This window comes from Macrobrachium rosenbergii, chromosome 2 (genome assembly GCF_040412425.1).
Source record: "Macrobrachium rosenbergii isolate ZJJX-2024 chromosome 2, ASM4041242v1, whole genome shotgun sequence".
In the NCBI taxonomy this organism is placed as follows: domain Eukaryota; kingdom Metazoa; phylum Arthropoda; class Malacostraca; order Decapoda; family Palaemonidae; genus Macrobrachium; species Macrobrachium rosenbergii.
The window spans coordinates 15,738,041-15,810,129 of NC_089742.1; the positions used below are offsets into that span (position 1 = coordinate 15,738,041).

The 72,089-nt window shown below is 35.2% G+C and overlaps 3 protein-coding genes across 3 annotated transcripts in view; 1 reads left to right on the forward strand and 2 right to left on the reverse strand.

Annotated features, from left to right (window-relative positions):
• Positions 1 to 21,943: 21,943 nt before the first annotated feature.
• LOC136843783 (uncharacterized) lies at positions 21,944 to 28,389 on the reverse strand. The gene is made up of 4 exons (XM_067112509.1): positions 27,882 to 28,389; positions 27,565 to 27,632; positions 27,178 to 27,355; positions 21,944 to 23,287 (listed from the first exon to the last, which is right to left on the reverse strand). Exons 1-4 carry the CDS (start codon positions 27,910 to 27,912, stop codon positions 23,163 to 23,165), a joined length of 402 nt encoding a protein of 133 aa, XP_066968610.1. The 5' UTR covers positions 27,913 to 28,389; the 3' UTR covers positions 21,944 to 23,162.
• An 11,203-nt stretch (positions 28,390 to 39,592) lies between these two features.
• On the forward strand, positions 39,593 to 52,606 carry LOC136843789 (uncharacterized). The gene is made up of 5 exons (XM_067112520.1): positions 39,593 to 39,638; positions 39,803 to 40,078; positions 44,368 to 44,438; positions 44,643 to 44,814; positions 50,546 to 52,606. The coding sequence occupies exons 2-5, from the start codon at positions 40,057 to 40,059 to the stop codon at positions 50,818 to 50,820; spliced, it is 540 nt and encodes a 179-aa protein (XP_066968621.1). The 5' UTR covers positions 39,593 to 39,638; positions 39,803 to 40,056; the 3' UTR covers positions 50,821 to 52,606.
• A 14,351-nt stretch (positions 52,607 to 66,957) lies between these two features.
• The window catches only part of LOC136843800 (uncharacterized), a 35,939-nt gene continuing 30,807 nt past the window's right edge, over positions 66,958 to 72,089 (reverse strand). The window contains exon 4 of the mRNA XM_067112558.1: positions 66,958 to 68,764. Within this exon, the coding sequence (XP_066968659.1) occupies positions 68,505 to 68,764 (260 nt within the window). The 3' untranslated portion in view covers positions 66,958 to 68,504. The remainder of the gene's footprint in view (positions 68,765 to 72,089) is intronic.

The following is a 72,089-nucleotide window of genomic DNA, read 5'->3' on the forward strand; positions in this document are numbered from 1 at the left end:
CAGCTGCACTATGAAACAATTAATAGGAGAGGGTGGAAAAAAATATATAAGAGAATACGAACTAAGGTACAGTAAAAGGAATGAAAGGGGTTGCAGCTAGAGGATGAAGGGACGCTGGAAGGAGCCTTAAGTAATGCCAACAGTGCACCGCATGAGGTGCACAGACGGCACTAAGATCCTACGGGGGATTCATGGATAGTTGTGAAAATAAACGGTCATTACCCTATACTAGTGACGTATTAAACGAAATGGAATATAAAATTTAGGCCAAAAGTAAATTGCTGGGACCTGTGAGGTTATTCAGAACCGAAGTGACCTATTGAACGGAAATGGTTAAAACAAATTATTAAATGTTTTTGGTAAAAGAAACTTTGCATCTCAAAGCTTTATATGGTCGACCAAATTTGTTTGCCAAACGACCGCCACTCCCCCTCCCACCAACTCCCCATTAAAAACGTCGCGCAATACTTTACCAAGAACTGAAGTATTACTGAATTTTTCTTATATAATCTATAATTTACAATTCTTTTCACCTGCGTTAAATAATATATTTTACCATGTACCTTAACGTCAATATTTCAGAATTTTTTTTTTATTATATATAACTTAGAATTCTTTCACCTGCGTTAAACCCTATATTTAGCGCCGTAGCTGAAGATCTTTGTCCATGGAAGTTTACCTGACCATCACATCATCACATTTTCATACCAGTGAATGGAAATAATTTCTCTGTACTAGTTCCATGAAATAAATAATTTTATATTTAGTTTTATCTTCTAATTACACATTATTCTAAAGTAGTAAAATTACATTTTTTTTTTTTTTTGCTCCCAATACATTTAACGGCGCTCTTGGTACATACTGTACATTTATACACCAGTGTGGAGTCAGATTTCAGCTCGTTGTCCCACGAATTAGCTAAGGGCATTTGAATCGTCACAACCAATACCCAAACCACATTTCCACTATAAGTGTTGAACAAATGGAATTTTCAGCAATTCCTTGAGGGTAGCTTACGTTTTGTTTGTTTAAAATTTTATATAGAACTTTCACATGTGTATTCACTCACACGTAAGTGCAACTGTCTGGTATATTTCTAAATTTAGTTTTTATATTCAACATCCGTAATTATATGCATGATAAACCAGATTCCACATACTTTGTTTTCCCCTATAAAAACACCGAGGAAGTAGTCAAGAACTGAAAACTAAAGACCCATTATTTACTAATAAAAAAAAAAAATTATAAAATACGGGCAAATGGTAGGTTTATGAATGCGGGATATCCGAGGATCCTAACCTACAAACCTGTCAGGATTTTAATGAAAAGCGCAGCAGGAAAAATTTATAAATTAAAAAATAGACGCCTACATATATCTTGTCGACATCTTGGATCCCTAACACTGAAAGGTTCGCAAATCGGCCCCGTGTCTGCACATTTTCTTGAATTCTGGTTCCTCCAGCAAGTTGTGACCTGTAACAGAAAAAGAACGGCACCAGAAAATGTTCTTACGGCAATTACTCAGCAACTCCGTGAAGAGAACGTTAACTCTAATATTTCTTGAAAGAGGTAGGATATCTTTTACTTTAAGGATAATTAGCTTACAAAAACCATGAGTTTCGTTTCTCCAATCAATGCCCAAAAGAGGTTATTACCCACTGAAAGCTTGTAACCTATCGAGTAAGATTATCTCGTACATTTTATACCACAAATATGCATTAAGGCTGTATAACAAAAATTTATACTTCACAATGCTACTCTGCTTCTGACGCCATTTAAGTTAAAAATTTTCACTATACGTAGAAACCACTCAAACAAAATTTGTATATTAATACTTAGAGAATGTACTAATCTGAAAATCGCCAAAATCAAAATTAAGATAACCCATATAATTGATCAAAGTCGTATTCTTAAAAAGATACCTTTGTTCTCTCAAGAATTCAGGTAAAAGTTAAAAGAAACCGCTGAACTTTAAAATAAAGCAACGAAGTTGTATAAAGTGAGCTTTTGCTGAGGATGAAATGATTACATCATAGATCAGTTTTACACTAATCGTTATCAAAAAGACTCAACAGCTCCTATCTTAGTATACTGTATTTAAAAAACGTATATTGGTACATGCATTAACTGCCTGATGATCTTTTAAACATTTCAGGTGCTGTATAGCAAATACGATCAAACACCTGACTGCCATGGATAGCTTGGAGAACACTGACGTTCATTACAGCACCGCAATCACTAAATTAATGGTACCAACAATTGTATCCAATTCATATAATATCTTCACAACCTCCTTATCTATGTTAATGCGTGTTTCACATAATCAAAGCCTTGTTGATGGATACCATTGGAAACTCATGCCTTAATTATGGATAGCATTCCAAACTCAATGCCTGTGTTCATGAACAATTCCACAAAGCACTGTTCAAGGAAGCATCACAGTTCCCGCTTATGTTATGATCATCCCCACAAAGCACTGTACTTATTCAAGGATAGTATGAATGTCTCAGTGCTTTGAGATCAACAGCATCATAATCATTGTGCCGATAGTACCATTTACTCAGTCTGTGTTCACAGATAGCCTAAGACGCATTTGACAGGGTTCATGGAATATAAAATCATTTACCATGTTTATTGATGGCATCACAAAACTATTGCCAGTATTCATGAGTAGCATTACAAACTCATTATCAGTATTCAATAGTAACTTCCAAACTCATTACTGCATGAGTAGCAAACTTATTGCCTGTGTTCATGAGTAACAAACTCATTGCTTGTGTTCATAGAGAAAAACTCACTGCTTGTGTTCAGAGAAAAACTCACTGCTTGTGTTCAGAGAAAAACTCGCTGCCTGTGTTCAGAGAAAAACGCACTACTTGTGTTCATGGAGAAAAACTCACTACTTGTGTTCATAGAAAAAAACTCACTGCTTGTGTTCACAGAGAAAAACTCACTGCTTGTGTTCACAGAGAAAAACTCACAGCTTGTGTTCACAGAGAAAAACTTTGCTTGCTTTCATCGAGAAAAATTCTTTGCTTTTGCTCTCAGAGAAAAACTCTTTGCTTGTGTTCACAGAGAAAAACTCTTTGCTTGTGTTCACAGAGTAAAACTCTTTGCTTGTGTTCATAGAGTAAAACTCTTTGCTTGTGTTCACAGAGTAAAACTCTTTGCTTGTGTTCATAGAGTAAAACTCTTTGCTTGTGTTCATAGTAGTCGAGGAATTTTAGGAAAATCGACCTAACTAATTTGCAGGAAGTTCAAACTTGGCACAGTTGTACATTGACCCATACTGATTAAAATATTAAAAGTCCTTATATACTGAAGCTGTGCTCTAGCCGCCATATTGGAAAATGGTGGTCAATTATCGTATTTTCGTCATTATCTTCTAAACCGTTAGAGTTATAGAAAATATGCAAGAATTACGAAATATTTCTCATAAAAAAATAAATATTTTTTTCTTAAATAAGTTTTTTTGTAGGATGAAAATTTTACAAAACTATTGTACATATATGTAAAATTTTGTATAAAATTTTCCCATAAATGTGCTTGATCACAAAACAGTAACCATTATTTAACCAGGTTTTACTGAAAATATTAATAACTTGTTTAGCTAGTGGTCTAATTTATATATAAAAAATTATCAACTTCATGAAATATTTGCAAGTCATTATTTCAGTGTTTATAGGAATTTCTGATAGTATATCAAAATAATAATAGACAATATGCAATTTAAATGAAATCAAACTTTTCAATTCAACTTGGTTTATGCATTACCAAGTTTCAAAAATTTTCTGATTAACCAGAAACACTTATCTGCCAGATCACATCACAATATACAGTGAATATTAACTAAAATGCATATCTGTAAGGGGTTAGCGAATATTTTGATAATACTGAAAAAATTATGATAATGTTCACCTGCAAAAGTAGAATCAATATATTCTTATTCTGTTCTTTTTATGGAATACTGAAACGACATATTTTTCTAATTTTCTAGAAATATAGTACCTTACTCTTATATCACATCACAGTTGGCAACAAACAATTTCTAATAATAGTTTATCTTATGAATATCAAAAGTGCTATACACATTTTCACGCAATGTTATTTCACAATTTTCCAGCTCAGTACTCTAGTTCTTCTAAAATTATTTCAACTGAGTTTTCACAATTAGTTCGTTGGCACTCTCAACACCCGAATTGTGCACATTTGCACCTATTGTTGCGTGAAACCTTACAATTGCACGAAACCAGGTTCAGGAGTTTCAAAGGAGCCGCTTCTTTGGTAGTGGAGACAGGTTTCAGTGATTTTCCTATCATTGACCAACCTCATTTTGTTGGATCCAGGCAGTTTCCAAGCCATTCCTGTACTTGCAGATACACTCTGTAGGAATGTTGTTCTGCAGCTGTGCTGGTTTGGGGTAAAGAGGCCAGTTGAAAAAATGTACTAAATTTCTTCTTTGCAATAATTCTATTATACATGAAATATCTGAGCTCATTTAATGACTTTGATTTAGACCCTTACCATTTAAGAATAAACTTTTCCCTAGAATCTTTTATAGCATCCCTGCTGGCATCCTTCTGATTAAATATTTTCATTTGTTCTCGCAAAACCTGATTATTTTGCAGAAGCCTAAGTGCTCTAATTTGACCTTTTTTGTACAGTGCATATGTCGTGTGAGGCTCTGTCATGGCATAAACAAAAAGCAAAATATCACAGCTTTCACCCATATATGTTTTCTCTGTCTGCATGTTGCATAATTTGTGAGTGCTACCTGATTTTCCTGGTTTAAGATACCAAATGTCAAGATCTTTATTAGCTAAAGCAGTTAAAAGCACAAGCAAATCAGTATCTTGCCCAACAACAACAGTTGGACATATATTTTGAACGTGATCAAGAGCAACTTTGATAATAACAGTATCTGCATCACTTTCAGCTTGTAGAACTGAATAACCTTTGTTTTTCTTTTTAAGCATAACAGCATCAATTACAGTGCGTTTATTTGTTCGGTTTGCTAGAAAATTTGATAGTGGAATAGTAGCTGGTGTAATTTCTTGAAGTTCTCTTTGCTGCTCGGCACTCTTGCTCAGCCGGTTTAGCAGTCTCTCTCTCTGGATACCCATCAAAAACTACATTGCGGCGTTTTCCATAATGGCTCTCAACATAGCTTACATGTAAATCCAGTATCTGACCAAATGTTGCTGGTTTTGGCAATTTTGGGCAGTGAAGCAGATTTCCACCATCTAGAACATAATATGGGTTAGCAGCTAAAAAGAGTCTTTCTCGGAGCAAAAGGCATTCAAAAGGGAAGACATTGTTCCTTTGCTTAACTGTGAGGAGTCAAACAATGATGGAGGTAGACTTGCTAGCCTATACTCGAAGTACTCCTTTATTTCCGTTTTACTAACATCCAGGCATAACATTCTGTGTAAGAGTTCTTGTTGGAAGCTCAATATCACATTTTTATCATACATCTTTAGTTTTGCTGTTCTTTCGTTGGAATGCTCAGCATGTTTCAAAATGGAATTTGGTTTCTCATTTCAGCATCTTGTTCTCATTTTGCCTGATGTTAGTTTAACCATCAATATAATCGCATGAATTAACATTTTAAATGAATAAAATCTTTCGTTTTAAATCCCAATATTCATAAGAATAAACTTACTTCGTGATGGACATGAAAACTTGATGGTTTCTTTTCCCATTTTCAGTGCTCTATCGCAAACCCTTTTTTTTTTTTTTTTTTTTGCTGAGATGTTGTTTGGACTCTGACAATCTTGAGCACCTGCCCCTTTGAGAACCACTGTTATCGCACAACATTTTTGGTTTTTATTCAGTCCATTTGAGATGTTAACATAACTGTCCTGATAACTGACGAAATGGACTATGTTCTTTAGCCAGTTGATAAACTTTCCTAAGATCGTCTTTATCTCTTGATATTCGAGATTTTCCAGATTCTGCGTTCAGCAGAACATTTTTTACATTGACCCCAGTAAACATTGATAAAGCCTTTCAGAAATCTCAAAACCAACTGCAGCTGATGACACCCACCTCTGTCTAAATTGAATCTGTTATTCCCCGTTTGTAAATCAGTAAGTCCACCAATTGCTTTCAAGTCACGCATCAAAATCTGCTCAATACACACATCATTTGAAAATCCCAACCAGAATCTGTAACTACGCCTAATTGCAAAAAAAAAAAAAACATCTCTCGTAAATCTCTGAAAATCTAGAGCTGACATTTTATTATGTAAATCCTCCATCAAATGTAAAGAAAGATGAGCACATTTAGAAAGTGTAAATGTCCGGCACTGTGAAAATAGGGCATCATCTTTTTTACTACTGCACTATGCAATTTCCAGTTACCACTTCGTTCTGCTCTAATAAAATGCAAGATAAGCAAAACTTGTTGAAAATATTGAAGCCATAATTTTGAATCGTTATTTACAAAGCCCATTGTACATCTGAAATTAAAAGAAAACTAGTTTACTTATGATAATATAGCCTATCTCTATCGATATAATATTCCCCAAAAATAATAATAATAATAATAATAATAATAATAATAATAATAATATTATCTGGAATAATTATTATTATTATTATTATTATTATTATTATTATTATTATTATTATTATTATTATTATTATTATTAATTTACAATTTTGCTCATTTCCTAAGTCGATATATCGCCTTTTACAGCATAATGCATTTTTCATAAACATCAAACTGATTTCAAGTACGTAAATTTGTTATAATTGAATATCTAACTTCTTTAATTGAACATATCTCTATTATTTTCAATTCTTCAAAAAAATTGCTTCTACCAATCTTTTCAATTCTTTTAAAAAGAAACAATTTTTAAGCTTTAAAAATTTTCTGTATCTGCAACGGTTTACAAGTTATTGCAGAAAAACAGAATTTCGTCCGCCACTTTCCAAGATGGCCGCCGTAGCACAGCCTGTATCTATGAGGACTTTTAGTATGTTCATCAGAGTGTCCTAAAGAAACCACAGACCAATTTTCATGTTAATGCAAATTTGTTAGGTCGATTGATGTTTTTTTGCCTAAAATTCCTCGACTATAGTGTAAAACTCTTTGCTTGTGTTAAGAGTAAAACAATTTGTTGTGTCCATAGCATCAAAACTCTTTGCTATGAATAACCTAATAGTATAAAAACAACGTTGCTTGTGTTTATAGAGTAAAACTCATTGATTGTGTTCGAGAGTAAAACTCATTGCTTGTCTTCATAGAACAAACTCATTGCTTGTCTTCATAGAACAAACTCATCGCCTGTGTTCATGGAACAAACTCATTGCCTATGTTCATGGAACAAACTCACTGCCTGTGCTCATGGAACAAACTCATTGCCTGTGTTCATAGAGTAACAAACTCGTTGCCTGTGTTCATAGAACAAAGTCATTGCCTGTGTTCATAGAGTAACAAACTTACTGGCTATGTTCAGAGAGTAACAAAATCATTGCCTGTGTTGTGCTCATGAGTAACAAACTTATTGCCTATGTTTATTGGATAACGAACTCATTTGCCTATGTTCATAGAGTAACAAACTGTTTGCCTGTATTCATAAAGTGACAAACTCATCGCCTGTATTCATAGAGTAACAAACTCATTGCCTGCGTTCGTAGAGTAACATACAAACTCGATGTTGGCGGATAGCATCATAAATACACTACTTATGCTATGGGTAACCAAATAATATCAAAACTAACCAACATACCTGACAAACTTAACTTGACTACAATCCACTCCACGTACAAAGATATTCCAATTATTCTTTGCAAAAAATATCCATGACTTAAAATTCCCATGCTTTCAACTAGAAAAATTGCTTTCGTGCTGTCTGTTAACAGGAGCTGAAAGTTCCTAACTATAACTTACTGAAAACTTCATATAACTAATTTGTATCTGCTAACAGCCTGAAACCCAAAATTATTGGACAATCTTGTCTAACCAAAATTTTGCATGGTTTTGATGATTTCCAAGAGATGAGCTATTGCAGCAATCTAGCCCCTATTATCGTAAATGGCCCGTACATTCAGGGAGCTTCCTATAACAGTATATCATAACCAAAATTTAATTTATTGCAAAAATTAAATACTAAATTTACGAAAACTGAAAAAATTGACAAGTCAACGCCAACTTTACAAAAAAAAAAATTTAAATTCTAAGCAAAAGTTTATGAATATTGATCAATGCTTATCTAACTTAACATAACCACAAACTTAATCCATTTTCAGGAAGCTAAAATTCTAAAGTAAAACATACCAAGACGCCAGACCTGTACATAAATTTAACCGAGTGGAAGGTAGCCAAGCACATTAAACACCTAATACCCTTCTGAACTTACAAGAAAACTAAGCAGTAGATTAAGTCTATATTTATAACCTGGAAGAATGTTTGATTAGTTGGTTTGCTGTTCAAAACCACCCAAGAAAATGGGGCTCCCCCACCCCTCCAGGGGTGTCGCCCCTTAGGCGTTGGAGGATAAGGTGAAGTTGTTAAAGAACAGTATATAAAATTTTAGAAAAAATTAAGGTAAATTTATGACAAATTAAAACAGAAAATTTATGACCAAAGAATGGCTTTAATCTCAACTTGGCAGAAAAAAAAATGCCTCCTCCTACATACCTGTTGCTAAAGAGAGCAGTTTTATCAGGCGTGAAGCTTTACCGTTAGAACAGGAACTCAAAGTCAAACTATAGTACTAAAAACATCCTGGAAAAGACAAAGCTTTAGAGCTGTGCGTAACTTACTCTAAATCTTGTAAATTTTGGCGTTTACTCACGTCAGATTATGGGTAAACGCCCACAGAAATAGTTATAATGACTGTCAAAGATTTGTATGAGACTAAACACGCAGCAAGATTCGAAAATCGCCAGGACAAATATACAATATCAGTAATAATATAGTAAAGTTCCAGTGTTACCTAGCAGAAGCGAGGTTTATTATAACTTGACCATCGAAGTGATAGCAATCGATGGAAATCTCAAGCTCCAACTTTAGTCTAGTCGCGTGATAAACTTTTATTTCGTAAAACTTCACAACAGGACCAATTACGCTACGATAAATTAAGGAAGAATTGAATACGCCACTGCTGAGGAAAAAAGGATAACTTCGCAATCTCAGAACGATATTTCAGTCGAAGGTCAGCAGGTTCGAATGTCCGAACTCGAACGGTGTTGTCAACTTGTCATTTGCCAAGGACACTGAAGTCTTAGTAGTGTCTTGCTTCTTGGAACATAACCGAATGGGATCTATGAATATCCTTGAAATCGCTAATTTTGACAGTGTTATTTGTATTTCCCATTCCTTCTTTTACTAGTCTGTCATGGAAGTTTAAAATACAACACATGACGAATAGATTTTGCTGAACGTAACTCGTAATTTACTTTAGGGCTCGCGAAATAATTTGTAGCATAAGCCTGTCGGATATTTCTTTTCATTACTTTGAGGAAATAAATTTTAATTTGATTGAATATTTTGTTATAAAGATATATAAAGAAATATTCTATATATACGTATATACATACACACACATATATATTATATATGTGTATATGTATATATATATATATATATATATATATAATATATATATATATTATATATAATACTATATATATATATGGTTTATGATTCGCAACCAAGTGTGTGTGTGTGTGTGTGTGTGTGTGTGTGTGCACAAAATTGGATATATTACATAAAACTTGTTAAACTAGTATCTGATTCGCTACCAATTACAAAGGAATATTACGGTAATTAAATGTACTTAGCCCTTCCATCACCGCTGTGAAACTGATACCTGAGTTTTTATGCAGGATGTTTGTATCTTTTTTTATTACTGAAATACCCAGGCTGCTATTTGTAGCTGCTGTGTCATCTCAGTCTAGGGGTTAACTGCCTCCGTTGAGTGAGCATTGAAAATCCCCGTTTAAGGGATTTGTTTAAAATATCATTTCTACTGATTTTTCTTTTGCCTTTTGTTCACGTACAAACGTTTCATTCTGAGAAACACACACACACACACACATACACACACACACACATATATATATATATATATATATATATATATATATATATATATATATATATATACATATATATATATATATATATATATATATACATTGATGGATATATGTGCAAATAAAACAAAGGGGCTACCAACAAGTCTCGTAGGTCATGAAGTACTTAGCTGCTATCAGATGAACCATTGTTATGTTGGATTTCATTAAAAACATTTGTTATGCAAAGGTGTGCAAACTACAAGGTGAATCCCTAGGTACTATCGAGTACTTGGAGCCCACCTTCGTTTGTGACTTTTGTGAGAGTCAGTTTGTAGCGCCTTTGCCTTTCTTCAGAGTTCTGTGTTTGGTCTCGATGCGATGGAATATTTTAATTATAAGATTGAGGCCTGTCTATATATATATATATATATATATATATATATATATATATATATATATATATATATATATATATATATATATATATATACATACATACATATATATATATATATATATATATATATATAAATATATATATATATATATATATATATATATATATATATATATATATATATATATATATATATATCAACCACCACTTCGGTAGATGGCAGTTAGTAAAGCCGAACCACCCGGAGTACATAAAAACCCTGACTTTGACCCCTTTATAACTCTGGAAATATTCAACCGACCGGGATGAAACTTTGGCTTTAGAGGTCTCCCAAATTTCGTCGAAGTCCGTTCACCCGTTTTGGAGATCCAGATACCGAATTTTGGCATTCAGGGGAAGTGGTAGGGGGCGGGCGGGTGAAGGACCTAACATACCTGTAGAGCAATAGCGATAAAAGACTCAGCCGTAATACTTAGTTTTTCTGAAAGCTCGTATTCTGGAGGGGTGCCATTCAAATTAGCCATCAAAATTCAATTTCCTGATGCTCAGGTAAAGACTGCCCACAGCATTAGAAGAAAAGAAAGCTGTTTTCTTAATGTGTATGAATAGCACGTTGAATTTACCTACGCGCCTCAATAGTTAGAATGTTTTCACACACACACACACACACACACACACACACACACATATATATATATATATATATATATATATATATATATATATATATATATATATATATATATATATATATATATATATATATATATATATATATATATATATATGTGTGTGTGTGTGTGTGTGTGTGTATATATAAATTGCAAAATTATGCAGCAAACGAGCTGAGCTGACCATAATCGCGGAAAAGCCACATAGCCTATGTTTGGCGAATTATAACCCCCATTCCTTTGTTACCACATTTTTCTCGATCTGGGGCATTGCCATTGCAAAAAAAAGGAGTGAAATCACAGGCAAAAAAGTGATGAAATCAAAAAGGGGTAGTAAAGCCCAGCCACAAGAGACAGATATGGAGGTCATGGGATACAAAGGAATGGGTAGGGCGTTGGGCTTTACTCTGCAACCTGGTAAATTGTGATGGAAGCGAAAAGTTAAGTAGGAGTACACAAATTATGTGAAGAAATTGGCAATGAAGAAATACATAATGCATACATACATACACACACAGACATACACCACACACATATATATGTGGGTGTGTGTTATGTGTGTATATGTGTTTGCGTGCTCGCGTGTGTGTGAATGGGAGAGTGAAAGCGAAAACGGCGCGCCAGCGTGCACGCGCGCGCGCGCGAGAGAGAGAGAGAGAGAGAGAGAGAGAGAGAGAGAGAGAGAGAGAGACGGGGGGGCGGGGGGGAGGAGAGAATTAGCGTGAGATAAATCCTGTGTATTTCAGAAAGTATTTTAAGACAACTCTTATGTACTCTAGTTATCAGATAACAAAAGAAGTCAAATTATGTTAACGAAGCAGGTCAAGAGCAAGTAAAAATAGATGAGATCCCATTTGAAAACTACATACTCAACGGAGATTATACTTCTCCCGATATTTCTGCAATTGCTGCTATGTTCTGTCATTGCAAACAATTATGTAAGTTAATCGTTCATAAGAACTGTTAACTTTTTTCACAACTGCCAAGTTCCCGTTGTCACCTCAGCAGCAGTGGACGGGATAATCTATTTCACGATGGACGGAGTATGGAAAGAATGTTTTCACTGAACGCTCCTGTTGATCTGACTCTGGAATTTCCTTGCCTTGTATTGATCTACGCGATTCCTGAAATTTAGCGTCGTTAATAACTTTTCTGGCGTTAAACAGAGTGGGGACGGGAGGTCTTTTGCTAGTGTGGAAGAGATATTCCTTATTCAGGAGTTAATGGAATTTCTTTTAAACGATTTTAATTCCACTTTATTCTCTAAGTATTAAAAAAAGTGAAAATTAATAATAAAGCTCTTCCTCTAAGTGTTTTTTAATGCTATTTGTAACTCACAACCAGGTAATGCAATGGTGCAATATCTGTAAAATTAAGCTGCTCGGGTGAAACTCATTCCTCTCTTGAAAAATAACTCGAGCATACATGCGCTAATAAGAGCCATCGCTGAATTTGCTTAACTAATAAGAAAATCTACGACTGTGCAAGGCATATTGAGTCATAAAACAACTTAGCTTAGATATTAAGACAGTGAATATGGTCCACCAAGGAAATAATGCAACGCAACACAGACTCTTACGAAGCAAGTTTTGAGAGTTATTGAAAATTATTTTTAGAGTCTTTTGAGTTTCTGCCCATGACCGAGTGGTTATATAATTCTTGGTCAATATGTACCTACAATGTTCAGATAGGGAAGTATTTTCTTTTTCTTTACAGAAGTGACTCGTTCAATATACCGTTTTTGAATTGCAAAGGGCTATCATGTTTGTATGCTTTCTAGTTATAATTTTAATTTTGTTGCACGAGTTAAGTAGAATGTGAAGTGGTTTGAGTGAAAATGTTTATACATGTATATGTATGTATGTATGTATATATATATATATATATATATATATATATATATATATATATATATATATATTTTTTTTTTTTTTTTTTTTTAAATAAGGTAAACAATTTAGACTGACTGCTTAAAATATTACAAGCAGTGTAAGGATTAAAAGAAATTGTTATGTTTAAGAACTAAACTTTAGACTCCTTGATATTCTTATATAATTCCCATAACAGTTATTAAGAATATTCTCCGTTAAAAATGAATGAGGAAGGTTGATTTCTCCGTTGCTACAAAATTATTTTAAAATGTTGAGACTGTCGCACTGACATCACAGGTGGCGTGATGGCAAGAACTTTAGAAAAACAGCAAAGCATGAATTTCACTCTAAAATCCCACTGCGCACAAGCACGCAAACGAGGAAGTACAAGCGGGTGCAAAAAAAAAAAAAAAGAAGCAAATTGCGTTAGTGGAGTGCGTGCGCATCGACCCAGCGCTGAGTAAAAAAAATTATTTGCCGGGTTTACCTTCCCATGACACGACGGGGTCATCGTGTCACGCGTGATCTGTATCACTGTCGCGGCGACCTGACACGAGAAGGTGTTTTCCCGCTGGAGTTTCGTTTGGGGTAAGAAAAATGTTACATCAACGCGGCGTGTCACGGACAGGAGCCTTTCTGGCTGATAGCGTGAGCCACGGTTTGATTTTCGAGAGGGGAAATATCGCGTCATTGATGGATACACTGACGAAATATCACAGTGCGTTATGTAAAGTTGGAATGGCCAAAATCTTTCGGTGCACAAGCCTGGTGACGAATTACTGCACGGGTGTGTCTCTCAACACTGGAATGTTCGCTGCTTTCTGTTTCACTACGTTCAAAATGATATTCAGAGGCCCAGGCGGCTAACCTCATCCCTTGTGCAACACACAGACACAATACACACACACACACACGTGTGTGTATGTATATATATATATATATATATATATATATATATATATATATATATATATATATATATATATATATATATATATATATATATATATATATATATATATATATATATATATATATATATATATATATATATGTTGAGTTTGTTTCTTCTCGATGTGGAACAGGAGTCAGTAAATTGCCGGATAAATAGATTCATTGTTATTGTTATAACTACCATATTTTACTCACATTCAAGGAAACCCAGACTGTGGTAACCAATTATTATCAACTGTATATCACATAAGCACAGCAAAAAAATAACTGTATTGTCGGTAAACTGTTGTTTTACTCCTAAAAATTAATTCACTCATCTTGACTGTGGTCGTTTACATTTTATGTAACACTTTTTACACGTAGGAAACCGCTTCAATATCCTTCTTTGCTTAATATTATTCTACATTTAGCGACCCTATAACAATTCCTTGATGCAAATCGTTAATCTGTATATGCTTAAGGTTTAATTCTTATATTTTCGTCATATGCTTTTTTTATGGCTGTGTGGCCTAGATTCAGCAGGTCTCATTCCAGCACGGTCCCTTACCCCAAGCGTAGTATAACGTAAAAGGGACGCAGAGGCCTGGTGTGGACTACCGGACTCAGTCACCAGCACAACCAATGCTGCTCGTACCTCTGAACTCAGGCGCGGTTCAACTGGATAAAAAAGAAGAAAAAAAAAAAAAAAAAATATAAATATATATATATATATATATATATATATATATATATATATATATATATATATATATATATATATATATATATATATATATATATATATATATATATATATTATAGCGCCTAGACTGCTCATCTGCCATTTGAATGTATCAGAATCAACTAACAAAAATTTCCTAAAAAATGCACGTGTGAAAATTTTACCATTAAACAAAGATAATCAATGATAATTCATATTAAATATAAAATACTAAAGTTACAATATAAAGACCTGGGCGTTGATGAACAGCCTGAAGGAAATTCAGCCTAATTATACTTCCAAACATGGACTCTTGGAACCAGGAACCCCGCTTATAGAAGGAGCATAGTGCTAGATACCATTATTTTCTTGATTACTAATACTGGTTCCCTTTTCATTTATCAATAAGTTGCATCATGTATGAATGGATTGCTTGCAAAGTATCCATAGTAAAGAAAAATAATTCAAAATAAATTCAAGTCGAATGATATATATATATATATATATATTGATATATATATTTATATATATATATATACTATATATATGCATCGATTAAAATTTTATATATATATATGCATGCTCTCATTATTCTCTTTATCAAAAGCTTCCTTTAGAATTTTATAAATTCACAATATATTTATTAGAGTAAAACACTATCATCCAGCAGGATGCCACAGCTGATTTGAAACACCTACATCCCAGTCAATTATGAACCTTATTTAAGTCGATAGAATGTGAGTTGTTTGTACAAGACAAATAGAGAAAACTGTTATCGAAACATTATTGTCAATGCACGCGAGCAATTTTGATAGAAAGACTTTCAGTGGATCCTTTGGTCTTTTCAGTCAAATTGATCAATTGGATGCTTGTTTTTATTAGATATCCAACTCTCCACTGGTGTTTTACTTTTTAGCAACCCCTGTTCATTCTACTATAGATACACACACATACATACATACATACATACATACATACATACATACATACATACATACATACATACATACATACATACATACATACAACACCTGCTAACCTTCACAAATATAGTAAGATTCCTGAGGACCATTCTGTTTCACATATTCTTTTATGGACTTCATCAATAACCTTTATTTTGATATTTGATTCAGGTTTTTTTTTTTTTCAGATATTCAGACACGACGAGTTTGATTGCCATTGTTATAAAGAGAAATAGACTATTCCAACATGTAAAGCATATTTCCAGCCATCCCTGGGTTCTCATCCTTTGCTAGGTGTTGCTCTGTCTTCAGGTATGAATAAGGTTTCCCTAACACTGGCTAGAAGAAGAGATGCTACATCACTTAAAATCATCGAAACTGTTTTTTGGAAGCATTATGTACCACCAGATTGACAGTTTTAAATGACTAAGGAAGGAAAAGGGGAAAAATATCGAAATCAGACATCAAATTGAAGGTTATTATTATTATTATTATTATTATTATTATTATTATTATTATTATTATTATTAGAATAGTTTAACCAGACCACTGAGCTGATTAGCAGCTCTCACAGGGCTGGCCCGAAGGATTGAAGGTTATTGATAAAGCGTGTAAAAGAATAGGAGAATCAGCCGTTGTGAAAATTAGCAGGTGTTGCTCCATCAACAACAGTATTATAAGTAAGATGTTAAATATAACAGAATTTACAGAGTTGATTAGCACCACGCCAGATTCAAATAAAGTCTTATAAATTTCAAGAGGCAAAACAAAAGATTCGCTTGAGCTTTATATGGAAGGTGACCAGATATTAGAGATGTCGGAATGGTCACTTGCAGATCGTGCCTTCCAAAGCCACATAGTGGGTAAATAAGGGAAGACTTGAATGCAAGACACCAAATACCGTGTTTCCTAGTGAACGGATAAATACGAGCGAACAAGACTGAACGCCAACAGCGACAGTCCGTATTCAAACTCCATCACGAACTGTGCAAGCCTTTCAAGATGCAGGAGGTCTATGGAACTTACGAGGGAAGATAAATAGATGGGGAGAATGGGAGGACTTGGAGCATTAGCAGCAGCGCTTGGGGAAGAGTCAGCCGTACAGTGTGGACCTTTGTCTATGAAAAGCGCGTTTTAAGTACGTCTGAAAAGAAGAAGGAAGGTAAATTGCTCTTGTTGGAATTAATCGCTATTGGCTTTATTTCTAGGGGACGAGGTAATATCAGATTTTCTCTCAGTAAGAAGAATCTTACTTTGAACACAACTGAACTAAGTGCTAAAACAAGCGTCGATAGTTGACTGTCAACTATGATTTTGATCATTTTCATATTTTCATAGGGAACTCATTGAGACGTTCACTTCTTCATGTGAACAAGCATCACTCAGTCTCGTGAAGGCCTTTGAACCAAGTGGTTGTACTTATCAAGAATCTCCGTTGAATACTTAATGCTGTAATTTGTCCGCTACAAGGCTTAGATTTGCATAAAAAGAAAAAAAAAAAAAAAAATAGTTGATTCCTCACGGCTAAAATTGAGGTGCTTAGTTCTTGCATCATTGAAGTATTATATTCCTGCAAAGCACCTAGTAATAGGCACACCACTGATGGAAAATGAAAAAAATCCTCACTCAGAATGTGAATGCATCATTCGTTTGAATGCATAATAAACATATACTGGATCAGGTTTTATAGAAATGCAATACATTGTGATTTTTGAGTGCCAATAGGCATTAAATCTCCAACAAGATTTGCTATAACATGAACTACTCAAGCAGCTAAGCAAGAAATAAATCACACTTTACAAGGCAGTTTAGGTCCTGAGGTATAATTGTTTGCAAGGCCAATATGTAATAAATACATGTATACATATGTATACATCTATATACATTATATGTATATGTATATATATATATATATATATATATATATATATATATATATATATATATATATATATATATATATATATATATATATATATATATATATATATATACACATACACAGTATATTCGTCTCTATATCATCATTCTATGAGCTCCAAAAATAAAATGCACATATAGATATATATATATATATATATATATATATATATATATATATATATATATATATATATATATATATATATATGAATATAAAAATATATAAAACACTATTTAAACGTTGCAACCATCATATTATCAGTCAAAAGATAAAATCTGTGCCCCTGTTCACTGGTAGAATATGGACAGATAAGATGTTACAAGGGTATATATACAAAACATATGTAGGTGTATATTGTCCCCGATGGTATGCAGGTGACCGTTTCCTAAAAATATGGAAAGTGACCACCCCTAGTGGTTTTTGGCCTCATTAACTCCTGTTTGGCGACGATTCTGGAGGTCTTGTTCTCTGGTTCACCTTCTTTAGAAGAGGTCTGAGGATTAAATGCGTCGATGTCGTCCGATTTCCAGTGTCCTCCTGACAAGTTCATGTTGTTGGTTTGATTGATGATAAAGATTCCAGCATCTTTCTTTGTACAGACAGCTACTTTTGAAAATCAGCTCCCCTCCCCGCCCCAGCTTATGGAATGGCCAGTGTCATCAAGATATGTAGGAAAATTACGAACTCTCCTGTATATCTTTTTCCCCTTTTGTGCTCTATTATTCTTTGCGAGAGCGATCTACCCACCTCCCCATGAAACCTCACTACAGTTACTGCACGGTATCTTGTAAACTCCGGCTTCTTCCCTTTGTTATTTAAGTATACGTTAATGAGCGAGCTCCTGATGGATTTGGGATAATGGAAGATGAAAATGGATTGTTAGACCTGAGTTGTTCTGTGGCTTTTTGGATGTTTCTCGATGGTAGCTGTATTTTGTTGTTAAAATCTATTTGTCTGTTGTGAATGGGACCTTTGTAGTATATTTTATTCGCTTTGTTAATAGCCTTCTCGGTAATGGACCCATGGGTAGAGCAGTTGCGCTAGGTGCTGGCCATCATCGTGTTCAATTCTTTGTCTAGGTACCCATTTGAACATATTCTAAACCCCCTGAGGAATAAGTTGCACCCTACCATGATCTTTACGGAGACATCGTGGTAGCAAGAAATGAATATAGGAAACAGTTGAAGTGGGTTTCCTATATACTGTGAAGGCATACCTGTTCTGTTCTCTTATGATCAGTACATCTAGGAACGGCAATTTTCCTTCCTTTTCCCATTCCGTTTTGAATTTTATGGTCGGAACTAGCGAATTTAGTCTATTAAAAATTCATTAAAGTCTCCCAGCTATCGTCCCAGAAAGTAAAAATATCGTCTCACGTATCTAAGCCAGATCATATTGCCATCAAGGGGTTTGATGGACGACAAAAGTTCTGTTTCAAAATATTCCATGTACAAATTTGCTAAAAGGGGTGATAGGGGACTTCCCATGCTACAGCCAAATTTTTGTTTGTAAAAATTACTATTGAAAGAAAACACGTTGTTAGTTACACAGAGGTTGATAAGTTTTAGAGTTTTATCTATGCCAAGAGGAAAATGGTCTTTATATGGTTGTAACTTCCTCTCTAAGAAAGACAACACGTCGGCGATCGGGACTTTAGTAAATAATGACTCGACGTCTAGGCTGAGCAATTTGATGTTGTTTGAGGGGATGTTTAAAGTATTAAATTTTTGTATAAAATCCTCTGCATGTTTGACGTGGGAGGATGAGAAGGTTCCTAGAAAGGGTGATAACAGGTCTGCGAGCCATTTTGATAGTTTGCACATGAATGAGCCTGCTGCTAGATATTCCCGTGGGGCGTAAAGGAATCCCATCTTTATGTGTTTTCGGGAGGCAGTAAAAATAGGGGAGAGAGGGGTTGATTACCTAGAAAGTCTCTAGTAGTTCTATGTCCTTCTTATTGCCCCCTATGGTTCTGACTGATTTGTTAAATTGAGCAGCAATATTTGTTGTGGGATCTTTCGTTAGTTTGTCATAGGTCTCCGCATCGTTTAGAAGTTCTTGAACTTTACTGATGTAAGTCTCCTTGTCTAAGAGAACTATTTTCCCGTCTTTGTCAGATTTTGTGATGATGATATCCCCCCTTTTCCTTAAACTAACTAACGCATTTTGGAATCTTTTCGGGAGCGAATTTTTGTTGTTATTTTGCTCCAAGACATTTAGCAAAATGCCTTTGAGACATGCCTCTTTCTTGTCATAATTGTTTTTTGCAAAATGCTTATCAAAGGCAACTAGGAAATTAAGATTACTCTCGGGACCTGGTTTTAGAGTGAATGAAACTCCAAGATTTAAAATGGTCTGTTCTTCTGCTCAATTTAACGATATTTTTACTTTCTGGGACAATAGCTGGGAGACTTTAATGAATTTTTAATAGACTAAATTCGCTAGTTCCGACCATAAAATTCAAAACGGAATGGGAAAAGGAAGGAAAATTGCCGTTCCTAGATGTACTGATCATAAGAGAACAGAACAGGTATGCCTTCACAGTATATAGAAACCCACTTTCGCTGTTTCCTATATTCATTTCTTAAACTACCACGATGTCTCCGTAAAGATCATGGTAGGTGCAACTTATTCCTCAGGGGTTTAGAATATGTTCAAATGGGTACCTAGACAAAGAATTGAACACGATCCGCCAGCACCTAACGCAACTGCTCTACCCACCCCATTTACCGAGAAGGCTATTAACAAAGCGAATAAAATATACTACAAGGTCCCACTCACAACAGACAAATAGATTTTAACAACAAAATAAAGCTACCGTACGACGAAAACATCCAAAAGCCACAGAACAACTCAGGTCTAACAATCCTTTCATCTTCCATTATCCCAAATCCATCGGGAGCTCGCTCATTAACGTATACTTAAATAACAAAGGGAAGAAGCTTAGTTTACAAGATACCGTGCAGTAACTGTAGTGAGGTTTACATAGGGGAGACAGGTAGATCGCTCTCGCAAAGAATAATAGAGCACAAAAGGTCGGTAAGATATGCTTCGGAGAGTTCGGGGATTTTCCTACATATCAGAGACACTGGCCATTCCATAAGCTGGGGGCGGGGGAGGGGGAGCTGATTTTCAAAAGTAGCTGTCTGTACAAAAGAAAGATGCTGGAATCTGCTATCATCAATCAAACCAACAACATGAACTTGTCAGGAGGACATTGGAAATCGGACGACATCGACGCGCTAATCCTCAGACCTCTTCTGAAGAAGGTGAACCAGAGAACAAGACCTCCAGAATCGTCGCCAAACAGGAGTTAATGAGGCCAAAAACCACTAGGGAATTGGTCACTTTCCACCTTTTTAGGAAACGGTCACCTGCATACCATCGGGGACAATGCCACACCTACATATGTTTTGTATATATACCCTTGTAACATCTTATCTATCCATATTCTACCAGTGAACAGGGGCACAGAAGCAAGTGCCGAAATATATGGTTGCAACGTTTAAATAGTGTTTTATGGGCCTTTTTTATATATTCATATTACACTGTGGTATTACAGGAAAAGACATTCATATATATATATATATATATATATATATATATATATATATATATATATATATATATATATATATATATATATATATATATATATAAATCCTGTTGTGCCTGATCATTTCTTAGCATATTTGAACATCGACTAATATACTCCACGTAAGGCTTCCAGTTAAAAAAACATCCTTATTTTACATATTATTATCGGCATGCACAGCATACACAGAAATAAAAATAAAAATTCACAAGAAATTCATTCTATTTACAGAACTGCACGAAAATTCTCATGTGGTGGTATGGAAAGTGCACAAAGTTTAAGAATATTAATGAATATCTGAGAGGTATAACAGTTTTAAAATGCCGCGGCACCAAGAAATATACTTAACTCACGAATCTAAAATTACAGAAACAATTACCATATATATTCAAGATTTATCACCAAATAAAATCTAATTAGAAATTTTCAAATGTACCATCCGAGGCCTTAGTTGTATAAAAATATTCATTCTCAAGGTCTTAAATTCTTTTCGTATCCCAAAACTTACTAACGTCAAGAAATAATAACAGTGCAACAATAATATTAGAACACTTTAATTTTCGCCTCCATTTATAAACGTATGTATATATATATATATATATATATATATATATATATATATATATATATATATATATATATATATATATATATATATATATATATATATATATATATATATATATATATATATATATATCGCTTTATTATATTATAAATTTCGCATTATTATACAATAAATTTCCATTAAAAAGCTATGCTGCCATTGGGATATTTCGTACTTTAAGTTAAGTATATCTTAGTTTAACCAGACCACTGAGGTTACGAAAAGGTTATAAAATTATTTCCAATATCCTTTTATTTTGGAGGGGCGGGGAAAGAGGATTAAGCCTCGAACTTTAGGCGATATGAATCTAAATATGAAATATTCAGTTCTAAAGGAGTATACTCAAATTTTCATGGAAGTTTTGATGTCGTGAACAGTGTAGCTTATACTATGGCAAAGATGCAAATTAATGATGGTTGGTGTATTATGGATGAACGAGGTGGCATCTCAGGTGGCATGATCTTTCTATGGATATTAAATTCTATTGATTAAGGCATTTAGCAACAGGCTGTTTCATTTTACCTTTTCCCCTTTTGACCTTACTCGATGTGCAATCACGCATACATAATTTAACATCCTCAATTAAAATAGTATCATCTGTAAAAACATAAAGAGACTTACGGATACAGAAATGCTTAAGTACAGTAAATGAATCCGTTTTACTAACAAATTCCAGATCACCCTGGAACCCGTAAATCCCTCACAACTTTCGTTGGCTTTCAAGAGAGTTGAAGACTAGTAAATCATGGTCATTTGTGCCATAATCTCCTCCTAAACTATTTTTTCACTACCGTGGTAATATACATCATCATTGACAAAAACTCCAAAAGTGGTTTAGAAATTTAAACATTGGTGATTTTACAACTTCTCGTCTAGGAGAGGTTGATGATTAAAATGTCGATATTTTACTTGTACTTGAGGATACCATAATTGCACTGGTATCAATACACACTGAGAGCGAAAGGATGGAACATAAAAATTTAGGCCAAAGGCCAAGAGCTGGGATCGATGATGGGGTCATTCGGCGCTGAAAGGGAAAATGAGAGTAAAAAGGTTTTAAAAGTGTAACAGGAGGAAAACCTCAAAGCAGTTGCACTGTGAAACAATTCTTAGGAGAAGGTTGAGGAAAGTGAGATGGGAAGAAAGATAATATGAACAGAGGTACAGTGAAAGGAATAAAAGAGGTTGCAGCTAGGGGCCGAAGGGACGCTGCCCAGACCATGAAGTAATGCCTGCAGTACAACGCTTGAGATGCGCTCGGGGCACTAGCCTCCTACGGGGCGAAGCATTCTGAGTACCAAACACGCTGAATACCAAATAGCTCTGCACATGGAGAATAGCTCCGTCTCCGTGAAGGAATGCCACATCACCCCACATCACCGTAGATAGAATGTGTCCTCCTGTAGGACTCCAGATGCAAGAAGAGTCCTCCGTAGCGTCTTCTGAATTCTCCTCAGCGGCTCCTCCTCATAAGGCGTTGCGTCTCCGGGTCGTAATTGTACATGAGACGCCTGATACTATCTTCTTTTCGCTTTTCAACATATTTCCATCCCAGTAAGCACACTATCGTCAAAAAACCTGAAAAAATAAAATGTTAATGTAGTTGTGCATCTTAGCACATTAAACGAGTATATATATGTATAAACATATTTATACATATATATACTGTATATATACATATATATAAACATATTTATATACATACATACACACACACACACACACATATATATATATATATATATATATATATATATATATATATATATATATATATATATATATATATATTATCACTTTTGTACGTGATTTATTTATCATACATAACCACAGGTGAAAAATAAGATTATCACTGTAGGTCTGACCGGTTTTCACTTTATTTCCAAACCATTGACGAAGGACTGATAAAGAGTATGAGAAGTCACAAATATATATACTACAAGAACAGTACTGACGAACATACGCAACCGTCAGTACTGTTCTTGTAGTATATATATTTGTGACTTCTCATACTCTTTATCAGTCCTTCGTCAATGGCTTGGAAATAAAGTCGAAACCGGTCAGGACCTACACCCTGTTTCTTATTTTTCACCTGTGGTTATGTGATATATATATATATATATATATATATATATATATATATATATATATATATATATATATATATATATATATATATATATATATATATATATATATATATATAAGCAACAGTATCGTACACAGGTATATGACTGTCAATAAATATATACTTTACATCACGTTAAGTTAAGGATATAATATTTTAAAAGCTGAAAAGGAGTAGAGAGCCTTCATTATCTAAAAGGGATTGTTATATAAACTCGAATATTCAGCAAACACAACCTCTCATTTTTTCGTAATAAACCAATATAAGACATAACTAGGAATTTACTTCCAGCTATAAAATTCTGTACCAACTAGCATTTCGAAGTATGCGCATGTCATCCTTTTCCCAATGATGCCACTTTTTAGTGTTCTGTCAAAGAAAGCTACTGTGCTGGCTTTGTCTGTCCGTCCGCACTTTATTCTGTCCGCACCTTTTTCTCTCCGTAATTTTCTGTCCGCTCTCAGACCTTAAAAACTACTGAGGCTGGACGACTGCAAATTGGTAAGTTGATCATCCACCCTCCAATCATCAAACATACCAAATTGTAACCCTCTAGCCTCAGTAGTTTTTATTTTTTTCAAGGTTAAAATTAGCCATAATTGTGCGTCTGGCAACGATATAGGACAGGCCACCACCGACCCGTGGTTAAAATTTCATGGGCCGCGGCTCATACAGCATTATACCGAGACCACCGAAAGGTAGCTCTGTTTTCGGTGTCCTTGATTATACACTGTGCAGAAAACTCGATTGCGCGTATTCGTACTTGTTTATTATTTGGCCAACCTAAATGTTTGCCTGGTCTGGAGTCTGTTTCGTATATTTAGCCCGGTTCACGAGGGTTAATTTGTTTTGTGTTGTTGCACTTAATGGAAATACACTATTATGTTTCTGTCTGGGCCTTACTTTACTTTACAGTAATTATCTGCAAGGGCAAATTCGTTACGTGTGCATAAATTTCTTGTCCATTACGAAATATATGTTAAACCAGATTCCATTTAATTTTTCTCAGCATTAAATCAGTGCTTGTTCAAATTAAAAAAAAAAAAACCTTTGCCACCGCAAAAAAAAAAAAAAAAAATCCGCCATGGGCACCTAAAAAGAAATTTGATTTATGCTCTTATCATTATTTTTCCATACAAACGCTTACGCTTAGCTTCCTAGTATTACAAACCTATCCACTGAAGGACCGCCGTATCTTCAAGGCTACTCTTTCTGTTACAAAACAGCATGGCTTTTTCTATTCCTTTAATCACTTCTTTCAGGCTACTACCTCATGCGCACACTTTCAACTATTGTTTTCATTGACTAATTTATCATTTCTTTCATTCATGAGTGTTGGAATTAGAGGTACTCATACCTCATCTTGTCTAACCTCATTTTTAATGTGATGTATCTCTTTTCATTAGCACTCGCCATTCTTAAATCATTTTCTGTTTATTTCAAATGGCTCTGGTCACTTCATCGTTTGACTTTGATATAGTTCTTCTCTTATATTATACTCAACACTGCCTTCTCTGGCTCCTTTTCTCTCCTTCTGTCAAAACAAATGTCGGCCGGCCTCTGACCCCTTCACAGTTACCCTGTTTTCACATTTTACCCCTACTATTAAACATTCTAACAAAAAAAAATGTATCGATTCATTTCCTAACCTAACCATGAATAAAAATGCTCAGATTAGCACACAGGGAAATCAACATAGGGCAAAAAGTAGTCAGCTTGGGAACTAGTTCCTATATCATTTTACAGACTGACTCGTAATTGAAGGTCATCGATATAATTTTTCTAGACCGTGTAAAGTATTACTACAGCACTAAGGGACATGGATAAATGGATATAAAAACCTGAGGATAGCATAATGAATACAACAGTATCAAAATAAAGGGTTCTCTTATATCCGCGTCGTCTAACATTTCTTTTTCCTCTCTTCAAACAAAAAAAAAAAAAAAAAAAAAAAAAAAACTAACATGTGGAAACACTGTCGCGGTAACTTCATTAGGAATCTCTGTGCTTATTTCCCTACAATCATAGAGGCTTTAACAGAGAGATGATGAGAAAAAAAAAAATTCCTGACTTCTGAGAGCACTGAATGCGGTTCAGGATACAAGTGATAAAATACTGAAGAGAATTCGGTCAAGAGACTATGCAGACGCTTAGAATCTAGACTGGGCAACATATGGTGAATGATAAGAAAAGACATGAAAACAAAGTGAAAGCAACAAGATGCAGGAGGAGAATAAAATAAGAGTAGACATTTTAAGATGTGAATGAGAACGAAAAAGACTGCATAACAGATTAATCATATAATAACGTCACTCATAATGACATACGGGGATAGCTAAACCTACTTCACGCCAAATACGGTGTTGGAGAAAGTTTATTTACGTCTTTATAGATTCCATTAAAGAAAATAAAAGAAAAATTTACGATAGTGCGACTGAAATAAGATAACGGAGGGGGTAGTTGCAAAAACTATCTTATGAGGAAACTGAAATGAATGTAAATAAGTAGTTTTATAGTATGAACAGTAAGAAATAGTTCTCTTCAAAAGCATCAGGAAATGTGGCGTACTGCAAAGTGAGTACAGGTATAGTTGTGTTTTGCTCACATATAAAATTGGGGAAAAAATACCAATATTTATGATTTCATATTTATAATGTCATGTGTATATAGTTCGTCTCCCCATCTTCGATGAAGATGTAAGCTAGGTTCCTCTGGGCACCAGAAGGGTTGGAAGACCCAGATGACGATAATGAAGTATACAGTTATTACCTGAATGAAGTTCTATTCGAGAAATAAGAACAAAACAAACCAGAAAGTTGTTATTCACAATCTTCAAGTTAGAAAAGACAAGGAATTTTCTGAAGGACAGCGTTGATTCGATAATAATTCGTAAAGTGCAAAAATCCTGTTCGTGTTCAAATATGGTGAATGAATTGTTTTTTAGGTACACTTTGAAGACAAGCATATAAGCCTCTGAATCACTGACGATGATGTTTTCTTTTCAAAAATTGTTTCACTGATATGAAAGTTCTAAAATATAAATCTTTTGATGTTTATACAATACCTTGTAAAAAAAAAATCTCAGTGGTTTAAACTGGAATGTGAAACGGTTGTGAAGTGCGTGAGCTGATACACCTCTCTCTCTCCATATATATACAGGTATATATATATATATATATATATATATATATATATATATATATATATATATATATATATATGTGTGTGTGTGTGTGTGTGTGTGTGTGTGTGTGTGAGAGAGAGAGAGAGAGAGGAGAAGGGGGGGGTGGGGGGGCTGGGAGGCCGGCACGAAAGTAAGAATAAGATCCTGGCAACTTACCTCCAGTTCCAAGGAATATATGAGCCGCTATAACTGTGGCTCTGTGGACATCCACAAATATATTGTATCCCACTGAAGTGTCTATGAGTGCGAAAGAGATTCCCATAATATACAAAATAACTGCCAAACAAGCCAGGATGAAAAGCCAAGCGATACATGTGGATGAATCCTCCTCTTCCTGCAAAATAAATAAATAAATAAATAAAAAGGGGATTTTATACATTCAATTTAGAAAGTGAATTTTCACAATTAAATCAACACAAATTGATAAATATTAAATCTCAATTAGTACTGAATATTCTCATCATAATTCTAATACATATTACTCAGTAATTAGTAACTAAAGATTCACCCCCTCCCCTCCCTTATCTCTTTTCATAATTTTACCTGAACTGTAATTGTTTCTGGAGGAACTATGACAACCGTCTGTCCTTCTGGTCCCCGAACGTGGCTAACTGAAAGATAAATTTTCCGTAAATATTTTCCACATCACGCGGTCTTTCTCATTTCTCAGTCATGCACACTGTAGTATTACTCCGTGCTATCATTCCTGGGTATAAATGACATCAAAGAAAAACAAAACAGTATATATATATATATATATATATATATATATATATATATATATATATATATATATATATATATATATATACTGTATATTTCATGCAATATTTAACTACAGTACAAATATCAAGCCACACTTTTATTTGTTGATTCTCCGTCGTTTCTCATTTTAGGAAGTTGTCGTACAGCTGGAAGATTCGCTTGACATTCTAGAGAGAATCCTCCGTAACACACTGATGTAAATAAAGGTATTTCTACTTCCACCGATAGCTAAATCTACTGACGGTCACAAGTTCTTTTTTTTTTTATTGTGTCGGGAGTAGTTCGAATAACTGTAAGTCTTTTCGTCTCTGTATTTGTATCTTGCCTCTGGCAACCAATACAGTTACAACCCATCGTTACCCATGGTCTATGGATTCCGTTACCGTGAGCGTTATGTTCTACTACTTTTAAAAATATTTTGAGATGATATGACTTTTCATATAATTTTCAGCTTTATATTTGAATTATAGATGGTAAATTACTTCGTCCTGCATGTAGAGAGCTTTCCTGAGCGTCGATTTTTCGTATGAAATAAAGCACAATTCACAACATCCTGAAAGGAACCGAAACCATCACCAGTTAGCGATACCAAAAAGCTGGCGTGGTGAGCCACGGCGCTATTTAGCATCAAGTTCGGTTGTTCAACTTAATATAATATTGTACGTACTTCCTCCTGATTCTAATAAGCTCTTAAGTATCATCGTACGAAAAATGTGTCTAATTACTGTTGAAGTAAAGCTTTAAATTAGTCCGCACTAAAATAAAATAAATTCTTGATATTTAGCCTTTGTTTACATTTTAGGAGAGAGAGGTGCGGAATAACTGTTTCCTTATGAGTTCGGCTATGACCAGCTATTACGTAACACAAACATAAATAGGAAAATACATTTTTAAATATACCAGATGCCTTGTGTATAAAGGTATATGCAACTTTCAGCAATATTAGTATGGAATGAATTCTGCCACAAATTTATGGATGTGTCATGATGGCGTTAATTCAGAAGCCGAAGCCCTTCCCAACGGCAGAACACAGGCACCTACTCCGCAGCACGACGTCAAACATAGTAGTATAGTTGCGTAATGTTGTAAGTATTCTGTTTTTATCATTATTTTCATCTTAAGATCGTTCAAATAAACAAACATTAATATAGAACGAGCTTAAAATCGAGGTAATCTTCCACAGAATGTAACTAGAGACAATTCTGCGTTGTGTTCGAATAGCTGCCAAACACGGTCTTCCTAAGTGATTTTCATGCTGATAGGACTTCGTCTCTCGATGAGTACCGTTTTCCATAGAAATCGAATAAATTTTTCAAATGGAGAGAAAGAAATTATACTAATTACCAAAGATAAGCATATATACAGAAATACAGATATAATTACGCTGTACAGCGGTTTCCATGATAAAAAAAATAAAAACATTCCTACAGTACCATAAAAAATCATTTGCATAGAGGTAAGGTTGTACTAATCACTATAGACGCTCATGCATACAGAGTACACACACACACACACAGATATATATATATATATATATATATATATATATATATATATATATATATATATATATATATATATATATATATATAAAGATAAAATCACTGAAGGGAAACACTGGAGTGTTGCGAGGCCTTTCGACTCTTTCGTCCTTTACTTAGCAGACGAAAAAGGACGAAAGAGTCGAAAGGCCTCGCAGCACTCCAGTGTTTCCTTTCCCTTGTGGATTTATTCTTTATTTATATATTCATCACGTTCCATATTTTCGTGATTCGGTTATACATATATATATATATATATATATATATATATATATATATATATATATATATATATATATATATATATATATACAACTGCATATAGAGAGAGAGAGAATTTAAAAACTGTGTTAAAAATGCAAGTATATAAAAGGTAAAAAAATAATAGATATATAGATAACATAGCGGGGAAGAAAATATACTTATAACCATAGAAAAGTAAGTATACGGTAGGAAGAAAGCGAGAGATTTTATGCAAACTCATTAAGAATGTGCACAGAAGGAGAAATTTTGATAGTTATCATATAAGTCAGATATCGATAAATGTGTTGATAGAGAAATTAAATTAATTACCTCTGGAAAGCATATATATATATAGAGAGAGAGAGAGAGAGACAGAGAGAGAGAGAGAGAGAGAAGAGAGAGAAATGGATTATGCTAAAAATCCATACTGCAGCTCTATGTACATGGAATGAAAGGGAATGTTCTAATTGCCATAGAAATTCGTTGACACATAAGGCAGAAATAGATAAAAAGATACAGGAAGAATTCCAGATGTGCTTATTTTGAGGTTAGAAGAAAAGGATTTTTTTTATGTTGATTGTAGTGAGTCAAGAACTATTTTACATGGTATAGGGATGTGTTAGGAACCTAACGTTCCCATTCTTCAATAGACAGGTAACTGCTGACCTCTGAAAGAACATCGTACAATACAAAAATTATGAAACTCTCGTTACAATTATTCCCTTTCCTCAATAGTAATAATAGGCTATGCAACTTTAGCCAGGATCTGGAGAGGATTAGTAGGAGGTGAAATGAGTGGGACATGAAACTGAACTTCAGCAGAACCCAGACTTTATTGATTACTGTCATGCTTCTCTCACTGTGCACTGGCAGAGTTGCGTAATGATGCCGAATAGTCGGCAATACTTGTTACCCTTGACTGCAATCTTATCCTGTTGAACAAGATGAAAAAATATGAAAAGAGAAGTCTGCTATAGGGTCATAAAAAAAAAATTCAGGTAAAAATTTAAAAAGTTTGATTTCTTAGAATTATTTTTAGTAGAATGATCAGTGGAATAAACAACATACCACTTTGCTTAGAAATACTGAGTACCAAGAACGTTTGATTTTATTATTGCTTATTATCCTTCCTAGTCCAGAGACATCTGAATCATACTTCAAAATATGTCGATATATTTGGAACTCTCTTTCCATCAGTTATTTGCGTTTTACCATAAATTTGTCATATTTCACCATTTCAGACTTTTCATTGATATTCAGTGAACAAACCCAGCATCAATAAGGATTTTACATTTCTGTTCATGCCTACATATTTACTCTACACTCTCATCAGATAAAGATCTGATCATTTTCAATAAACTACCGTCTACAACGCAGTTAGTTATCACCCTCCATGCTGCAGCTCTATCAAGTCCTCTCAAAGCCTCGAGAAGGATTTTTTACATACAGCAGTTTGCCCTGAATCTCGAACATCACAAATCTGTTGTGGACAAACACTTGATTCAAAAACATTTTCTAATGTAGAATAGACATATATCAGAATGTATAAGAAGTAAAGTAATAAATAGCTTTATATTATATGAGATATTCATGAAATATATACTGTACAAGCGGGAATAGAGCCTGATAGGCAAATGGAGCTTGAACATACTAGAAACACTCACACATTAATACACATGTGAGTGGATTTAACTGATCATATATATATATATATATATATATATATATATATATATATATATATATATATATATATATATATATATAATATAATCACCTTGGAGATGAAGGAGTTCAATGTTGATTATTTGAGTTATTTACTATTTTGAGATAATGAGGAGGATGCAAAGGGATCTTCCCTCTTCCAGCTGGCGTTTTAGAGAATAAAATGCGGAGGATTCTGAACAACCAGTCGATGAGTTCCGTACTGAGATGAGCGTCGAGAGAGAGAGCCTGTAAATGGCTCCATTATTAGAGAGAGAGCCTTTTTTAAGGTAGCAGTATATTTAACGTACGTTTTTTCCGGAGGACTGGCATCTCCTCTCTGGGCAATTAAAGCAGTAAACGACGTTGGCACTGTCTTCTTTGTTCGGATTCGGGCAGGTGGAATGGGGGCTTTGGGCGTTATCCCTCTGCTGGTTATGCTGGTGATCGCCTTCTTCTCTTCTTCAAATCTTTCGTTATATTCATTCCGATTATAAATGATGATATTTTTATCGTCCTCAACTGTTGTTCTGGTTTCACTGTTGTAAGATTTTTCAATTCTCCCGTTTGTTACTATTAGTTTATTCTGAATCCGTTGTGGTTAGTGTGACTGTGGGTCTCCCGCACGTGGAGCAGTGGGGTTATAGCTATGTATATATATATATATATATATATATATATATATATAAATATATATATATATATATATATATATATAACATCCGTATATATATACATATATAAATATATGTATGTATATATATATATATATATATATATATATATATATATATATATATATATATATATATATATATATATATATACATATAAAACCTCCATATTCACCACAATGGCAAAACTGTTGATAAACGCTGGCACTTGAACGGTAAAAAATATTTTTAGGTAGACAAAAGAAAGGTCGTTCCGACAATTTGACGTGAAATGTTTAATTTGCTGAAGTTTCAAATAATCAAGGTGAGATAAATGGCATATTTGCTTAAGCATTTGGTCTGGGAAGTTAGAGTAATCATTACTTACTGATGGAAGCTTAGTTATTTCCTTTATCCGGTAAACTGGAGTGATTGCACCTCTGTGATGAAGAGTAATACGAATAACTTTTATGTTCTGCCTATAAACAAATATATAAATCAGAGAAAATGCTTTCTTGTAATGACAGAGAAGATAAAACACCTTGTTCAGTCAAGACTTGATCAGATAAAATTTGGAATGTTTTAATTTTGGATGTGTGGTGAGAAGGAAATCTGTTTTCAATCCTCTTGTGAGAGGAATTACAGATAATGGGTCTTTACAAAAGACGAAGGCGTTTAATTTCGGGAGTTGGTCGTCGGGGCTGTACTGATTCAAAGGGTTAGGTGTCAAAATTGGTGGGATAATGTGGTTCCTCTCATCTTGTGATACTTCGTTATTTCATATCTAATTCAATAACCTTCGGGCTCTTCTGCTTCTGTGATTTCTCATCTTCTGAAACCATCTCTCTGCATACACCTTTTCCTTTTAACTTCGCTAAGGAAAATTAAGATGTTATGCCGAATACAGAGAACAACAATATGAAAAATAAGAACATTGACAAGTGACAAAAACTGGCAAGTATAGATGTTAACATTAAAATATAATAAATCATTGGGTAACGCCAGTATACCAGTGGGAGACCTAGATTTCATGTAACCCTCTGTGACCAACTATAAAGAATAAGGCCTCACGTATTTACTTCTGTAACACCACTCTGCTTAGGATTATAGAGGTAACACTGCCCAATAACCACCAATTGCAGTTGAGGGCTCATAGCTAATTAAGAGAGAGAGAGAGAGACAGAGAGGCAGACAGACAGACAGACAGACAGAATGGCTGCAAGTTCAAGCTACACTTGTTAAAATGGAATGTTTTTGATTTAAAGTGAGGAGACATTAATTAAAAGATAAAATTCCTAAATTCTAGGTGACAAGTTCCAAATAGATCAATAGTTAATTACCATTGCAAAGTTGCATATCTTAAAATTGCTTGTTGATTATCCAGATCGCCTCAACTTTTATAGCGGGTATGAGTTTGATTATGAGTAAAACGCAAATACCTGGAATTGCCTAACCTTATATCTTGCAATTGTAGCTATAGCCATTTTATATGAATAAATAAAAATTCAATACGCATGAAAGTTAACAGCATGCATGGCCGTACAATTAAATGAGGAGTATGGAGATCTATGGACTACATTTATTCTTTTAAGAAGATCCGTAGACATAAAAGTGAAGGCACACAGATGTCGAAAACATCCGTGCATGGTTTTATCAGTAAGTTCATGGATTGTCTTTTTGCGTCATTTTTATGGGCTCTTACCAATAGTGTACTGGCTTATTTCCCCTACACATTTTGAATGTATTTGTATTTACAGACCTTATAAAGTAAATCTTTATGTCAGACAGCTTCTTAACGCCTTCAAAATCTAAAGCCAAGAAGGCTATGCTTTTGGCTGCAATCAGTTTCCCATTGCTTGAAGACGTTATATGTCAAGAGAGCTCTCTTTGAGTAATTTCAAGTATAATTACACTACATTTCCAGTTGACCACAGCAACTTAGTACTCTTTCTACTAGGGGGCGACAGCAGCTGAAGAACATTACACTGGTCTGACATACCTGTCTTCATATATTGTAGAGAAGCTCATGACTTGGACCTTGGACCTCTTTAGTGTACTTTCTTAATGAGAAACGTAGAAAACGTTACAAACTACTTTCAAAGAAAACTAAATAAACTGCGATAAACTATTTCAAATATTTGTACATGCATACATCACCATCATCATTGCCGCCAATGCTAACACATTCACACACACAAGATATATATGTATATATATATATATATATATATATATATATATATATATATATATATATATATATATAATATATATATATATATATATATATTGATTTTTATATATATATACCTGCTAGATAGATTGATAGATAGATAGAACATTTTGTACATGTGTGTGTTAAAATATCTAATTGACTCTGTATGTATGTATATATATATATATATATATATATATATATATATATATATATATATATATATATATATATATATATATATGATATATACATAAATATATGTAAACTTAAATATATATATATATATATATGAATGTCTTTTCCTGTAATACTACAGTGTAATATGAAAATAAGAAGGCCCAAAAAACACTATTTAAAACGTTGAAACCATATGTTTCAGGCACTTGTTTCTGTGCCCCTGTTCACTGGTAGAATATGGACAGGTGGAAAGTTACAATGGTATATATACAAAAACATGAAGGTGTGGCCTTAAACCTAATGTTAAAACAGGTGGCGTTTCTTAAGAAGGAGGAGATTGACCAAATTCCCTAGTGGTTTTTCAGCCTCATTAGCTCCTGTTTGGCGATGGATCTGGCGGTCGCGTTTCTTGGGTCACCTTCTTCTAAGGTAGCAAATGGGTGGCAGGGTGCGAGGATTAAGGTGTCAATGGCGTCCGATTTCCAATGTCCTCCTGACAGGTTCATATTGTTGGTTTGATTGATGATAGCAGATTCCAGCATCTTTCTTTTGTACGGACAGCTACTCTTGAAAACCAACTCTGCCCCACTCCAGTTAATGACATGCCCTGTATTTCAAATATGTAAAAAAATTTCTGAACTCTCCGAAGCGTAACGTACTGATCTTTTGTGCTCTGTTATTCTTTGCGAGAGCGATCTACCTGTCTCGCCTACATAAATGTCAAGACAATTACTACACGGTATCTTGTAAACTCCGGCTTCTTCCTTTTGTTATTTAAGTATACGTTAACGAGCGAACTCCAACGATGGATTTGGGATAATGGAAAATGAAAGGATTATCAGAACTGAGTTGCTCGGTGGCCTTTTGGATGTTTTCATCCTATGGAAGCTTTATTTTGTTGTTGAAATCTGATTTGTCTGTTGTGAGTGGGACCTCTGTAGTATATTTTATTTGCTTTATTAATAGCCCTCCTGATAATGTGTGGTGGATAGAGCAGTAGTGTTAGGTGTTTGGCGGATCGTGTTAAATTCCCCCTTGATCCAGGTACTCATTTGAACATATCCTAAGTCCTCTGAGGAATAGGTTGCACCCTACCATGATTTTTACGGAGACGTCGTGGTAGCTTAAGAAATGAATGTAGGAGACAGCGAAGGTGGGTTTTCTATATACTGTAAATGCATACCTGTTCTGTTTTCTTATGATCAGTACATCTAGGAACGGCAGTTTTCCGTCCTTTTCCCATTCTGTTTTAAATTTTATGGTCAAATTACAGCCGAGCGACAAAATATTACTTTAAATTCTTGTTCTAGCGAATTTAGCCTATTAAAAAATTCCTTAAAGTCCCCCAGCTATTGTCCCAGAAAGTAAAGATATCATCTACGTATCTAAGCCAGATCATGTTATGGGGTTTGATAGACGACAAAAGTTCTGTTTCGAAATATTCCATGTACAAGTTTGCTAGAAGGGGTGATAGGGTACTTCCCATGCTACAGCCAAATTTTTGTTTGTAAAATTACCATTGAAAGAAAAATACGTTGTTAGTTGCACAGAGGTTGATAAGTTTTAAAGTTTTATCTATGCCAAGAGGAAAATGGTCTTCATATGGTTGTAACTTCCTCTCTAAGAAAAACAACACGTCGGCAATCGGGACTTTAGTAAATAATGAATCGACGTCTAGACTGAGCAGTTTGATGTTGTTTGAGGGGATGTTTAAACTATTAAATTTTTGTATGAAATCTTCTGCATGTTTGACATGGGAGGATGAGAAGGTTCCTAGAAAGGGTGATAAACAAGTCTGAAGAGCCATTTTGATAATTTGTACATGAAAGAGCCCTGCTAGATATTATGGTTCGTAAAGGAATCCCATCTTTATGTGTTTTCGGAGGCCGTAAAATAGGGGAGAGACTATTGATTACCTTGAATGTCTCTAGTAATTTATGTCTTTTTATTGCCCCTATGGTTCTAACTGATTTGTTAAACTGAGCAGCAATATTTGTTGTGGGATCTTTATGTTAATTTGTCGTGGTCTCCGCATCGTTTAGAAGTTCTTGAACTTTATTGATGTATGTCTCCTTGTCTAACAGAACTATTTTCCAATTCTTTGTCAGATTTTGTGATGATGATATCCCCCTTTTCTTAAGCTAACTAATGCATTTTGGAATCTTTTCGGGAGCGAATTTTTGTTGGATATTTTGCTCCAAGACATTTAGCAAAATGCCTTTTGAGATATGCTCTCTTCCCGTCTTGTCATAGTTGTTTTTTGCAAAATGTTTATCAAAAGCAACTAGGAAATTAAGATTACTCTCCATGGACCAGGTTTTAGAGCGAATGAAACTGACAAGATTTAAAACGGTCTGTTCTTCTCTTTGCAGAAGAAAGGGGCATGGTTAGAGAGATTCAGCAACAAGGTAATCAGGAGACAAATAAGGTTGATTATTCCATACGCAGCGTATGGAGATAATCCAAGGACCCAGAGTAGGAAAGCAGCTGTTGTAGCAGTTTTACAGTGTTAGTATGTATCAGTATTATCATCCTAAAGGAAATCATTCAGCTGAATGTCTCTGCCACTTATGCCAGTGATAAGTTACCCTCGTCATGTATCACAGAAATCACCGAACGGCTTACCTCATAACTGAGATTAGCTCAGCTCCCTTTCTGATACTCTTCAAGCAGGAGTTTCTCCATTATCGTTACTTTATGACGCACCAAGGAAAGTTTGGTCGTTCTATATTATAACTACAAACAACAACATCTGACGGAGGCCCTTTATAAATGAGCTTCGTATGTCATTGAATATGAAGAGATATATGACGCCCCCTCCCCTTTTTTTCGTTACTGACCCACAATAGCTGGGCTTTTCATCAGGAACCTTCGACACCTGCCTTGGTACCTCATGGTACCCACCGCCAGGAAAGAGGAAACCCAGCCATGAATAAAATCACAAAATCTCCAAACTCACTGGGTCATGAATGGTAATGCGAGAAGAATTGCTGACCATCCAGGCGAAAGGATTATACAGCATGGTTATTCACTCTCAAGTACTCTTATGATTGGCAGGGGTAAAATATATACGAAACGTTTGTTCAGAATAGATAAATATCATAGTCTTTCATGTACTGAAAGAAGTAAAAAATGTTCCGAAGTTTTCAGCCACGGCCCGGTGGTAGCTTGTCCTATAACGTTGCCAGACGCATGATTATGGCTAGCTTTAACCTTAAATAAAATAAGAACTGCTGAGGCTAGAGAGCTGCAATTTGGTTTGATGATTGGAGGGTGGATGATCAACATACCAGTTTGCAATCCTCTGGCCTCAGAATTTTCTAAGATCTGAGGGCGGACAGAAAAAGTGCGGATGTACAGACAAAGCCATCTCAATAGTTTTCTTTTAAAGAAAACTAAAACATTCCTTTTTTTATCGGATAATGAACAGATTGGCAAAATTAAAAACTCTATGGAGCTACTGATTGTTTTATACATGACATATTACAGAAGACGGCGAACTGCAATCATGATACTAAAATTCAATGGTCCTATACTTTCTTAGGTAGTGACTCCCAAGGGTTTTCGGGGGTCGTTATCTAGAACTAATAGGTGAATATTAAAAAAATATATATATATATATATATATATATATATATATATATATATATATATATATATATATATATATATTTAAACATACGGTTACATAGAAAATATATATAAGGAACTAATTTTTAATTGTCAGTGATTTCATTTTTAGGTAACTTTTGAACATTTTGTTTATACAGGGGTCCACATAATACATGCCAGGGCTAAGATTAACATTCCAACTGTAAGTAATCTGTATAATAGTAGCTTCTAAGAGATTTCGAGAGGAGAAATAGTTTGATTTTTTTTAATAACATTTTGTGGTGGTCAGTCACCTTCCTTGTACGATCTTTTAATTGTCCTCTCCTTGTGTTTTGAGCCGCTGACCTTAATCCTTTGTAAAATCTCTTAAATATTAACCCTGTTTTGGTATGTCTGCTAATCCTTTAATTGTGTTCGACTCCAGGTACATATTTTTTTCCTTTGTAATCCCCATTTGTCATTATATGAGCCTTCTTTGTAAACTTACTTTTATATTTCTTCAGTCTGCTAAGTAAAGGACTAATGTCGAAAGGCCTTGCAGCACTCCGTTGTTTCTCTTTCCTTCGTGGATTTTGTCTTTATATATATATATATATATATATATATATATATATATATATATATATATATATATATATATATATATATATATATATAATTGTATCTCACATAATGCTGCAAGTGGGTATTCGCATGTTTTAGAAGAAAAGGTTCCAAGCCATGTTGGATAAAACATAAATGAAGATATTTTCTGCTGCAAAGTGATATTCAATGGTACAAGAGAAAGCAATGTTGCGTTGTGAAACACGCTCAAAATAAAAAGTGACAGGATTTCCCATTTTAAGTCATTCCGTATAGAGTGAAAATATAAATGAATTGTCGTACGGATCAGAAAATGTTAAACGCAAAATACAAAACATTAATGTATTAAGACAACTTTCAGTTTATAGATCAATCTTGAGACATAAAATCAAATGTTTAAATTCAAACGGTTTACTTAACTTCGGTTAGCGGGTTCAAGAGGGCCATCAACTTCCGGATTCCCTACTCCCCAAAAAACAAAATAGTTTGATCACAAAATTGTTTAATCACAAAATTACAATCCAAGATCCAACTACAAAACAGGCTAATATAAGTGGTGTAGTTATCAAATAATTTGCTCGAGTTTTGGTAAAGGATGCAGTCAGGCAACAAATAAAGATTTGAGAGAGAGAGAGAGAGAGCGAGAATGAGAGAGATGAAATATGTATGTAAAAACAGTCATCAATGCGCTCAACTTATTCTATCTTATGGATTAGGGACGTTGTTACGCATTCTTTTTCCTTCGGTAGAATATTTCATACCCAGTTTTTCTCCTTCTAATATCTTCTGCAGTGTAAAGTATATCTTCAACTACCATCATCAATATATAGTTTTATATTTCTTTATAAAAACCTCTACACTAACCCACACACTTCCAAAGACATCTTTGTTATCTGTGCTACTGATGCTGACTCGTGTGCAAATATGGTTTATATTAAATAAAAGAGTAATCGTTGGTAATTCCAGCTTTTTTGAAGGACACAAATCCTTGCAGTGAGTGTCTGAAAACACCGCGCTGACAACTGCTTCGGCTCGTACCGCGTTGCCAGACGTGAGGTTTCCTTCGTGCTTACATAACAAGAGTAAGTTTCTGACTTTCCGCATAGTCCCCACACATCGCAGGTATGTCTGTTAGGATATCGACATAGTATACTGTGTCTTCCGTGTGTAAACCGTCAGTATATAATGTGTTTCAATGAAAGCGCACGAAAGACTGTATACCACAGGCAATAGAGTTTACGGTTAGCAGTGGACGACATCCGAATTTGCGATCATTTTTACCACAGGGCGGTGGGCTCAATTTCTCAAACGTGCGCAGTATCAAGTGGTGGCAGTAGGAACTACGAACGGAACGTGAGAAAATGTTCGCTGGCGAGCTGCCTCAATGATGATAATTTCTGTAGAGGCTACTGCAAGGAGGTGCCCAACTGGAAGGTGGTATCATTTTGGACAAGCTTAAAATAAATTCCATTCTTCTCAGTTACCGTCGATGGGGTGACGCAAGATTTTGCGAGGGTCTTACAAGTCTTCGTTTTTCACAATGGATGATACAAACAGCAAGAGTAGGTGCCTTTATATTTTGAGTGAATTCTTGAAAGAGTGTGGAAGAAATTAATTCTTAATTACTCGATTGCGGAAATACATGAGGCTTTAAACATGGAAAAATTATTTGAGCAGAAAAAGGGTATGATTATTTGCGGACGGAAAACACAAATATGTAAGACAATACTTATGATTACAAGTATGCGCTTTTTAATAGTCTATGTTACCAAGTGCTTCAGTTAAGGGACCACTGAACATCATACCCCTTCTCTGTTAAAATCATTTTCCCATATTTCAAGCCCCATGTGTTCCCGTAATAGATATATATATATATATATATATATATATATATATATATATATATATATATATATATATATATATATATATATATATATATATATATATATATATATATATATATATATATCTATATATATCTATATATATATATATATATATATATATATATATATATAATATATATATATATAGATAGATATATATATATATATATATATATATATATATAATATATGTCCCACACACACAGTATACATACACAGGCGTATTCTGTCCCTCGGAATTCAATCGGCCAAAATTCGGGCAAATGGGTTGGGATATTCGGGCATTCGTGAGAAGAAAATAAATTCTATAATTTAAAAAAAAATTACAAGAATAAAAATAAAAATGATGATAAACTTGTATTTGTAAGTTAACCAGGTAATAAATGGTAGCTACATGGCTTTGCTAAACTACTTAAAATTCGTACACCTACTGACAGCTGTTTGGTGTTTCTTACACAGATGTATGGCAATTTGAAAAAAACTCTGGGGTGTATGAAATTCGGACAAATTTAGTGTTCCCTCCCCAAATAAATCCCACCTCCTACGCATATATATATATATATATATATATATATATATATATATATATATATATATATATATATATATATATATATATATATATATATGAACGAATTTTATCACATCACCGTGATTCATATACAAGCATTAAGCTACAAACGTTGGGTAACATATATGAAAGTATATTATTTCCGAGCGAATTGGGTATTAAAGGATGTTGGTAATGTGATAAAATTCATTCACAATATGGCTGCGTGCAGCAAACGCACTGCATGGTTAACATGGCTGAGGTCGGTTGATATCGATTCTAATTACAAATACTTGAGTTCGACGGTGATTTGTAGGTGGGAGTCGGTATCAACTCATACCTCGCTTGTTGGCCGTGTGGTTAAATGCCCGTTAATGTAGTCCTGATAGTCCTGAGTTCTTGTCCTCCGTGGTTCGAGGCCACGACACCCCAAAAAAAAAAAAAAAAAAAAAGAAATCTCCCTTTGGGTAACATACATGAAAATATATTATTGTTTCCAAGGTAGAGCGAATTGGATATTAAAGGACATTTGTGGCTTAATGCTTATACATACACACACATACATATTACCACAGGTGAAAAATAATGTGTGATAAATGAATCACGTACAAAAGTGATAAAATTATATATATATATATATATATATATATATATATATATATATATATATATATATATATATATATATATATATATATATACATATACATACACACACACACATGCGTGCATACACACAAATACATACACAAACACATATATATATATATATATATATATATATATATATATATATATATATATATATATATATATATATATATACATATATATATATATTAACATTATTAAGCTGTTTTTTTCAGTAGGGGTGACTTTAACTACCTGATTAGTAAATTAACTGCAGAATCGTCGATGAGTTGCCAGTCCAGAAAAATTCTAAAGCCTTAAGAGCTTCATACACCTACATTATATTGTCATTAGCAGCACGTGAAACTTCTACATTAACTGTCATTCACCATCGACTAGCATACACTTGCTCTTCCTGGGTAATAGGATCCGATATTAACCCGGCATGTATCCACCTATGCGTCAGCTCTGGGGTGCTAGTACTAAACATGGTGGAAGCTCAATGGGATCCTGTGTTTAGTACTAGCCCCTCGGGGATCAAAGTATTATGCTGTATACATAAATTTCTGTAATGTGTGGTCTACAAATTATATTAATAAACGATATCTATGATCCCCGAGAGGCTAGTACTAAACACTGTGTCCCATTGAGTTTCCACCATGTATAGTACTAGCACCTCGGATGTGACGTGTAGTGGATACGTTCCGGGTTGACACCACAGGATCCCTCCTTACAGGTGCTTCTGCCATCCCATATATACAGCAATTTCCAGGTCTTCCTCTTCTCCATCCTCCTAATTATCATCTTCTCCATCCTCCTAACATTTCCCATCTTCTCCATCCTAACACTTTCAATCATTCTTCCCATCTTCTCCATCCTCCTAACATTTCTTCCATCCTCTCCATCCCTCCTAACATTTCCCATCATCTCCATCCTCCTAACATTTCCCATCTCCATCTTAACTTTACCATCTTCCTAACACTTCCCGTCTTCTCCATCCTCCTAACATTTCCCATCTTCTCCATCTTCCTAACACTTCCCATCTTCGCCATCCTCCTAACATTTCCCATCTTCTCCATCCTAACACTTTCAATCTTCTCCATTCTAACACTTCCCATCTTCTCCATTCTCCTAATACTTCCCATCTTCTCCATCCTCCTAACACTTCCCATTTTCTCCATCCTCCTAACATTTCCCATCATCTCCATCCTCCTAACATTTCCCATCTCCATCCTCCTAACATTTACCATCTTCTCCATCTTCCTAACACTTCCCGTCTTCTCCATCCTCCTAACATTTCCCATCTCCATCCTCCTAACATTTACCATCTTCTCCATCTTCCTAACACTTCCCGTCTTCTCCATCCTCCTAACATTTCCCATCTTCTCCATCTTCCTAACACTTCCCATCTTCGCCATCCTCCTAACACGTCCCATCTCCATACTACCACTTCCTATCTCCATCCTCTTAACATTTCCCATCTTCTCCGTCTTCCTAACACTTCCCAGTCATACACTTTTCACATATCTGTCATCCTCCACTTGACCAAACTATTTCAGGACACTGATACATCGTTCCACCTACATCAACTATTTTTCCACTTTTTCTATGTATCTCCACTTTTCTATGTATCTCCACATTTGTTATCTTTACTCCTTTATAAGCTGCATATACTACGTAAACATGTCATCTCAGTAGCCTCAATTTTTAGTTTCCTGTAAAAGAAAACTATTGAGATGGCTGTTTGTCTGTCTGTCCGTACTTTTGCTGTCCACCCTCAGATCATAAAAACTACAGAGGCTAGAGGGCTGCAAATTGGTATGTTGATCATCCTCCATCCAATCATCAACCATATCAAATTGCAGCCCTCTAACCTCAGTAGTTTTTATTTTATTTAAGGTTAAATGTTAGCTATGATCGTGCGACTGGCACCGCTATAGGTGCCAACAACACAGGCCACCAACAGGCCATGGATGAAAGTTTCATGGGTCGTGGCTAAGTGTTTCATGGGCCTTGGGTGAAAGTTTCATACAGCATTATATGCTGTACAGAAAACTTGATTGTGCCAAAGAAACTTCGTTGCAGTTTTTACTTGTTTTCTCTGCATTCAGAATTCCAACTTCACTCCCATAGAATGAAGCTGGATCAACAATGCCTTTTGCATATGTACAAAGTAATGAGTTCATCCCAAGATCTTCAACATTTTTCTTTTATTTGCATTCAGCATCCACTCCCCATAAAGGAAACTTTACTCAACAGTCCTTTCATATTATCCGATCTTGGCTTACATGGACGCTCCAAGTCTCTTTCCAGCTTCCAGCACGCATCCTGCTACTTCCTGTGCTTGACTTGTTCAGTGACTCTACTCATCTCTCATTTTTGTCGATGTCATTATGTTAGCTCCCGCATATTTAGTACACAAATAAACAGCATCCAGTCTGCCTCCTGCCATGCCAACTTTCATTGCTATATTTTCTGGTGTCAGTTATCCTTATTATCTTACTCTTCCAACGCTTTCAAACTCTTTTACTAGTTTCTGGAGTTTCATTTCACTCTCCTTAATATCATAACATCTGTGTATATTAGTTTGATTGCACACAGTGTATATATGCTTGATGATTTGAATTTTAAGAAAACCACTCAAAATTATTTTCAGTTATATATTTAAAGCTATTGCAGAACCAAGGTGTTTGTGTGTATTGTATGTTCTGCCAACGAGGGCAAAGGCAATCGGCTATTTATTTACAAAATATACATAGATGAAATCATTTTTTATTTTCAGTGTTTTATGCTGAAGGACCACAAGGACAGAGGGTTGTTATTGTCCCTCCTGGAATACAGACGGAAACAAAGGTATTGTAGCAAACTTGTATACTGACTGATTTTATCCTGGAATACAACAATTTGTAGAAGGTTATATCATTAGAGAGACAGAAGGAGGAAGAGAAAGAGACAGAGAAAAAGAATGAGGTACAGAATTATTTAATTTCTAATGTAGCATGCAATTTCATCGATCCCTATTATTGGCACCAACTAAAAAGAGTTATTCATTGACAGGTACAGAAGTTGGCATGGTATTATTGCTGTTTCATCTTCACAATTTCGGTGGCATTCTTTTGTTTACTTGTGGGGAGTGTTTACGCAGGCATCGATATTTCAATTAGTAACACATTCGTTAGAGAGTATGGACCCCTGACATCCGTTGGTTTTATCTTTTTGTCAATTGGTGGTAAGCTGAAATATTATTTTTGGATTGTATGGATAATGCTTTTCTTAACTTCCGTTCACATACTTGTAGTGAAGGCATAAGTAAGAGGCTGTCTACAAACTTATTAATTTATACAAGACAGCAAACAGCGGAAATGTAGTGCCTGACACGAGGTAAACAAAATAGAGATTAACATTCATACAACTGTCTTTATTTTCAGAATGGAAAATGGTACATAATTCAATATACAAGTTGTGGACAGAGTTCTGATCAATATAGCCGGGAAGCTGATATTGTATTGCTTCCAGTAGGAATGATACATTTATCATGACATGATCATGGATGATAGTACAATATACATTAAAAAGGGTGTATGCTGTTGGTTGTGTTTCTTATATACACGTGCTTGGTGTGTACGTCAAGAGATGTTCGTTGTGAGGTCAGCCAGGTATGATGGACAATCGAGTAGGTCCATCTGCGACCCTACAGGACTGCCCCCTGTAGAGAGGCCTACACTGTAGGTTAGTGTTTGGGAGGTATGCTGGTTTAAGTTGATTGATGGAAACCCAGACTGTTCTGCCGTCAACTGTCATCCGGTAGGTTTTGTTTCTTCTTTGGATGACCCAGTGTAGTCCCAAGTAGGCTGGGGAGAGGGGGCTCTGTGTGTGTCCACTTGTATGAATGCGTATTTCATGTTCTGCAACTTGTTGGGGACATACACTTTTTTGGCCATGTTGTAGGTCGTCTTGGCCAACATTATCCGTTCTAATGCTTTACGTACGGATGCTGGATGGGGATGTCGGGCTCATTGGATGTTGAAACATGTCTGCCAGCAATGTTAATGCTTGTCTGCACAGGGCTTCTGCTGGAGATATGTCGAATGCTATGTGTGGTGATGTTCTCATTGCCCGGTAGGACCCAAGGCAACTCTTTTTCTCCAGCTCCCGCCTTGACATCTGGAGGTGAGTGATGCTTTCAACGATCGGTGTAGCCTTTCGATGATGCCGTTGGCTTCTTGGTTGTAGGTCGTCGTGTGTACTATCTTTGTCCCCAAACTGTCTGTGAAGGAATGCCATAAACTGGATATGAAGTTGGCCTCCCTATCACTTGTGATGACTTGTGGGACTCCATGTCTTCTGACCCACCCGACGAGATCTTTCACGCAGCTCTCTGCCATTTGTTGCCATATTGGTATTGCTTCTGGCCACCTGGCATTTCTGTCGATGATGGTGAACAGGTATATGTACCCCTCTGAGGGGTAGGGGCCCCACTATGTCGATGTGGATGTGTGCGAGACGGCGTTGTGTTGTGTGGAACTCTGCTATTCCACTCTCTACGTGCCTCATTACTTTTGACGTCTGACACGGAAGGCATTCTATTGTCCACTTTTTGATGTCAGCTTTCATTCCCCACTAGATGTGCCATTCCGCTACAATTCGGGCGGTTGTACAGCCTGATGGGTGGGACAGGTTGTGGGCGAGGTTGAGAGCCTTCCTTCTGAGACCTGCTGACAGGTAGGGACAAGGGCATCTGATACTTGTTTTGCAGGTGTCACAGGTTATGGTCATCTCTCCGTTGTTGGTAGATAGGTCACTTCACGAAAGGGTGGGGTTTTCCTGCTGCAGTCACTGTAGGTCCACATCGTCTTTTTGTGCCTCTGCCATCTCGGGATAGGCTATCCCAACCTGGATGGTGTTGGCGCAGTTTCTCGATAGTGCGTCGGCTATGGTGTTTGAAGACCCCTTCACGTACTTGATGGTACAGGAGTGTTCTGCTATTGCAGACAGGTGACACTTCTGCCGTGCTGACCATGCATCTGTGGTTTTTGTGAAGGCATGTACCAAAGGTTGGTGGTCTGTTTGTTTAACAAACTGCTGTCCTTCAATCATGTGGTGGAAGTGGCAGATGGCTTTGTGGACTGCCAGGAGTTCTCTATCAAATGTGGAGTGCTTTTGTTCCACTGAGTTCCTCATTGGATGGGTCGATATCATTCTCGGCTAACACTCTGCTGGGTCCGCATTCGAGTCTCCGGCCGGCCATTGAAGGATTAGAGGAATTTATTTCTGGTGATAGAAATTCATTTCTCTGTAAAATGTGGTTCAGATTCCACAATAAGCTGTAGGTCCCGTTGCTAGGTAACCAGTTGGTTCTTAGCCACATAAAATAAGTCTAATCCTTCTGGCCAGCCCTAGGAGAGCTGTTAATCAGCTCAGTGGTCTGGTTAAACTAAGACATACTTAACTTTTTTTTCACTACCACTAACTTTTTGCTGAAAAACGCCAATGGTTGACGACCATCATCTGTGTCCTGTTCCAATCCGTGCCCATCACCATGTTGCTCACTTCAGTGATCAAAGTGAGGGACCTATGGGGTAGAGGAAAGATTAATGTGGCTGTAAAGATTATTGCCTGCTTTGCTAATAAAAATTCGTTATCTTGAATATTTGGCCTATATAATTTTCTGGATTTCCCTTTTAAACATTTATATAATGAGCTCATGGTTTTAACAATATTGGATATAAATTGCTGGTAGTAGTTAATTACCTGAAAATTCTTGTACTACTTTGATTGTGGTTGGTGCTGGGAAGTCGGTGATTGCTGGGAGGGATTTATGCCGTCGGTTTTGCCCACTCACATTTGTCATCCTTTGTCGCCCAGAAGCTCATCCATTAGTCTCTGGAAAGTTGCCTCCATGTAATTTAGCGTTTAGGTGGTGAAGGGGGTGATCATGACTGTCCTCTCTATGTCTTTCTTTGCTACTGAAACTTGGAAGTATCCCTTCAGCAGATTTATTTTGGTGAAGACTTTGGCACCATTCAAATGGTTGGTGTTGTCTGCTATGTTTGGCAACAGATACCTGTCAAGCTTCATTTTAACGTTTAGCCACCGATAGTCTCTGCATGGCTGCCATGTTCCATCAGGTTTTGGTACCATGTGGAGGGGGATGTCCATGTACTTGAATTTTCTGGCATATTCTTGCATTTTCTGCTTCCATGAATATTTGTTTGGTGTGGGCAAGTTTTTCTGGGGCTAAACGTCTGAAGCGGGCATGGACTTGGCGACCTTCTCTTTCTAAGTGGTGCTGGATGTTGTGCTGCTGATTTGGTTAAGTCATGCTGCAGGTCATCTTTGAAGACCTCTGAGAATACCTGTAGGAGGCATCTTATTTCTGGTGGTGGGGTGGCTGGTGCGATGGATACGGTTTGTCGTGTCCGCTGTTGTGGTGATGATGTGGGGACCGTTTTCAGGATCACCTGTTTTGATGCTACATCCATCAGCAGGTTGTGCTCTTTTAGGAAGTCTGCATCTAAAAGTGCTAACGTTACATTTGCCGTGATGAACATCCAGCTGTAGTTTTTCCCGTTGAATTATAGTTTCATTGTTCACCTTCCGTATATCTTAAGTGATGCTCCGCTAGCAGTGGATACATGGATGATGGTGGGTGGGGTTGAGGTGAGTCGTTCATGCGGGCTGGCTGGCACGAATGATTTGCGTGCCCCTGTGTCGACGAGGAATTCTGTGTTTGACCTCCCGTCCTTTATGAAGAAGCATCTTGAGCCTTTTCGTTCTTCTTCTTCTTCTTCTTCCATTAACGTGCTTTTTTCCCATTTTTATATGGGGTAACCGGTCTGCCTTCATTGAAGGACTTTTGATTTGTTTGGGGTCACCGGATCTCGATTGGCTGCCCTGCCTGACATTTTTAAAACCCGGTAGCGTATGTTACATTTCATACCCGACCCAACCAAATCTCTTCCCAGCAGCGAGAAGTTGTGGCATTCCCTCAGCTGGTTCATCTTTCGTGTGAGATGTTTGTTATGTTTTTTGGTGAATTGTTGTAGTGGCTTTGTTTTGTGTGTGTATTTAGTCTGTAACACCCATTTGCTTTTTAAGAAACCTATCAGTTGATTACATATATAATCCCGGGATGTCTACACGGATAGCAAAGTGCCCGCCTCTCTGATCAGTCGGCTGCATGTGTTTGAACCTATACCAACCTAGACCTCTTTGCTAAGTCGAAGCTGCTCAAACATTTTCATCGTTTTGGCTCTGAGCCTTTTCGCTCATACCTGGAAAAAAACAGCTGGAAAATGACAAACGCGGTAAGCAGGCACAGCTTCTCTTATGAGGCAACCGGTCTGCTCATTGCTGATGTTTAGTTGTTTGGGTCACGGATACAACCCTCTTGCATATTTTTTTAAATAAGCAGCCTTTGTTACATTTGCAAGCATTTTTTCCAAATCTCCAGTGGAAGAAGCACATTCCCTCAGCTGGTTCATCTTTCTTCTGTCTGGTCTTCCCCTTGGTGAATTGTTTGGAGAAGCTTTGCTTGTGGATGGGGGCGGCTGGTCCCTGTGGGTCGCTGTCAGATTCCATATCAGTTGACTGCTGGGACCATCGTGCTGCTGCTGCTATGGGTGGCTAGGTGGCCTCTGCTGTTTTGTGGGCCATGTGTTTCAATCTATACCAACCTATTGGGTTTTTTGCTAAGTCTCCCTTTCAAACATTTTCATACTCTAACTGTTTTGTGCATTGCTGTGAGCTATCCTTTATCAGAACTATATAATATGTAAACGTCATCGATTCCAAATTTAATTCTTAAACCATTTTCTTGTTTGATAATTCATCACCTGCATCTTATATCTGTTCTCTGACCTGTTGTATACCTACCGGCCTATAACATTCTTTTGTCAGAACATTTTCTCCAGGAAACTAATAAACCTCCCAAGCGCCTGATGTAACATGTTCTTCATTATCTTTATTATCAGAATGGAAACTTTTTATCGCATAATAAAAATTAATTTCAACATACTGCATCTTTGTTAGTTATATGCAAGTAGTTTATTAGACCGTATTTTAGTAGACGCCTAAACATGCGTTTTGTGCCTAGTAATATCATCCATAAATGAAAATATTCTGGAATTTCAGCAGAATTTTCCATTCTAAATTTACTTTCTCATTTTCTCTTAAGAATTTTCCCTTGGGTGAAATGTCATCAAAAAACGTTATTTTTTCTTCATTTTGAATTAACCTTGCATTCTGTTGTCTAAATATCAGTTTTATTACTCATTTATGAGCAAATGTCATGCTTGCATGTGATATTAGATGTTACAACTTTTGACCTGAATTTACTATCACTCTAAATGAAAAAATCCTGATAGGAAATTCTGGACAGACTTGGGTCGAAGTATGAATATAGTATGCTAGGTTCCCAAATGAATCTGAACACTTAATATAATGTTCTCTTACCAAATGCTTTTCGTTTCTAGTACATCATTGCTCGATATATGACTATGTTTCCCTGATGCTAAATTTTATATTAAGCAGTAACCTATGGTTCGTAATTCAAGAAAAATAATTGCCAGATTCAGAACCGATTTGTAATAGGGTTCACGAAGTTTACCTACTGCACTTTTATTTTCAGCCACATTTTGCACACTAAGTCTTGTTACTCGTTGTCTCTCTGTCTTTTATATATATTTATGTAAACGTATATATATATATATATATATATATATATATATATATATATATATATATATATATATATATATATATATATATGTATGTGTTTATTTATTTATTTATTTATTTTTATTTATATTTGTGTGCGTGCACAAAACTAGCCACTCCATACTCCTGAACAGAAGGCGCACCAGGAGAACACTGAACCCCATTGGAATTATACTGTAGACATTTAGACTTTACTTAGAAAATACTTCATCTGAAAAATAACTTTCTCTTATATATTTCAGTATTGTTCGTCGTCGTCAGCATTATATGCTTCCGTAGAGCTGGGCGCGTGAAAGCGAAGCGTGTCCTTCAGTACATGCATAGGGATGATCCCGGGGGACGGCGAACCCCGGAGGAACTACACCGAGATGAATATGGAATCGGTTATGAAATGAGAGCCGCAGCACCCGATGCATCCCAGTCATATTATCGTACCTATTATGACACCCCGCCCCTGCAACCTTTGATTCCCACGGGCCCCTCTCCCGAAATCACAGGTCAACTTCATTCATCATGAAGAGGTGAATTCTCTTGACACGTACAGCTAAGGAGAGGATTGCTTGAGGAAGGCCAGCATCTCAGGATCTTCCACGAAGAAACGGACACTCTAAATCGTCTAGTTAAGGTCCTTTCATCTACAGTAGTGAAGCATCTGAACAAAGGAGTGTTTCGTCATGCCGAGGTCATCACCCTCATTCCTCAGTTCACTTTAAACCATTAAAAATCAAGATTTTCCTGGGAAGTATTCACTGGCATTGCAGCCAACATCTCGTTCTTGACCTTGGTGGAGAGATCTTTTTCTCTTTCTTCGGATAGTAATTATTTCACTTACAGTTCAAGAGCTGGCACCCATGGATGTTACAGGTATTAATCTATGCAAGACTAACTTTTTGTTGTTTTAACCGTAATGTTTAGTTATCGTCAGTTTCTTTTTAGGAAAACTTATTAAGATTTTTTTTTTCTTTTACAGGTTTTAATACTTACTACAATATAACTCTGAGTGTAAATAAATTTGTCCATCTTTTGATCCAGTGGAACTATGAATATGCCTGTTTCACATCTTGATGAAGATGATTGATCTTTGTTCTCAAAGACATACAATTAAAATGTTAACAAAAATATTAGGAAGTATTTCACAAGTATTATTAATTTCTAGTAGTCAAATAATTGGCACGAAATGAAAAGAATGTTTTGAAGATTATATCGTCATAACTTTATTATATTACAGGAGGCCCTACCGTGTGCGTAGAACTTTTTGTGAACTCTCTCGGGTATTTTAGAAGAATGGGAGTTTATTTTATATATAATATTAGGAACCTGAATCCCAATTGTCATTCAAGTCCCACCGGGTTTTGGATGAATGTTAACACATGTGCTGTGCCTGGCATTCTTTATAATGAAGAATTAATTTTGCCCTTCTGTGTAATAAATTGTGAGGTCCCGATCGGTCGCCGGGACCCTCAGACATCCCCGCTTCAAAAACAAATTAATGTCTGCGTGACGCACCGAGACTCTCATGAAACACAGATCCAGCGCTCCTGATTCTAACGATCTTTTATGCATTTTTCAGGAACTACTTTATGACATTGTTAGAACTGTAGTTACGAACACATGTCAGACATTGCAAGCTTTCCAACGCTATGTATTGAACTCTTTCCAATTTGTATATAGAATTGTTAACCATTTTTCCAGGTGTGAGAAAACACATCTGGCTGTATATAGATATCTCTCTGATTTTCCCTAATGTCAAATGCTACTTGTACGCTCGCAAGAGTTCTTGACCTGTGCGAGATTTTGTGTCAGTAGGTCAAAATACACCTTGACTCTGCCTCTTACTCGCCGCCTCGTTATAATACTCTGTCATAAGAATTCGAGTTCGGCAAAAAGTAGTCTAATCGTAAAAGGTTGTATAGTTATATTTTTGTAAGTTTTCTATACGGTGAAAAAGAAAACGTATATATAAATATTCGTGGTTTATCAACGTCAAGATTATAGCTTTGGGGAAAATAGGTAATTTAATGTTGTTGTTTTTATATACTTTCAAGAAAAATTGGCAGACCTAGTTACGTTTTCATACACAAACTGAAAATTCATGCAGATTTTTACGCGTTATACAATTTTTACATCAATGATAAATGTTCAAATTCCCTTTTTATGATATTTTCCTATATTTTTTTGTCTGCCGCCGCAATGATTATACAAAATCTTCCCCTGAAAAAGTTTCTTAGCATAATCCAGAAGCTATTGTTTTGAGTTAGTATTTTTTTGTGTATAAAAAAAAATAAATGAAAATATGTCTCGAACTCTCTTCTTTCTGTCCTCCTTAAGAAATTGCATTAAATTGCATTCGATTGCTCAGCTCCACTATAACGAGTGATTTAATTTATTTTGGTATATTCATTGTTGTTAGGAATATGAGTTGTTTGAGATAATATTTACCATATTTATGAAAGTTATATTATATATAACGTAGAAAGTACTCTGGAAAACTAAGGGAACCTAAAGCTTTTGAAAGCGAAATTATTGATTTATAAACTATTTGAATGTGAAATTGCGAGGGATTGATTATCTCTGTGTTACTACACTTAGAAAAATAGCACAGCTCCTTTTAACGTCTTCACTTAAAATTTTTATTTTGAGATAAAGAAAATGAAAAGTTACTTGGAATGAAATACTGTAAACCGATTGGAAATCCAAGAAGTTTAAATATTTTTTGTGCATAAAAAACTGAACCCTTGCAGTGACAAATAGGGGATAAATAGCTTTCTTTCTACGTCACCTTTTGGTACATCTATCTTGCATCTTTCCCTCCAATCACTCTTTGTAACCTCCCATTCAGCACAGTGTCAGTGACCATAGCTGCTATGATACCAGTTTGAATAAATCATTCAATAAGTCCCATCCAGAACATTGCAGTACGTCCAAACAATGCTAAATACCAAGTAATGGTTTTCCAAAGCGCTTACTGAAATTCTTATTAACATGATTGCAACTTCCAGCTTTTCTTATAACACGACAATTCATAATAATTTCATTTAAGTTTTTATTACTGGTTCCTACTGCATCTTTCCCATGCAGCTCCAGAGTCACACCATCCCTTGAAGGCATTAGAAGCGCGAAATTTTATTTGTATTTAATGTTTTTGCTGGGAGTATTTCCATTAGGCGCCTGAAACTCTTACAGAGTAAAGAGTTTTCGAGAAAGAAATGTGAATGAGGAAAAGAAAAAAGAAAGAGATACAAAAGAGAAATCCCGTCTGTTGTCGATATAAATAGGAGAATTGCCATGGAAACAAATATTTACGTGAGTTTATCATTGCTTAATATACCTGAGAAGGTGTCGGGTATTCCACTACGTTATGTGCAGCAGATAAAGAAGGATTGGCAGGGAGGAAAAAAGTTTTGGTATTAACTAGGTTATGAAAGGAAGGTTCAAGCGTTTAGCATTGGGTAATTTTTGAATTTCTAGGAAATAGCGGATGTTGCATATACAGCACGAAGAAACATTTTGATAAAATTGAAAAAAAAAAGGATATAATGAAGTTATATGATGCTGACCATAATGAGCTAAGATGATTTTACACCAATGAAAATTGTGAACTATACCTAGCCAGAAGATCGACCACTTAGGTGGAAAGTGAGTATCAGAAAAACAAGCAAGTTAAATATTCGGATAAAGTAGGTGATAAAAGCTAACGAAAGAAGAGTAGAAAGTTCAAAGACGTGTGATAGGAAAAAGGACCTGGACTAGCAGTTGATGTGTGAGGATGATCCATTGTTCCTTGTAGTTACAAAGAAAGCACGGAAATGAAAGCAAATCTTAGGTAGGTAAAATTGATGTGGTTGAAATACTGCATACGACTGTAAGACAGAAGAGGTAAAAGCTCGAAGTTGATTAATTTCTGTACATCCAAACTGAACATTTATCACGGAAGCCAGTTATGCCATCACGTATATGTGAATGTTCGTGTATACATTTGAAAAAAATATACAGGGCCCTCATATAAAATTATTATACCAACGTTACCCAAGTATAGCTCGAGAGAATTTAATGTTTAATGAAATCATAAGATGCTTTGCCGCATTCAGATCAGAACTTATGCATTAAAAGTAGGCAGATAAGTTATTCAGTGCCTCAACACGAAAATAAGAACTGGTTTGAACTCCATTGTGCATGTTTCTTCATTATTAAGATGGAGGATATAAGCATCGTTTATCTACTTTTTTATTCGTATTCCTCCCAGAAGATGTCGTGCAACTGGAACTTCAGAATTTCAAGCGAATATGCAATTCATTACTACCCTAATACTATTCTTCTTACATTTTGATACATGTCTATCTATTTATCTATTTATTAATTTATTATCTTTTTCCACCTTTAAGAAGTGGTATCTTTTCTTTCTGTATTTCCCTTTGCTTCCTCTTTCTTCTTCCTAATGAACGCCACATTCTTTGGAAGCATGAATTTCAAGTCAATGGCACCTGTGGGCTTGTTCCATATGAATAGGTTTCATCTGCTGAATAATAATAATAATAATAATAATAATAATAATAATAATAATAATAATAATAATAATAATAATAATAAGAAGAAGAAGAAGAAGAAGAAGAAGAAGAAGAAGAAGAAGAAGAAGAAGAAGAAGAAGAAGAAGAAGAAGAAAGTGCTTTACACTAAAAGAAATAAAAATTTTCGTTTCCCTAGGAAACGGTCGAACTTTTGTAAGGTATACAAGGACGATGGTGTAAGGATTTGGAAGAAGAAGAAGAAAGTGCTGAAATGTTTCCCTAGAAACATCGAACTTTGTAAGGTAAAGGACGATGGTGTAAGGATCGGATCATCGCCCGTTGCCCGGATAGCTTACATATTTTTCAAGTGTCAGCAAAGGCGAGTTACCTTACTTTCAAACAACCTCTTGCTCGAGTCTTGAGACTTCCACGAGTATGCAAACTCTGAGAGCTTGAAGTTTAGGCCACATAAAATGAATACAGACTGACGTAAATTTCCAGTAGAAACTGGCTTTGAAATAAACACTATCAGGTCATTTTTTTTTATAATGAAATGTTTATGACTGTAACAAGAATAAATTTCTGGTCTTTTAAGTTTAGTATCCTAGTGAAATTTCTTTGGAAACATTAACCCAAAATAAAATGCATAAAATAAATAATTATGAACCTCGGGTAAATTCTGCTTTAAGCGAAAAAAATCTAAATCATTCATCAAGAGTATAGATTCCCTTTAGAATAAGAGAATAATACCACTCCTGCTCTGTTTTTTCCGACGGCTGTTTGTTTCTTAAATATTTATGTCAATAAGAATTTGGTTATGAATAGGCTTACATATACTTCGAGGTGTTCCGAGTATGTGTTTGTTTTAGATGCATGAGTCAGGGTCTTTACCCTGAAAACTTTTCCACTTTCTGTATGAGTTTGGTAATTCACCAGGCATTTATTAATAAAAAAATTTGAATCCATTTTTAACCATTTAACTCTGGAAATACTTACAGTTATGATTTTCATCCCCGTCTCTCGTCATTGTGGAGCAGGGTTACATCATCTATAGCAAATCAAATAGGTAGGTTTTAAATTCAGTACGCCATATTAAAATCAGAAGGATATAGACTGCCTCCTTCCTTGATTTGCTAGTTAACTTTCAAACAAGCTGATATCCGTTGCAATGACAATTACTCTACTTGATCCTACTAAAATGTCTGCATAAACGTTCCTTGGTTGATTTGGTAATTTGCCACAACACGCGATGCTAATCGGCTGTTCACAACGATTCTTATTTTTTATAGATTTAACTTGCACACTTCGCTTTTGGCCCGATTTACGTTGAGAATCACAAAGCTGATGTCGTTAGTCACCTGGTATAATGTGAACAATCTTTACTAGGAAATTTCTATTGGTGCGTGCAAGTGGATTGAGACGACTGGAGGAGCGGTGCAAGGCTAATGAGATGTATTAGATATTCTTCACTGACTTCAGAAAACTAATCTTTTTAGTTTTCAACAGACTTATAATAGAGGATAGTATAGGCAGGTCGCTAGAAAGATATTTAAGGCTGGACGTTAAAAAAATGTGTACTATGATAAACACCCAAAATCAAACATTGACGAAACAGTCCTGCAGTTGTATATGCATAAAAATCAACACTAATCAGTCTAAATATGATGGCATAACTGGATTTTATAATAAATTTTTAGTTTGGATGTGCAGAAATGAGTAAAGTTTTAGCTTTGCCTACTCCATGGCTGTCTGTTGTATTTCAATCGCCTAAATTTTACCATTTTCATTGCATTTTTAACTACCTAAGATTTGCTTTCATTTCCATCTTTTCTTTGTTATTACAAACCAACATTGGATCGTCTGTAAAAGTCAACTAGTATTCCAGGGCCTTCCTCCTATCCCACATCCCCTATACCTTCATCTCGTGTTATTTCATTAACTTCTCTTATCGCCTCATTTATCTGGATATGAGGCAGACAATCGAGGATAATGGTTTTCAGCTAATATCCACATTTACTCCAAAGTAGTCTATCTTCTGGGTACGTGCAGTGACACAAATTCCCAGGAAATCTTCTAAAGATTTTTTTAACTTATTACGGTAGGCATCATACGCTTTCAACATATCCTTTTTATTAAATTTCATCAAAATCTTTCTTCATGCCATAGATGCTACACACTGTATCTTCTTACTGAAAATTTAAATCTGAAAATTGTTCCACGTTAAACGCCTGAACCTTCCGTTTTTAAACAGATCAAAACCAAACCCGTATTTTCTCTTCTTTATCTTTTGTTCATAACGCTGCGAAGTTACAATACGCCTTCTCAGGTACGCGGGGCAATGATAACCCCACGTAAATATTTGTTTCCAGGCCCATTCTACTTGCATCGATAAAAGGCAGGATCTCACCTTTGTATCTCTTTCATTCTTTTTTGTGTAATACATTGCAGCACTCACATGTTCTTCTTGTTCACTCTGTACTCTGCAAGATTTAGAACACGTAGAGGAAATGCCTAGAGAAAAACATTAGATATAAATAAAGCTGGCCTGATACCTTCAAAAGTGATGGGTTATGAACTGATAGTACAAATTAAAATGTAATTGTTATGAATAGTCACGTTATGAGAAAAAGTGGGTGTTGTGATTATGTGATTATGAATTTCATTTTTTGTAATGGAAAACCATTGCTTGGGTTTTAGCTTGGTTTGGAATTCACTAATAAAGTACTAAAATGTTCTGGTTGGGACTGATTGAATGATTTATGCAAATTGGTGTCACAGCAGCTATGGTCACTGACACCGTGCTGGATGGGATGTTACAAAGAGTAAGTGATGGGAGAGATGTAAGAATAATGTACCAAAAGGTGACGTAGAAAGAAAAGGCAAAGAAAACAGTGCCACGTCATTATTATTATTATTATTATTATTATTATTATTATTATTATTATTATTATTATTATTATTATTATTATTCAGAATATGAACCCTATTCATATGGAACAAGCCCACAGGGGCCATTGACTTGAAATTCAAGCTTCCAAAGAATATGGTGCTCATTAGGAAGTAAGAGAAGGTAAAGGGAAATAAAAAAAAAGATATCTCACGTATTAAAAAGAAAAATAAATTGATTAATAAATAGATAGGAATGTATTAAACTGCAGGGATAATAGCATTAAGGTAGTAATGCATTGTTTGAAGTTTTGAAGTTCCTATTGCACGACATCCAGAGTCCAACAGTGGAGGTTACGGTCCTCTGGAACTAAGAAGTTCGACACCGAGGCACACTTACTGCTTATTGGTGCTGCTGTTCAGCGAATCTGGTTGCTCTCGGCATGAAAAGGGGATCAGGGATCAATTGTGAATGTAATTTGTAACTTCTCTTGACTCCTCCCCCCCGGCTGATAGCTCGTTTAACATTTGTATTAACAATGGTTTTTGTTTTTACATGGTCTGAGGGTGCTTGGTCTTTCCCCAGTGAAGAGGGGTGGTCGGAGGCTCCTTTGCGGAGGGCAGGCAATCTGTTGGTCAGGGCCGTTGGGAGAGGTCACTAGAATTTCTTCCTGCTAAAACTGATCGCTGCCATAGCATACTGCCTTTAATTTTGGACTGCCTGCATGGTGGATTACCTGTCCTGGTGGATTACTGCAAGTCCTGTGGGTTAAGCCGTCCTCCCGTATGCTTGGAGCTTACGCCTCATCCATTTTAGCCCTTGGCTTAGTTAAGCTGCCAAGGGGTCCTCTCTGTTAACTGGTAAGGTGCACATGGCCTTGGAAGTCAGCAGTCTGATTTGATCACGGCATCTTGGAGGCACTACTGCTCCCTGTTTGGGCCCTATAATCCCAGCCACCCTGAGATTATCTCCGGACATGGAGATTAATGCATGAAGGAGACCTTGAAATTTATCTAACTATTTTGGCTTTAATTTAGTATGTAATTTGTAAGGATATTCTTGCTTTTTGTTCCTCTCATACTTTCTGGACCACCCTGTGTAAGTGTGGATGTGTTGCTTTATGTATTTAATGGTGTGTTATGTAATGTTTGATAAGGGTACTTGACTTTCAAATTATTTGTGTATATTTATGAGGTTCATGTGTCATTTCTGTCTATGAGTCGTGTATTAAATATTATGTGGTTTTTGTCCGTGTTTGTTTGTCCCTTGGAATCCTCTTGCATTCATTAATTTATTGGCATGATTTCCACCCACTATGGACTTTGCTGCAGGTTGTGAACATTGAAAATAGTACTTTTGTTATATTAATTAGTGTTTTGGAAAGGAGTCCACTACATTTTAGCGACCGTGATAGGATCATTCGATCCTCAGCATTCACCTGAGTGTGCAAGATTGATTCTAGGGGTTTTTGTTGGGCAGCATATTTTCACCTCCTCGGATTTTGTTAAGGGTGATTTGTTATTGTGTGTGTTTTTTGGGTGTGATTTTTTGGGTGTAATTTTTGTGTATTTTTGTCATGATGGCTGGTGCCAAGTTTAATGTAATGGAACTCCTTATTGGGGAGGGGTGGCAAGATAGGCTTGCAGAACTGAATAAGCAGGAGCTAGAGGTAGTAGCTGAGTTTTTTTAAATCAAACACCAGGTTTCTATAAGGAAGATTTGCTGTTGTTACAGATATATGAATAAGTAAACGTGTTAAAGGCAGAAGGTAAACCAGAGGTAAAGCAGGTTAAAGAGGATTTGTCAAGAGATGTGTTGGATAGGCGGTTAAGGTTGAAACAGACGGAGGTTGATCTGCATAAGTTGAAGGCGGACGAGAGAGAAAAAGAGAGACAACATGAAATTGCCATGCAAACCCTTAGGAATAGGGGTTCTTCTTCCCTTCTCAAAATAGGTCAGCAGCACCTGGTATTTGATTTTCGGGAGAGTAATGTGCCTGAATTTTTTGTCTTTCGAAAGAATTGCCGCGAGGCTGGAGTGGCCCCGGGAGTATTGGACCACTCTTATTCATAGTAAATTTAGGTAGGGCGCAAAAAGCTTGTCACTTTAGACAAGGATTTATCATTTGGACAGTGTGAAGGCCGTAGTTATAAAGACTTACAAACTCGTTCCTGAAGCCTATAGGCAACGTTTCCGAAATTTGCAGAAGAATAGGGACCAAACTTTTATAGAGTTTGCCAGGAACAAAAAGCAATATGCTGGCGACTGGCTTAAGACTAAGGAGGTGTCCAGTTTTGATAAATTAAAAGAGTTAATGTTGGTGGAGGAATTTAAGAGGTGTGTGCCTGATAAGTTAAAGGTGTACCTTGAGGAACTAAAACTTGACACCACTCAGGAGGTGGCCATTGCTAGTTATCGATAAGTACCTTCTCTCTCACAAAAATGTGTTAGGGGAGGTATCCGGAAATGAGAAATCCGGATGGGTGAGAGTAGGCAGGAGTAATAATCATAATAATAATAGTGCTAATAAGGTCCAAAATAGTACTGGTAATCATAATAATAATTCTCGTATTTCTCCCAACAGCGGTAACAGGGGATCAAATTTTTATAACCCTGAAAAGGTAAAATCAATGACCTGTTTCTTTTGTAATAAGAAGGGGAAGGTCAAAGTATGTGCTTTGCCTTGAAGAAACCTCAAAAGGCTAAAGGAAGACCGGTAATGAGGGTAAAAAAGAGAGAGAGAGCGTCGGTTCCAACAAGAACCACGAACTAATGACTAAGTAGTAGGAAGTCTTGGGAGCCCCTTCAGAACTATTTGTCCTCCAGTAGTGTCTCGTCGGGGAATTCAGGTGAGAAAAGGTGTGTGCGAATTTTGCGTAACACAGGTGTTGCTCAACCCCTGATTCTTCGAGAGTCATTGCCGAATGATTTTGTCTATACCAATAATGAGTGTGTATTGTTAAGTGGTTTTCCAGATACGGTTAGGTCATACCTTACTGGGAATTTTTTATTTAACATGTCCTTCCTTTTCAGGGAATTTAAAGTTGGTCACCGTTGAAAAAATTTCCTGTTAAGGCTGTGGATGTTGTTTTAGGGAATGATGTTACCCTTGAGAATAAAACTTTCCCAATATTGATAAATTCTGATAACAAAGTAGCTGTAGTCCCACGTTCTGCCTCTAGAATTGTTGACGCTGCAGAGTCAACAATTCATGTAGATGTGAGTAGTTTAGATTGTAGTGATAGTGTAGCTGTAGGAGATATTTGTAGTTGTAGGAGATATTAATATTTTGAAGGATAAACCTAATTGTACTGTTGATGAGCTTATTAAGGCTCAGAAAAAGGATTTTCAGAATCATCCAATAGAATTAGGTGAAGTATCTGACTTGACTGTTCCCAAATTTATTTAAGATAATCAGAAATATTTTATATAAGCTAAGTAGACCTATGAATGTTAGTAACGATGATCATGAGGTTTTGAGACAAATTATGTTTCCTTTTGTTTACAGTAATGATTTAATGTCATTAGCCCATGAAAATGGCTTGGCTGGTCATTCTGCATTCGTAAGACTGCTGTTAAGTTGCTTATGAATTATTACTGGCCCAAGTTGAAAGCAGATGTGAAGAGATTTGTTAATACTTGTGACGTCTGTCAGAAGGTCGAAAAGCCAAATCAGCCAGTACCAAATGCACCTCTAAGTCCCATTCCTGTTGTCTCTGAACCTTTTACGCCTTTACCGAAGACTCACAGTGGAAATTAATATATTTTGACTATAATGGAAAAGATGTCTCGATATCCTGAGGCAATACCATTACGAATTATAAAAGTGTTAAAATTATTGATGTATTAATTGATTTTTTCACCAGGTTTGGGATGTCTGAAATATTTCAGTCAGTTTGTGGTTCTAATTTTGTTTAACATTTGTATTAACAATGGTTTTTGTTTTTACATGGTTTGATGGTGCTTGGTCTCTTCCCTATGAAGAGGGGTGGTCGGAGGCTCTTTTGCGGAGGGCAGGTAATCTGTTGGTCTGAGCTGTGGAGAGAGGTCACTGGGACTTCTTCCTACTGAAATTGATCGCTGCAGTTGTTACCTGTTGCTGCCGTAGCATACTGCCTTTAATTTTGGACTGCCTGCATGGTGGACCTGTCCTGGTGGATTACTGCAAATCCTGTGGGCTAAGCCATCCTTCCGTATGCTTGAAGCCTACACCTCATCCATCTTCGCCCTTCAATTCAGCAGTCTGACGTGATCACGGCATCTTGGAGGCATTACTGCTACCTGTTTGGGCCTTATAATCCGAGTCACCCTGACATTATCTCCAGATGTGGAAATTAATGTATGGAGGGAACCTTGAAATTTATCTAACTATTTTTGGCTTTAATTTAATATGTAATTTATCAGGATATTCTTGCTTTTTGTTCCTCTCACACTTTCTGAACTTCCCTGTGTAAGTGTGGATGTGTTGCTTTCTGTATTTAATAGTGTAAATGTGTTAGGTTTTGTTTAATAAGGGTAATTGATTTTTAGATTATTTGTGTATATTTATGAGGTTCAGGTTCATTTCTGTCTTTGAGTTATGTATTAAATATCATGTGGTTTTGTCCATGATTATTTGCCCCCCTTGAATCCTCTTGCACACATTAATTTATTGGCATGATCCCACCCACTGTGGACTTCGCTGCAGGTTGTGAACTTTGAAAATAGTACTTTTGTTACATTAATTAGTGTTTTGGAAAGGGATTCATTAATATATATATATATATATATATATATATATATATATATATATATATATATATATATATATATATATATATATATATATATATTTATGATATTGCCTTGGAAAATGTATATCTTACCATGATTTTGATATATTTACTGTTCTAGTTATCATGTGTTCTGTGTATCATATGTAGTGTAATGTCAGATCTCAAAAGAGCTAGTGATTTAGATAAATTACCAGCATGATTTAGAATTAATAATGTGTTTTTAATAGTAATGTAGTATATCAGCAACACGTGCATGCATAGTAGCGAATTCTCTGTTTTGCTTCTCTTGTCATCGGGAAAGATGATGTGTCGACAGGTCGGGGTAACAATAGGCTGCTCAGTTCTGAAAATCAACTTTGGTTCTTCGTCTTGTCTTAAAAACATGCCATTTATGATTACCCAGCTGCCGTCTAGCTTTCTCCCATACGATTTTCTGGTAAAAACATGTACCTTTTTGAGAAATACGAACAAGTGTTGCACTGAAGCACATGGCAATTGCGTCATGTTTAAGAATACGTTGCTCTGACCACATACTGTTCTAACGCTCTTGTTTTTGGCCCCAAAATGCTTTGCTCAGGGAGTGACGTCATCCTCCTCTTCTAGGATTCTCTCTTGTATCTCATTCCCAAAATGCCTTAATAATGACATCATCTGATTGTTTTACTTGTAGCTGGAATCCTAAAGTTTGCTCACTCTGATTTCAGAGACTGTTCGTGTGGTTCTCTCTCTCTCTCTCTCTCTCTCTCTCTCTCTCTCTCTCTCTCTCTCTCTCTCTCTTTTCAAGAGAGAGAGAAGTTGTTAACACAAAATGCTTGTGTGTTCATTGATATTAATTTTACCATTTGAGATATGAATGTAGGAAAAGTGTGTAATTTTGTAATGGCGCCCATCAGAAGTGTGTTTTGTTAATCTTAAGCTGCTGCATTTCAGGTGATTTTGCAAGTTTTCACAAGCTTGTGTAAGTTAGAGTGAATTTTACTTATCATTAACATGGTATAATAAGGAATATTGAGGAAGTTTTGCATAAGTGGAATTATTATTGGTAAATCTTTTTTTTTTTTTGTATTTTTATGTGTTCTTGGTGTTTGCAGTCTCTTAATCTTTCACATTTTATATATTGGTGGTTTAACATTTATTTACTTAGTATTTTATATATTTCTTGATAATTTAACATTGCATATTTGATTTAATTTTCATTTACTAAGATACCTCACACTTGTTTTGATAAACTTAGTTCGATTTTTCACGTGATTGATAAGCTTTGTAAGAGATCACCATTACTTTTACAGTACTCAGTCGTAATTCTATTGTTATGAGAGTTCAGGTATCTGTCTGAAGTGAGGTAAAATTTTGAATTCTATCATTAGTTGTGCAATAACCAGGTACTAAGAACCAGACTACTATATAACACTATATATATATATATATATATATATATATATATATATATATATATATATATATATATATATATATATATATATATATATATATATATATATATATATATATATATATACACTACTCAACCTGTCTTCAAGCTTTTCCTAACCACATTTCAACAATTACACCTCTGAAAAACTTTTACTAATATAAGCATGCCATAGTTTGCATGCAATTTACCTGTGGTCTAACCAAATTGCCTCCATTTCTATTTTCGAAACTTACGTAGAACACAATATGATGTGGCGCTGTTCTCTTTGCCTATTATACATATTATATATACAGTATATATATATATATAGTATATATATATATATATATATATATATATATATATATATATATATATATATATATATATATATATATATATATATATATATATGTATATATATATATATATATATATATATATATATATATATATATATATATATATATATATATATATATATATATATATATATATATTATATATATGTGTGTGTGTGTATATATATATATATATATATATATATATATATATATATATATATAGGCTATATATATAGGCTATATATATATAGTATATATAGACCCTTCTAAATGGGGACTTAGCATGGACCCTGCATTCCTTAGAATCACGTGGACAGACCGAAGAGAGGGGACAAGGAGGTACTCTGCCATGTACTCTCATCTCTGGTTTCTGCCGAAATATCCCCCATACACCCACCCAAGGGCGTTGGACGCTTACATCGGGACCCTGATTGGTTTAGTAGGCCTGGTAGAAGCGATCCGCCAAGGACCTCGAACTATGGGGGTAGAGTGGGAGGTGAGACAAGGTGAGAATGCCCAAGTGCCGCAGCCCTACCGGGAGAGTTCGTTTTGTCCATTTGGCATCGACGGGCGTGTCCGACACGCAGCCGCTGTCCCTCCACTCGTAGTCTCTTGCTATTGTGTTCCTCTGAATTATTAGAACTAAACAGATAATGGGCCCATTGTAAGTTTCTCTAGATTATAGCTACCGTGTTAATTTAGATCAATGTGTCTGATTTCTGCATGCCCCATGCACAGTATTATTAGGATACGACGACCTCGGGTTTAAAGATCGGCTCTGCCCTTTGATGTCGTCTGGGTTGTTTATGAATATACTTGTCCCAGATGTAGTCTGGGAACATATGTTGATCCACCAGGCGGCTTCTCAGGTCATCTCATATGAGCTATATAGGATGCCGACTCTCAATCCAGAGCTATCCTCCATAAGAAATCATACCAAGTGCAAAACACAGATAAATTATGATGATTTCAAAGTTATAGGCACAGAACCAACAGAAACTGCAGATACTTGAGTCTTTAAACATTAAACTACGGGTTCCCCTCATTAAACACGCAAACTACCTCAATTCCATTGTTTTTGCCATATCATTACTATTTGTACCTCTGATCTTTTTGTTTTGTTTTTCTGTATATATTTTTCTTTTACTGTTATATCGTTTGCATTGTATATCTTCTGCTTTTTTTTTTTATAAGTATATTACTGTCTTTGTTTGTTTCTCTGTTATTGGAAAGAGAAAAAGAATTTTCTTAAAATTAGACAATTTTTATTCTTTTTTTTATTTTGAGGGTTTGTGATTTTGCTATTTTTAATGTGCTCTTGTGTAACCATATGTGTCCGTGTGTAACGTGATTTTAAGCTTTGTGTATGTATTTAAGTGTGCTCTTGTGTATGTAATTTTTAACAACCTTTATAGATTTTTAGTGACTAATGTTTTAACGTAATTCAGTTTTAGCCGTTCAGTACTTTTATTAATTTATTTAATTTTCCATAGAATTCCCTGATGATGTGATTATGAATCACGAAACGTGTGTGTGAATGAGTATTCCTGTGACTACAATTTGTGTGTGTGTATGTATATGTATTTGTGTGATATATATATATATATATATATATATATATATATATATATATATATATATATATATATATATATATATGTATGTGTGTGTGTGTGTGTGTGTGTGTGTGTGTGTGTGTGTGTGTGTGTGTGCGTGCGTGTGTGTGCGTGTGGCTAAAGAGAGCTGAATAGACAGATATCAAACAAGGAACAATGTTTTGCGTAGGACTCTTTTTAAACTTTCATCTTTTGGTGTGGTACTTCCTAAACAGTTCTCTGGCCCCTTCTATTATTTTTTCCTTCATTCAGCCATTGTTTCATAATTTAAGCAAGAACCTTTAGAATTTATTTTTTCTACATCACTAACACGTACATGGGCACCTCTGGGAGAAAATTAGCGCTTAAATTTCCTTCATGTGAAAAATATTAATAACTTGAAGACAATTATAACGCATGTTAAATTAGACAAACTTTCACTGCGCCAGTATATTTTCCGCTGATTAGCTACGTTTCTGCTTGAAGTAAAAGTAAGAAACTGAACATAACTGAATATTTCCTTCTTATCAACAGTAGGCTCACAGTCTTCCAGTTTCCCATGCTCTTAAAATTTTTAATGGCGTTGGAACTGGACAAGAGCTAAAATAATGTTTTTTTTTTTCCGTTCCCTTAATCACTGTACTTACGCTGCTGCCTTCATTATGATATATTGCCATCAATTTAATTTTTTTTTTTTTAGAATAAAGTCTTAACATTTCCGAGAACTGTAGCGCAAATTAACTTAGTAATAAACTTGTATTTGATGATGATATTTCAAGTTAACACTACCTTGTTGCATAATTAATTTCTAAGCTATTTAACAGCTCCTTTTATCAGCACAAGTGTTCGGATTTTAAATGCAGGAAAAATCACTTGAGTTTCTTGGACTTCCAGGCAGTAGGCAGTTCACAGTGTTTCATTTCCAGTAATTGCCCATTTTCTTTTACCTACAAATAAAAATTTCATGTAAAGACAGGAGAAGCAATATTATTTTAAGTGTTGCAGTATACAATGTAACCCTTCATGAATAAGAGAAATATTATCGAAAATGCCAAAAGCATAGTTATGGTAGTGCTGAGCGGTCGAATCATTATCATTTTAATGTGATTTCTTAAGAACAGGAAAAAAAGGGGGTTGAGATCAAGATTTTCCTTTATTTGTTCGTACACAGATAAATACGTAGTCAAAACGGTCACATTACGTTAAACAGCTACTGGAATATACTAAAGAACTATTCCAGACATAGATTTTGTAGTCACTGTGGCATTCCCAAATAAAGGAAAAGAATATAAAAGGGAACATGAACATTAACGATTAACATAAAAAAACTGATTAATCCTAACAACCGTGTGAAATGTAAAATCGTAACAACTGCCAATTTTTCTTTAATATGTATTAAAAGAAGAGAAAATCATAAATTACCATACTCTTGCCAAAAAAGAAGCCCTTTATTGAATAAACATGAAGTAGTCTCTTAATATACTACAACCGCTGATAAACTAAGAACATCTATACACGCGTTTTCTCTTTAACAGGATAGAAAACTTACAAAAATATGACTATTCCATCTTTTAAGAATAGACTACTTTATGCTTCACTCGATTTCTTAAGAATATAAAAACACGGAAATGCAAAATTAATTTCATATAATAATTAAACGGGCCCTTATGCATACTTATGTTAAATTAGGATAATAAAGGCAGGCACAACACATATGCTAACATTCATTCAGAACCTAGTGGGACTTGAATGATAACTGGGACTCAAGTCCATGAAGTTTATATATCGAACACTCATTGTTCTCAAATATTTGAGATTTAAAATATTTGAGAGAGCTCACAAAATCATTTCTACCTTATCTCGCATGTTCCTGGCACAATAGGATCCCATGTCGTATAATATAGTTATTAAAGAAATGATTCTCAAAACAATCTTTTCATTTCGTGCCAATTATTTCTTTTTAGAAAATAATAATCCTTGTGAATAATTCGACTTTTTTTTTTTTACATTTTTTTCTTGTAACATCTTTGAGAACTATGATCAGTCGTCCTCATCAAAGTACATTCAGACTCATTCGTCCACTGCAATTCTTTTAAACGACATGAAATGGCATGATCATACTGTTACTCCGGCTCAAAAGATGACCTTCTTGTTCAAACTCGAGGTTACAGCCTAGTATGTATTACATTTTAAAAAAAAATAGGAAATTTTTGACGAATATTCCTAAAAGGAAACTGACATTAAATATACAATATAGCTGAAAAAAATTAGTTCTATTAAATATCAGTACCTGTAAAAGCCATAGATTCCCATTAGTGGGAATGCTGCAGTTGTTTATGATTAAGCTGCCGTTAAGACAGCACGGGCTCTTAGAGAAGCCTGTAAATAAACAGTGGGAAGGTAGGCCCATTCTTAAACTGTAACCGAGATCATTACCGTCCTTAAGGGAAGAACGAGATAGGAGTTAAGATGCCAGAGAATACTTTACAGAATAATCTTGTTTTAATAGTTAAAATGACCAGGGGAATGAGGGTGATGACCTCGGTATGAAGAAACACTCCTTTGCTCAGGTGCTTCACTAGAAGATTTAGAGTGGCCCTTTCTTCGTGGAAGATCCTAAGATGATGGACTTCCTCAAGCAATCCTCTCATTAGCTGTAAGTGTCGAGAGAATTCATCTCTTCATGATGAAGGGAGTTGATCTGTGAATCCGGGAGAGGTGCCTGTGGGAATCAAAGGTTGCAGGGGTGGAGTGTGATACGGCTGCGATGCCTCAGGTGGTACGGCTCTCCTTTCGTAACGAAGCCCAAATTCTTCTTGGTTTTCTTCCTCCGAGGTTCGCCGTCCCCTGGGATCATCTCTATGCATGTACTGAAGGACACGTTTCGCTTTCACGCGCCCAGCTTTACGCCAACAAAGAATGCTAAAGACGACGGACAATGCTGAAATATATATGAGAAAGTTATTTTTCAGGAGTAGTGTTTTATAAGTAAAGTCTAAATGTGTGTTTTTTTTTCTAAGACAATCTGGTTAAATGTGAAACATATAAAGCAAAGGGTACATAAATATGTATAGCTCCAATAGGGTTCGGTGTTCTCCTGGTGAGCCTTCTGTTCAGGTGTGTGGAGTGGCTAGTTTTGGGAAGATTGCTGCAAAAAGGTTCATCCATAGATCATCAGTTTACACGGAAAAGTGGCAGTGAGCATTGTCTTTTATTTTCTCTTAAAGTTGAAGGGAAAATAAACAAACACACACACATACATATATATATGTATATATGTATGTATGCATGTATGTATGTATGTATGTAAGTATATGTATATATACATATACATTATATATATATATATATATATATATATATATATATATATATATATATATATATATATATATATATATATATATATATATGTGTGTGTGTGTGTGTGTGTGTGTGTGTGTGTGTGTGTGTGTGTGTGTGTACATATATGATGAAGCAGATTAAGGGCAGAAATACGATGAGTGCGCATTATGCTTTAATCCTACGTTTCGTGACAACATCGCCACATCTTCAGGGATTTTCTACAAAATAAAATATAGTATGTCAACATAAAAACAGAGCTGATCATAAGACCCAATAGATGTAAAGGCTAAAACAATTCTAATGGTAAAACTACAACGCACAGACTTAAATTACATGCACACTTGACTAAAACTGAGACTAGAAGCACAAAAAATTATAAATAACGAAAAGAAAAGAACATTTGAATATCTCAACAAAATTATATATATAAAAAAGAAAGCCAACACATACAATCGAAAGTAAAAGTTCATATACTGAAAACTACAGCTGAAAACAGCTCCACATAACCAACCTTTCAGCATCAAAGATGAAAAGACACTAAAAGTAAACAACGTCAAGAGGTACAAAGAATGACAGAAAATTTAGGCAAAAAACAACGGAACAGCAGAGGAATGGTTTTTTAGAGTCGGAACTCGTGACGTGATGTTTAATGTTTCCAAAATCAACAGTTCGTCGAGTTCATTTCTTTTTTGGCCAATTATTTTAAAATCTTCATATTTGATGGTAGTTTTGCATTTAATAATGTGATTCCTTATATAAGAAGTTTCTGGGTTAATTAGCTTACACCCAGTTCTATAACTAACGCCGGATGAGAATCGACCCTGACCCTGAGAAGATCCAATATACTTCCCAGATTACATCTGGGACAAGTGTATTCATAAACGACGCCCGGCGTCATCAAAGGGCAGAGCCGATCTTTAAACTTAAAGAGCGAGCCAGTGGCCTTAGGATTCTTAGGTATAGGCTTTAGATGTATGGCTCCAAAATGTTTGTGTACGATCTTAGTAAAATCTCTTCGAAAGTTACCATTTAATAGATACGGGAAACTGGCATAAAGAGGGAGCTTGGGGCCCTGACAACATATAGGTTGTTCAGAAAACTTTTTAATGAGTAGTTTATTTACAATTTTATAGAAGATCTTAGAAGGAAAGCAGTTATTAGAGAAGTACTGGAGGAGATAATTAATTTCGTTGTGGAAGAGTCCAGCTAGAGGTAAGAGACAACACACGATAGAGCAAGGTATATATCGAGTTTAATTTGAAATTGAGAAAACAGAAACTATAGAAGTTGGAACCGAGACCAGTAAATATTTTCTTTCTAAAAACTGAGGTACTAAAACAATCATTTTCCCTAGCGACCAGAATATCTAAGATGGCTAATTTTGAATTGTGTTCTTTTTCCATAATAAAATTAATATTATTATGATAATTACTAGCAAAATCCAGAAACCGGTCTGCTTCGAACTCATATTTGAATAGGATAAATGTGTCGCTCACACAGCGTGAGTAAAACAGAGGGCGGAAGGCCAGGGTGCATTCATCCAAAATGTGCTCCTTCAGGGAGCACATGAAGATATTCATTCGCAAAGGTAGGACCAAGCGGTGACCCCATGACCATGCCCTCAATTTGTTTAAAACGCTGTCCATTGGAAATAAATGCTGTGTCCAGCACAGCCAACTCTAAAATAGCTTTAATATTCGAATAACTAAAATTAAAATAAACAGACTCAGGTTCGGGGAATAGTTTATCGAGAATAATGTTTATGGTCTCTCTTACAGACAGGTACGTTGGTAAATAGTGACTCGACATCAAAACTAGTCATGAATAAGTCAGAATCCTGGGAAAAAATACGTTCTTTAAACTGTTCAGAATTTTTAAGGGTATATTGATTTATGGTCGGCGGTTCCAATAGAGGGATGAGAAATTTTGCTAGTTTGTAATAATCAGCTGGGAAGTTTCCATGGGAAGTTTTCCTGTAGCACAAAACTACTACCAATTTGTGAACAGATAAATTCTATTCCAATTGCTCATCTAAAAAAGAATATATATATATATATATATATATATATATATATATATATATATATATATATATATATATATATATATATATATATATATATATATATATATATATACATACATATATATATATATATATATATATATATATACATATATATATATATATATATATATATATATATATATATATATATATATATATATATATATATATATATATATATATATATATATATATATATATATATATATATATATATATATATATGTATATATATATATATATATATATATATATATATATCTCTATATATATATATATATATATATATATATATATATATATATATATATATATATATATACATACTCTTTATGCATACATACCTTACATACATACATACATACATACATATATATATATATATATATATATATATATATATATATATATATATATATATACTATATATATATATCACAAGGGAGTAATAGGGAAAGAGCATCCTCATCCTCTAACAGTTTATTTTCAATCCCGACGTTTCGCGACGAATTCCAAATCGCATTTTCAAGGCTTTAAAATATAATTTGCCAATATTAATAAAAATTAATTTATGGAGATATGCAATGGCAACAGCTCTTTTATGAAGTAAAAACATTTAAAACAAAACACCTCATTTCAAGACAAGTCAATTATAAGTAAAAGGAGTTCACTAAAATCTTAAAACAACGTACCTATATGAAAGAAAGAGCAAGACTAACATATAAATAAATAAAAACAGAGTGAGGAAAACCAGTTGACCAATCTAGGCTATAAACAATTAAACTGAAGAAGATTGAGTATTTAATGACGGTACAGTCTTTTTGATAATTATGGAGTCTAGGATGGTTAAGTC

Excerpts from the sequence above, each read along its gene's own strand:
- LOC136843783 (XM_067112509.1), bottom strand. The coding sequence starts at position 27,912 with ATGAGAAACGACGGAGAATCAACAAATAAAA. Across the intron at positions 27,633-27,881 it reads CGGAGAATCAACAAATAAAA|TTAGCCACGTTCGGGGACCA; the intron begins GTGTGGCTTGAT and ends TTTATCTTTCAG. Across the intron at positions 27,356-27,564 it reads CAGAAACAATTACAGTTCAG|GAAGAGGAGGATTCATCCAC; the intron begins GTAAAATTATGA and ends TTTATTTTGCAG.
- LOC136843789 (XM_067112520.1), top strand. The coding sequence starts at position 40,057 with ATGGATGATACAAACAGCAAGA. Across the intron at positions 44,439-44,642 it reads GAATACAGACGGAAACAAAG|GTACAGAAGTTGGCATGGTA; the intron begins GTATTGTAGCAA and ends ATTCATTGACAG. Across the intron at positions 44,815-50,545 it reads TATCTTTTTGTCAATTGGTG|TATTGTTCGTCGTCGTCAGC; the intron begins GTAAGCTGAAAT and ends TATATATTTCAG.